Here is a 72089-nt window from a genome sequence, read left to right as displayed (position 1 = left end):
GCGGTGTTTGACATAGGTACTAAAGATAAGGAATCGTCCCTCTTTAGCATCCTATCTCTAGAATTACTCTCGTACGCCCTGGATAAGGTCGTCTACTATCCAAAGTTTCTGAGTAAGAGGTGAAGGTACGTATTGGGAAGCCCTTTAATCAGACACCCAATCTCGCCCGCGGTAGCGGCCTCTACTGATCGATCTTGGTTGGTTGAATGCAAAAGTTGATAAAACGGGTAAATGCATGAATGCGCATCCACTAGTTTAAACCTAACATGTGAGCTTTCTATGTCGGTTGATTTAATCCAAGTATCAAGTATAAGATGTCAAGTTAGATTTATGGTTGATTTGCATGCAAGACGGAAATTAAACATCCATTTACCGAGTTAGGTTTATGGTGCATAACGTGATCCATTTGTCTTAGTAAGGCGTTTTGCAAATATGGTGTTCGAATGAGCAAGTTCGTTGTCTGATCCATCCTATATTCGGGTTAACCGAAGTCGGGATCGTCCTAGACAAGTGCTGGAAGGGGTACAAACCCTGCATCAGGCAGCCAGAAGAGGCGCGAGCCTATTGGCGATGCAAAAGGGTCTCCCCTGGTTTGAAAATAGAAAAAAGAGTGGCCTGTTTAGGCGTGAGTCAGTCAACGATAGAAGACGTGTTCTGACTATTGAAAAAGTTTGTCAAATGTTTTGAAGAACGGGTGTTTGAACCCGTTTTGTGTTAGAAATCTATATCTCATTTCTTGACATATTCATATATGTGATGATTTTAATTTAGTCATAAAATTAAAAGATGATCTTATGCATGCAAACAATAATTAAAAGGAAGAAATCATCAACCCTTACATTGGAATTTTGGATTATTGGGCACAAGTAAGATCTCCTTCTTACTTGTTCTTGAGCACTCCAAAATGGAAGAACAAGGATTCAAGTGGAGAATCCCTCCCAAGGATTTATACCCAAGGTAACAACTTAATAAAACTAATATTATTACTACTAGAACAATATTAATTTTGTATAAAATTGACTCAAAAATCTTTATTTTGGTCTCTTAATTTTCGATTAAGAGAGGAAGAAGTTTGGAGTTTTATTTCTCTAGTTTTCTTAGAGAGCTTACTAATTTCTTACACTAGAAATATTGTATGAATATGAATGAATGATAATAGAGCAAAAAACTCTCTATTTGGTCCTTCACAAAACCGGTGGGAGGAGAGAGAAAGGGAGCCAATGCATGCACAAGGTTGTCTTCACAAGAACAAGTAGGTATGCATGGCTAGTATTAGGCTAATATGATCATGTTTTCCACTAACTCAATTAACATAATATATTGCTAATACTACCCCATTATTTCGGTCCAAATAGATAAAATGGACTCCATTTTAATTTTTGTTAATTTGTCAATTTGTCACATGTCATATGTCACATAAAATTGTTATGTATTTTTAACATATTAAAAATCAACGCATTAATAAAAATACGTCATATACAAAATCGACTTAGTAATTCATAATTACTTGTACCAAAATAATTTACCAATTATAAATCACAACATCTTGTATTTATAATAATTTATTCATTCAAATGCAATTGTTTCCTTAAACAATAATTTCATCTAAGTAATAAAACAATTCGATTACTTAGACCGTATCTTATTTAATCAAATTTCAATAAGACACGTAAATATTACTTCCAAAATCGTCCGTCAATTTTAAGTAATTTAATTGACCCGTATCGTCATGCGATCAATTAAATGATCAATTAAGAGTGTTACCCTATAGGTATGACCTAAGGGGATCAACTGGTCACCACCGTCGCACGACGACGTAATGTCAAACTCTAGTCACCAATCATTACCGATATGTGTGGACCGTTGTGATAAAAATACTTCCCAATTGTATTCTTTAAAATGAGACTTAAACATGTGATCATCATGATCAACAGTTGTGATCGCATTATTGTCGGAGGACACATATTCCAACAATCTCCCACTTGTCCTCGACAAGTGTGCGTCACCAATTCTCTTGTCCTATTACTATCTCCCACTCAATGCAAGGTGTCTTTCAGGTCGTACTTGCAAGTGATCATATCGAGAGTGGTTTCCTCGATCTGGAGAATAACTGATTGACCGGATTTATCTACCATGGATATCTTCCGAGCGTGGCCACGCATTTCCAGTTCATTACTCCTCGAGTGGCCCTGAGATATTGTTATAACCCTGACTAGGAGTGGACAATTCCTATCGCACTCATTCCCTTCGACTAGCCACAGCCATCATAAACCAAAATATGCCCATTTGACCCCATTTACGAAGGTCGTAGTAACACAAATCAAAGTTAATTTGAAACTGTGCCATCTTAGGCGAATAGTCTTTAGTCAAAGAATCGACTCATTAGAATACTATAGTAGCTCTCGCCACGACCAGGCTATATAAATTTGCCAGAACTCTATAAGCGGTCATAAGGCCCGACAAGGTGTTCTGATGATCTGCCTATGTGATCGACTAGTCATCTCACATGACTCTATGGCACTTGAACTTGCCATCAATCGCATCACACTCTAGTCACTTCGAGACATCACCTCATACAAGTGACTATGGGCAAATACTATGTTAATCCGTGTTCACTTTAACGGGGTTCAATTGTCACTACAACCCGTTTGGATGTAACAATGTATAAAGAAAAGATAAAAGACAAATGTGATTATGAACATGAACAAAAACAACACTTTTTATTTCATTTCAAAATCTAACAAAAGCTTGGTACACGTTTAAGTCCCATGGATGCAACATGCCCATCATGCTTGGCCTGCGATAAAGGCTTGGTGAGCGGATCGGCTATGTTGTCATCCGTCCCAACCTTACAAATCGCAATTTCCTTTCTTTCAATGAAATCTCTTATTACATGATATTTTCTAAGTACATGTCTAGATCTATTACTAGACTTTGGCTCCTTAGCTTGGAAGATCGTCCCACTATTATCACAATAGAGAGTGATGGGATCATTGGCGGTATGTACTACTCTTAGACCTTCCGTGAATTGCTTGATCCACACAGCTTCCTTGGCGCTTCGATCCGCAATGAACTCGACCTCCGTTGTTGAATCGCATGATTCTGACTTCCTTGAAGCTTCTCCAGCTAACGGCACCACCATTGAGCATGAAAACGAAGCCAGCTTGTGATTTCATGTCATCTATATCCGTTTGAAAACTCGAGTCCGTGTATCCATTAATACGTAGCTCGGTGTCTCCTCCAAACACTAAGATAGAATCCTTAGTCCTTCTCAAGTACTTAAGGATGTTCTTTACGGCTATCCCTTGACTCTCACCTGGATTTCCTTGATATCTACTCGTCATGCTCAAGGCATACGAGACATCATGACGTGTGCATATCATGGCGTACATGATTGATCCAACAGCGGAAGCATAAGGGATCATCTTCATGCGTTCAACATCTTGGGGTTTGGAGGGAGATTGAGACTTGCTCAATATTGTCCCAGTTACCATAGGTACCAATCCCCTTTTGGTTTTGTCCATGCTGAACCGTCGTAGAATCTTATCAACATAAGATTCTTGACTTAGTGCCAATATCCTCTTGGATCTATCTCTATGGATCCGGATACCTAATATGCGTTGTGCCTCTCCTAAATACTTCATTTGGAAGTGGTTACCTAACCACTTCTTAACAGAAGACAACATTGGAATATCATTTCCAATGAGTAGTATGTCATCTACATACAAGATTAGGAACACAACATTGCTCCCACTAAATTTCATGTATAAACATGGTTCCTCAACACTTCGAGTGAAACCATTCTCCTTTATAACATGATTGAATCGATGATTCCAACTTCTAGATGTTTGCTTAAGACCATAAATGGATCTCTTAAGCTTGCATACTTTGTTAGGATTCTTAGAATCAACAAAACCTTCGGGTTGTATCATGTACACCTCCTCTTTTAAATGCCCATTTAGAAAAGGGTTTTGACATCTATTTGCCATATTTCATAATCATGAAATGCGGCAATCGCTAACAAAATCCGTATGGACCTTAGCATGGCTAGAGGGGCGAAGGTTTCATCATAATGGAGACCTTGGACTTGGGTAAATCCTTTTGCCACTAGCCTAGCTTTGTAGACATCATCATGTCCTTCTATGCCATTCTTGACTTTGAAAATCCATTTGCATTGAAGAGGTCTTGCCCCTTTAGGCAAATCTACCAAGTCCCAAACTTGGTTTTCATGCATAGAATCCATTTCGGACTTCATGGCTTCAAGCCATAAGGAGGAATTAGGACTAGATATTGCGGCCTTGTAGGTGGCGGGCTCGTCACTTTCTAAAAAAAAACACATCGAGTGTTCCATATTCTTCGATAAGTCCCACATATCGATCGAGATGGCGAATAACTCGGCCCGTTCTTCTAAGTGGAGGAGGGACAACCGCGTTAGACGACGAAGGAACATCTTCTTGCGTCTCTACCTCGGTTTGTGGCTCTTGAACTTCATCAAGTTCAAAATTTCTCCCACTCTGTCTCTTAGAAATAAAGTCTCTTTCTAAGAAGACAGCCTCGCAAGATACAAACACTTTGTTATCTTGAGGTTTGTAGAGGTAGTATCCTCGAGAATTCAAGGGGTAACCTACAAAGGTGCATTTTTCGGATCTTGGGGCAAGCTTATTGTCATTCTTTGTCTTGACGTAAGCATCACATCCTCAAATTTTCATCTAGGATAGATTAGGAACTCTTCCTCTCCACATTTCAAATGGAGTCTTTCCGGTGGCCTTAGTGGGACTATTATTCAAAGATATAATTGCAGTTTGGATTGCAAATCCCCAAAACGAGTTTGGTAACTCGGTTTGACTCATCATGGATCGAACCATATCAAGTAGGGTTTGATTTCTCCTTTCGGCAACACCATTGAGTTGTGGTGTTCCAGGTGGAGAAATTTGTGATATAATACCACAACCTTTCAAGTGTGAATCAAATTCAAGGCTAAGATATTCTCCACCACGATCGGAACGTAGTGCTTTTATCTTTTTGTCCAATTGGTTCTCTACTTTGTTTTGAAATTCCTTGAATTTCTCAAACGCTTCACTCTTATGTTTCATTAAATAGACATACCCGTGTCTACTTAAGTCGTCGGTGAAGGTTATGAAGTAGTCATAATTTCCACGAGCGGTGATACTCATTGGTCCACACACATCGGTATGTATGAGTCCCAATAGTTCACTAGCTCGTGTCCCTTTACCACTAAAAGGATTACGAGTCATTTTGCCAAGAAGGCAATATTCGCATGTTCCATATGATTGAAAATCAAATGGTGTAATCACATTAGTTGAAATTAATCTTTTGATGCGATTCTCGTTTATGTGACTTAATCGACAATGCCAAATGAACGCTTCATTTGGGTCACTTGATTTGAGTTTCTTTGATTGAATGTTATAGATATCATTAGTCGGATTCGAGGTTTCTAAAATATAAATGCCATTGATAGAAGAAGCTTGGCCTATAACCAAATAATTCCTCGAAATAGTACAACGATTGTTCTTAATGACAAAACAAAAACCGTCCATGTCTAGCATGGCGATTGAAATAATGTTTTTAGAGAGTGTAGGCACATAAAAACAATTATGTAAATATAACTCAAATCCATTAGGCAAAGCTAATACATAAGTTCCTTTGGATTCGGCCGCTACTCGAGCTCCATTTCCAAGGCGTAGATCCACATCTCCTTTGCTAAGCCTCTTCACGTCTCTTAAACCCTGTAAATGGTTACAAAGGTGAGAACCACAACCGGTATCCAGTACCCATGTTGTAGTGGAAGTATAATTTATATCAATAACATAAATTTCCTTAGGAATTTTACCTTTTGGAACGATGATTCCTTCCCTTATATTTCGCAAATATGCGGGACAATTCCTAAGCCAATGTCCCATGCCATAGCAATAATGGCACTCATCATCAACTTGCTTGAAGTTTTTGACTTTCTTTCCCTTCTTCTTGAACTTTTTGCCCTTTGAAGCAAGAACTTGATTGCTTGAGCTCCCACTAGTTTTGGCATCTTTATCTTCCAGAGACAAAGATCCTATAGATTGTATGAGGCGGTCTTCCTGAGACCGGCTCACACGAGATCTAGTACTAGTAGGTGGTCTAGTAGAAGTGACGAAGTTAAGGTTTCCATCCGAACCTATCCCAAAATGAAGTTCTCTAGTAGTGTTGAAATCATTGTTGGAGCAAACGTCGTCAAAAACATTGTGGCATGACTCAATAGTTATCGGTGCGGTAGCGTTTGATGGATTCATTGTAATGAACTATAAGTATGGAGGAAAGGAAATATTAACATTTGTCTTTTTAAATCATACTCGTAAATAAATTAACAAGATATGAACATTTATATAGTGACCTCTACCCAACTATTATAAATGATTGCGAGATCCAAATTCATATAAACTTGGGCACGGGATAGCCGATGAAACCCTTATCAATATAACTCGATGGACTAACTCTTTAATCGATTCTACTTTTAGAATTATCGGTCGATAAAATTACTCTAATATTTATCTATAGCCCGGAACACATGCGACTACGGTCACGAATACTTCCGTTGAGGTCAATCCAAATTTCAAATAAATGTGTCCATGATCCAAATTCACATCAACTTGGGCACGGGATAGCCGATGAAACCCTCATCGACACGAATTCGGTGGATAGACATTTATCACCCACTTCCCCTACGTAACAAGGTTTGTACCCCGGGATGGCCGAGTGCACGCCCTCGCGAAAAAGGTTTTCATGGTTTCTACTTTTTGGTAAGGCTATGTCTCAATTGTTTATTTTTAGCGAGACGTCATGTCAATTTATTATCTATCACGTTTTAAGTGAACTAAAGCGGTGAACTACGATAATTCTAATTGACACGGTCGATATACTCGATTAAAAAGACAATGCATGTTTTAGTTATGGCAATTTAGCGATGCATGCGACATATAAATAAAATGCAAAACATAAAATAAATCCTAGTATGGCCTTCCTAAAATAGAAAATCTAATTAACTATTACATATTCGGAAACCAACTCCATTGGTCCCTTGAACTTCGGTTTTGGCACGCATCTCGAGGTAACACCGTCTTTATGTATCGCCTTCTTGAGTGACACCGTCTTGAGGAACTAGGAATAAATAAATTACATAACAAATTACATAATTTCCTATTATACATTTGTAATTAAAATAAAATAAATCTATTAAATTACAAAACGTTGATACGAGATCACAATAAATTACAACCGAATTGATATTCCCATACATTTCGGGTAATACCAATAAAAAACTAAGGCCATACTAAGTAAATTACATAATTCAAAATTACATAAAATAAAATTATGACAATCATAAATAAAATGCAGCATTATAATATGTATGAACATGCCTAATTTTATGCTAAATCGCCTTTAAGGAGCCAATATCGTATATTTAACGGTTTTTACGGATTTGCGTGATTCAACCTTTTAAAATCACAATAAATTACATAAATTCATATTTATGCACAAGTTAATTACCCTAACCTCTTAGGACTCAAAATTAGTCTCCACTAACTATTTGACTATAATTAACTCATATTTCTTAAAATTGTTCATTAAAGGACTTAAAATTACAATAAAATGCTATAAACTTCAAATAAATCACAAAAATTTCAAATAAATTCAAAATTTGAAATTTAAACTCATGAACATTCTGGAAAAATACCATGACACTCATAATGTTCAAAAACATTGGTTAAAAATTTTGAAATTTATCCGGAAAAACAATGTTGCGGTTTATCGGTTTTAACAAATATAATCATAAAACATGAGAAAAATTATATTTATCAACTTTTCAATTTTATATCTGAAATAGGTAATAAAATGCAACATGTGACGTTTTTCTTTAGTCATGGAGTATGTTTTAGCAATTTTCACTAATTAAGTCACTATTTATGCTATTTTTCATCAAAAATTCATAAATCATGGATAAAGACTTCAATATAGCCTATTATTTTACACACATCTTGTAAAATTGCATGTGACAACATACTAAATTTCTATGACTAGATTCGAAATTTATCTCATATTAACCTATTTATCATTTAAATCCGATTTTTATCATGAAAAATCCATATTTCGAGCATAAAAACTCCAAAAATTATGAAAATTTACAGGTCATCTAAAAATAAAACATGTGATAACATATTCAAAAATCACTGGAAAATTCAAAGTTTAGCTAATTTTAGTCCGAAAATGACATTTTAATCATAAAATCATATTTTTAATGCCATTATTATATACGATGAACAATAAAAATCCATAAATTAACCAAAATATCCTAAATACATTTTAGGATCAGAAACTTTAACATACATAATTTATTTCGTGATATTTCATAATAACACAAATTTAAAAGTTTTATATGTTAATCGTATAACTCGGAAAAACTATAACCGATTTGCATGCAAATAACCAAGGCTCTTGATACCGCTTGTTAGAAATCTATATCTCATTTCTTGACATATTCATATATGTGATGATTTTAATTTAGTTATAAAATTAAAAGATGATCTTATGCATGCAAACAATAATTAAAAGGAAGAAATCATCAACCCTTACATTGGAATTTCGGATTATTGGGCACAAGTAAGATCTCCTTCTTACTTGTTCTTGAGCACTCCAAAATGGAAGAACAAGGATTCAAGTGGAGAATCCCTCCCAAGGATTTATACCCAAGGTAACAACTTAATAAAATTAATATTATTATTACTAGAACAATATTAATTTTGTATAAAATTGACTCAAAAAGCTTTATTTTGGTCTCTTAATTTTCGGTTAAGAGAGGAAGAAGTTTGGAGTTTTATTTCTCTAGTTTTCTTAGAGAGCTTACTAATTTCTTACACTAGAAATATTGTATGAATATGAATGAATGATAATAAAGCAAAAAACTCTCTATTTGGTCCTTCACAAAACCGGTGGGAGGAGAGAGAAAGGGAGCCAATGCATGCACAAGGTTGTCTTCACAAGAACAAGTAGGTATGCATGGCTAGTATTAGGCTAATATGATCATGTTTTCCACTAACTCAATTAACATAATATATTGCTAATACTACCCCATTATTTCGGTCCAAATAGATAAAATGGACTCCATTTTAATTTTTGTTAATTTGTCAATTTGTCACATGTCATATGTCACATAAAATTGTTATGTATTTTTAACATATTAAAAATCAACGCATTAATAAAAATACGTCATATACAAAATCGACTTAGTAATTCATAATTACTTGTACCAAAATAATTTACCAATTATAAATCACAACATCTTGTATTTATAATAATTTATTCATTCAAATGCAATTGTTTCCTTAAACAATAATTTCATCTAAGTAATAAAACAATTCGATTACTTAGACCGTATCTTATTTAATCAAATTTCAATAAGACACGTGAATATTACTTCCAAAATCGTCCGTCAATTTTAAGTAATTTAATTGAGCCGTATCGTCATACGATCAATTAAATGATCAATTAAGAGTGTTACCCTGTAGGTATGACCTAAGGGGATCAACTGGTCACCACCGTCGCACGACAGTAATGTCAAACTCTAGTCAGCCAATCATTACCGATATGTGTGGACCAGTTGACAGTAAAAATACTTCCCAATTGTATTCTTTAAAATGAGACTTAAACATGTGATCATCATGATCAACAGTTGTGATCGCATTATTGTCGGAGGACACATACTCCAACATTTTGGTTTGAAAAGGCTATTTAGGCCGCCTTTGTGTTGATTTGAAGAACGAGACTTGAATAATCGTCATTGTTTTGACAATATTCGATGTCGGGTTCGATTTTTTAAGCTTGACATGAATAGTTTTGAAAATGATTATGAACTAATGGTTTGAAGTTCATTTGTATATAATTAGTCAATATTCATCATCGTACTCGGGTTAAAATCCGACATGGTATATGGAACCAAGGATGACTTTGTGTTGATGACTAATGCATTTGTTTTGAAAATGTAAAGAAATGAAGAAAGGCTTTAAAATACCTTTCAAAATGTAAGGAAATGAAATAAAAGGCTTTAAAATACCTTTTAAAATGTAATTAACCAAATATTATCACTGAAACACGGATTAAACCGCCATGGTATTAAGAACCAAGGGTGAAAAATGCTTTATGGTTAAAAATTTGTAAAAATGGTTTGAAAATACTTGAAATGGTAAAAACCGATTACAAATATGAAATGAAAATAAAGGAGATGAAGAGACCAAACACGGTTTGGATTTGAGGGTGAGGCAGGCTACTTTAGGCGCGAGCCTGTGTGCTACGTAAGTAGCCTCAACCAAAAATCCGGTTTTGGCTTATTCTTCCCATGTTTTGGACCATGTTATGCATGATTTAGCATGTTATAGTCATGAAACATATGAAAACACGATAAAAGAAGTTTTTACACCCTCATACTTACATGCTAGGCTTATGGCGAGAAATCGACGTAAGTGTATCAACTCGTTTGGTCGGAAAACTTGGTTTAAAACCGATTTGGTAAGTAAAAAGAGTGTTTTGTTAAGTTTAGTGATGGTGTAGTGGTCGAGATGGTCGGTCAAGTAATTTAATGCACGATGACGGTATCAAACAATGTGTAAGGCTTGTGTTTACGATCGGTAGGTCGTAAACACGTGTTGGATTGTGACTTGAGAAGTCGAGTCTAGGATTTTAAGGCAGAAAAGAGGGGGAGGACACTCGCGTAACTCTCAAATGGTGGCATTTGAGAGGTATTTATAGGAAAATGAGTGGTTGTGTGAGTTTTGAGCGACGTGGCCACCTGGGCTGCTCAAAGAGACGCGAGTCATGTAGCACGTCTTCGAGGTGTCTTGTCACTATCACACGAATACAATCATGATTTGTTCTATCCTAGAATTTGGATGAACATGTTTGGTACTTTACTATGTAAGATTCCGGGAATGTTAACATAAAAGCATTTAAATGGTTTGTTTTTTTGTGTTTGACTCGGTTTGACTCGTTGTTGGAGTCGGGATTTGAATTTTGAGTCGGTTTTTGGTCCGGTGTCGGTTTTGACTCTAGTTAGTGTCATTGCGACCCCGTCGTCATGCATTAAACACTCCAGGTACTTTTAAAAAGTTTTGAAATGTTTTATTTTCAAAATCGTTTTAAGTTTTCCGACGTTAAGTTGTACACAAACTTTCGATCAAACGCTGCGATTCCTAAGCATGTTGTAGTCCCAAAATCATCGGGTGTTTGTTGGAGTCTCAGCAGATACTGGGTATCTACAAGTTAGTGCATACACGATATAAGATAATACAACAGTAACAATACACACAATTCTCCAACACCGTCACATCACCAATCACCTGACTAGCCTGAAGGTCTAGTCCTTCCAAATTACGGCCGCAACCAGTAATCCACACCGCCAGTGGTGGACCGCAGCCGTTCCCACCTAAGCCCCGCTCATCTTTACCGAGCGCAAACCCATGTTCCTTAATGTGCACATCCCCTCTTGTGGTGAATTCCACAAGGGGCGAATCAAGGGCGTAAAGCCACTCACGCAAGTGACTCCACTCAGCCGAGGGCGGACCTCGCGAACCACAGACAAACAACAATAACCAACCAAAACAATCAACAATACCAATTCAATTACGATATAGACAAATGCCATTAACCAACAATCAACAACCAATCAACAACCAATCAACTATCTCATATTCATATAAACAATAACTGAGTAGGAAACCCTACCTAGAAATGCAATCACCACAACCGACACAACAGCAGATCAGAAACGCTCCTCTACGAAATAACCTCCTATCAACATACAATCATACAATCACAACCAATACCAACAACACTCCTAAAACCCCACAAATTACCCAATTAGGGTTTAAACCAAAATCAACGAAACAATATAAAAACTATACTAGGATCTTACCCACAATACGACGGTCTCAAAGGTGTAAAAAACTCTGGAATCCGAGGACTTAAGCCCTTCGATTTGATAGCAATGTAAGAGAGAAGAGCTACGTAACTTTGTTTTCTCTTTGTGAAACTTAGAATAAGGTAAAAAGTAAAAAGAAACTAACGAAAAGTGTTTTTATATCATTCTCGCTTTGCTATCAAAACCCGACTAAAAAACCGTAAAACCCGAGGCACTTGATCGAGTAAGTGAGGTACTCGATCGAGTGGCCCCTACTCGATCGAGTACCCAACAGACAGAACACTGTCCAGAATGCCAAAACACACTTACTCGACAGAGTAAGCCTTACTCGATAGAGTACCCAACAACACGTAAAACCGTAGTATTATAGTCTTCTCTCCTTAAAAGTGAACTTTGTCCCTGAAGTTTAAACCCATACACAAAAACAAACTGACTAGCTCAACTACGACACAACATCGCAACGAAAAATCAAAAACAAAACTCCAAAGACATCTCATACCGACTCAAGACAACCACTAACTGTACCAAAACAAACATAAAGCCATACCAAAATCTTATGCGATCATTTCCTACCCCCCTAAAAGAAACATGGTTACGTCCCTCTAACCACACATACCTGATCAAAAAGAGACGGATACCACTCCTTTATGACCTCTTCCGCTTCCCAAGTTGCTTCCTCAACATCGTGATTAGACCATAAAACCTTTAGCAACATTGTTTCCCCAGATCTAGTTTTGTGAACCTTGCGATCATGAATCTGTTTTGGCACCTCAAGATAAGAAAAGGATTCATCCAACTCGATGTTCTCCACCTCTAACACATGGGAAGGATCACTCACATACTTCCGTAACTGAGACACATGAAACACATTATGTACTCGATCTAAAGCTGGTGGAAAAGCTAACTGATAAGCAACCTCTCTCACACGATCCAAAATCTCATAAGGACCGATGAACTTTTGGCTTTACTTCCCTTTCTTACCGAACCGCATTACCCCACGCATAGGGGACACTTTCAAAAGAACCTTATCCCCAACCTGAAACTCGATGTCCCGATGTTGTAAGTCCGCACAGCTCTTTTGTCGATCATGGGCCGCTTTCATCTTTTGCCTAATCACCTTCACTTGTTCTATCATCTCCTGTACCATCTGTGGTCCCAAAACCACTACCTCAGCACTATCATCCCAGCAAATCGGACTCCTATACCTCCTCCCACACAATGCCTCAAACGGAGCCATCCCAATACTCGTATGGTAGCTGTTGTTGTAAGAAAAATCGATCAAATCCAACCTATCTTCCCAACTACTACCAAACTCCATCACACAAGCCCTCAACATATCTTACAAAATCTTGATAGTTCCATCTGTATGTCCATCTGTTGCAGGATGAAATGCAGTACTCATCTTTAAGGTAGTTCTCATCATCTCCTGCAACTCTTGCCAAAACCGAGAATTGAACCTTGTATCCCGGTCTGACACAATGTCTTTTGGCACCCCATTTAACCTTACCACATGCTTCCTGTAGCCATTAGCCAGCTGCACCTTACTCCATGTATCTTTCATTGGAATAAAGTGAGCTGACTTAGTCAAACGGCCAACTATCACCCATATCATGTTATTACCTTGCTGGCTCCTCGATAAACCCACTATGAAATTCATAGATATAGACTCCCATTTCCACTCAGGTACCTCAAGAGACTGAATCTTAACTTGCGGTCTTCGTTGTTCCCCTTTGACTCTCTGACATTTCAAACATCTAGCCACAAACTCAGCTGTCTCCCTTTTCATCCCAGGCCACCAGAAAGTTTTCTTCAGATCTCTATAAAGCTTGTCACCACCGGGATACACTGAATACGGTGTGCAATGAGCCTCTGTATGATTACCTTTTTAAACTCATCATCCTTAGGTACACACCATCTCCAATCAAACCAAACATTCCCATCAGAATGAACAGAGAACCAAGACACTGTCCCATTCTCTATTCCAGCTCTCCACTCCTGAATCTTAGAATCAAGAGCCTGCTTCCTGCGAATATCACCATAAAGATCCGGCTCTACTGTCAAGTCTCCCTTAGCATCCCCTTTTTGAATCACATGTATCCCCATCTTACCCACCTCATCTCTCAACCTCATCAAAGACATAATTGTGCATAGAGAATGCACACTCTTCCTGCTCAATGCATCAGCAACCTTCCCTTCATGGTATATGATATCCATGTCGTAATCCCCGATAAGCTCCATCCACCTCATCTGTCTCATGTTCAGCTCCTTTGGAGTAAAGATGTACTTTAAACTCTTGTGATCAGAAAATACCTTAGAGGTCGCCCCATAATGGCAGTACCTCCAAATCTTGAGAGCAAACACAACTGCACCCAACTCTAAATCATGCGTCGGATAGTTCTCCTCATAAGACTTCAATTGCCTAGAAGCATAGGTAATGACTTTCCCGTTCTGCATCAACACACAACCCAACCCATTCTTTGAAGCATCTGTATACACCTCAAAGTGCTCACACCCTTCAGGTATACCTAAGACTGGAGCTGTGGTCAAACGCTCCTTTAATGTTTGGAACGCCGTCTCACAACTTTCATCCTATCGAAACCTGTTCTCTTTCCTCATCAACGCGGTCATAGGCCTCGCAATCTTTGAAAAGACTCCTGCTCCACTCAGCTGGTCAAACAGATCATCTATCCTTGGTAAAGGATACTTGTTCTTCACTGTAACACTGTTCAGCTCCCTATAGTCGATACACAACCTCAAGCTCCCATCTTTCTTCTTCACAAACAAAACTGGTGCTCCCCATGGCGATACACTAGGTCTAATGTATCCCTTCTCTATCAAGTCATCCAACTGTTTCTTCAGCTCCCCCAACTCCTTGGAACCCATGTGTACGGGGCCTTAGAGATCGATCCCGTCCCTGGTTTCAACTCCACACTGAAATCTATATCTCTCTTTGGTGGCAAACGCGGGATCTCCTCCGGAAAAACATCTGGAAACTCTTCCACCACTGGTATCTCATCTGCTGTCGGCTCCACCATACTATGATCTCTTATATGTCATAGAATTAAAGGACACCCCTTCCTAAGGTAAGACTTTAAGGTCACCGCTGCAATCACTTTGACTTTGGGTTTGATAACAAACCCACGCTAAGACACACGAACTCCCTTAGGACCTCTCAAAGAGACTTTCTTTTGGTGAAAAATCTATTCTAGCCTTGTACTTACCCAACCAATATATACCAACTATCATCTCAAAACCATCTATAGGATATTCTAACAAATTCATTGGAAGATCAAGCTGCCCAACTATCATGGATAAACCCTTATACAATCTTCCACAAGACAGTGACTCACCCGACGGTATAAAGACTTCGTCTTTTACAGACTCAAACTCTCTCAAACCCAAAAGCTTAGCATGACTCGACGATACAAAAGAGTGTGACGCCCCCGAATCAAACAAAACAAAGGTAAAAACATCATTAACAAGAAAGGTACCCGTGATCACGTGTGCATCATCCTCAGTAGCTTTCTTGTCCAACATAAACATCTTGCCACTGGTCTTCTGTCCACCTCCTTGCACTGTACTAGCTGAAGTAGATGGCTTGGCAACTGACCCCTGATTGTTGTTAGCCGCCGGTTTCTGATAAGATTTACCGCCATTGTGGTTGGACCCACCGTTGTTGTTACCATGTCCTCCTTGATTATTCCACGACCTAGCCGGTCGGTTGCTAGCATAGCTCTGTGTCGGACCCTGCAAAAAGCTCCCCTGCGATGGCCTCTGGAAACCTCTCTCCCCGACACTAGTACACTCATGCCTCTTGTGGCCCATACCGCCACAGTTGAAACATGAGATACTCCAACTGCTGCTACTACCACGACCATGCCCATAAGAATCTCCACCACTGAAACCTAATCCTGATGAATAGGCCCTTACCTGGTTATGATTACCCCTCTTGTAGCTAGACTGACCACCACCTTCACTCTCAGCCTTTCTCTTTTCTGGACCCCTCTCTTTGTTTTCTTTGGCCATATCGACCAACCGCTTAGCTCGTCCTGCCCTCTCATACACTTGATTAACATCAGTAAGGACCTCAACCGGTAGCTTCTCCATGATCTGATAGGTCAACCCCTTCTCAAACCGGAGTGCCAAGTTTTCCTGACTCAGCCCCATGTCCTCAGCACACCTCGACTTCTCATTAAACTTATGATAATACTCAGCCATTGTCATATCCGATTTCATCTTGAAAGAATCAAACTCCTCCCTCAACTTACTGCGAACGTGCTCCGGAACAAACTCCCTCCTCATTGCTCTCTTGAACTCAACCCATGGTATAACTGAGTTACCCTGCTTCAGATACAGGTCTAGGGCACTCTCTCTCACCTTGTCCCACCATTCCCCCGCAGCATCTCTTAGGTAGAACACAACTTATTCCACCTTAAAATCCTCGGGATAATGAACCGCTCCCAAGATGTTCTCCATCTCCCTATGCCAATTGTCGAGCAAAATTGGCGCACCAGTACCCATATATTCTTTTGGGTTGAAGCGGGATATCGTAGTGCTCATCTTGGCAAAGTCTACCCCGACATCTTTGTCTTTCTCAAAGCTCTTAAGGGCCTCGGTAAGCGCATCTTGGCAATCTCATCCACACTCATTTCCTAAGCCCTAGCATACATGGCAGATCTCTTTGGCAGAATATCTTTGAGCTATAAGAGGAGAGATAAACGTAAGCACATAGCCTACGGCTTAAAGCATACATGACCATCACAGCACCTACTCGATCGAGTAACCACACCCACTCGATCGAGTAGAGGTCACTCGATCAAGTTTCCCACTTACTCGATCGAGTTCCCCAACTCCAGAACCTGACCAGAACTGACACAAAAACGCACTCGGTCGAGTCACATACGTACTCGATCGAGTAGCCCCCACTCGATCGAGTACTCCTCTTACTCGATCGAGTTGCACAAAACAGCAGCTACTGCCCAACGTTGTCATATACCCACTCGATCGAGCTTAGCCCACTCGATCGAGTCCACCTACTTGATCGAGTTACCCCCACTCGGTCGAGTCATGCTGAAGTTTCTAACTACCCGTATGCCTTTAACTTTATAACTTTTCATCACAATAAGATATACGTATACAACATAAACATCTCATATTCACATGTTACTATTATCGCCAAATTATAAATCAATTCATCATGCAACATGCTAAATCGAAATCATATTATCATTTACATCTACCTTCACCTTTTTCCACCACATCCTCCATTCAACCACACATCATCCATCCAAAATATTCATATAAACGTTAGTAAACACATAGCGATCCCATGACACCCCATAGTGACCGGTTCAAAGTTGTAGGGCGAGTTCGCGACTTTAGGACGTCTCCCATGTCTTTGCATTAGCTCCTAGAAACTCCAACCCGGGTTCATTTTAGTTTGACTCTCTAAGTTCATTAGGTTCATTGGTTACAGGTTCCAAAATCGTCGCTCTGATACCACTTTATAACACCCCCATACACCAAGGTGCCTTACCAAGACCATCCAATGCATGAGAGTGCTACCCTCTCGGTTACCCGGGGCAATGAATATCAAATAGACCATAAAAGAACGTACTTTAAGTAAATAGTTTAAGTGAATACATCAACCTCCAAAAATTGTAAAGTAAGATACAACTGTTCCAAATCCAAAACTAACTAAAGTAAATGAAATGTTTAATAACACAACGGAAGACTTCTAATAGACTCGTGATGACACATGCCCAGCTATCCCTCACGCATCCAAATCATACCTGCTCAATAACTGCTCACCATCCCCGAATGGATCACCACAGTTTTTAAAACAATTAAACGGGATCAGTTATTGCATACATGATATAAGATAATACAACAGCAACAATACACGCAATCCTCCAACACCGTCACATCATCAATCACCTGTCTAGCCTGAAGGTCTAGTCCTCCCAGATTACGGCCGCAACCAGTAATCCACACTGCCAGTGGGGGACCGCTGCGGTTCCCATCTAAGCCCCACTCATCTTTACCGAGCGCAAACTCATGTTCCTTAATGTGCACATCCTCTCTTGTGGCGGGTTCCAAAAGGGGCGAATCAAGGGCGTGAAGCCAGTCCCGCAAGTGACTCCACTCAGCCGAGGGCGCACCTCGCAAACCACAGAAAAAACAACAACAACCAACCAGAACAATCAACAATACCAATTCAATTACGATATAGACAAATGCCATTAACCAACAATAAACAACCAATTAACTATCTCATATTCATGTAAACAATAACTGAGTAGGAAACCTTACCTGGAAATGCAATCACCACAACCGACACAACAGCAGATCAGAAACGCTCCTCTACGAAATCACCTCCTATCAACATACAATCATACAATCACAACCAATACCAACAACACTCCTAAAACCCCCCAAATTACCCAATTAGGGTTTAAACCAAAATCAAAAAAACAATAGAAAAACTATACTAGGATCTTACCCACAATGCGACGGTCTCAAAGGTTTAAAAACTCTTGAATCCGACGACTCAAACCCTTCGATTTGATAGCAATGTGAGAGAGAAGAGCTACGTAACTTTGTTTTCTCTTTGTGAAACTTAGAATAGGGTAAAAAGTAAAAAGAGACTGATGAAAAGTGTTTTTATATCATTCTCGCATTGCTATCAAAACCCGGCCAAAAACCCGTAAAACCCGAGGCACTTGATCGAGTAAGTGAGGTAGTCGATCGAGTGGCCTCTACTCGATCGAGTTGCCCCTACTCGATCGAGTACCCAACAGACAGAACACTGTCTAGAACGCCAAAACACACTTACTCGACAGAGTAAGCCTTACTCGATAGAGTATCCAACAGCACGTAAAACACCGTAGTATAACACCTTCTTTTAAACTATCACCCTTAAATTAGACCAAGTACAAGAAGTATTTAGTTTTATTTTTAAAGTTTTATTTCGTAATGATAATTAAGTTAAGTAATTTTCGATTTAAATATTTGCTTTATTATTATAAGATACTTTTTTTGACTCAACAAATTTTTTACGCTTTATTAAATTATTCTTTAGTCTTCACAAAAGAGAGTAAAAAGTAAATAATTTGTTGTAATTTATATCAAAGGTATATGAAGAAATTGACAAAAAGTAAATAATTTGTTGTAATTTATATCAAAGGTATATGAAGAAATTGACAAAATTAAGAGATACCATGAAAAATTAAGACGGTTATAAATAAGAACTAGTTTTATGACCCGTGCAATACACGGGTTAGTTTAATAATCAATGTCTAGCTATTATATTGATTGAATACAGAGCACTTATTAATAACTTTAGATAACAAAACTCCAATTTTCAGTCTAAAATTAAGTCTCATCCACAATTTTCCGTGAAAATCACGGGACTTCTCTAACTCTTCATAAACTTTTTCATTAATTTTTAATTTTTTTTGCTAGGAATGTGCTATATTTTTTATCAATTCATTTTCTTTTGTAGGTGAAATTTTTTCATAACAGTAGAATATAAAACGTTTAGCACTAAATTATGATTATTAAATGGAATAATGCTCGATAAGTGAAATTTTAAATAAGATGAGTAATTACTCTATTAATTACTACTTTGCCTTTTCATTTTCTATTATTACTTCTCTTTTTTAGTAAAAAAATAAAAAAATGATCTAACATGTAAATGGAGTGCTAAACTTTTTGTAGTGCCGCAACGTATCATTCTTTAGTAATGGTTTTTTTTTGGTACTATACCCTATAATTTCGTTATTCTCATTCTCATTACTTTTGTAACCAAATGATATCACTTTTTGTCAACGTCAAAATGATATTTTTGTTAGTCTAACTTTATTAAAATCGTATTAATTATAAAAGTAATAAGTAGTATTAAACATAGTTTATATACTTATATTTTTTTTAGTTTGGAAATAATGATAATATTTAAGACTTCAAGTATTATTCACTCATTTTCTCTTAATTGTTGTAACGTTTAATCAAATAAAAAAAATTTAAATGAAGTGGGTAAATAGATAAAACAATATACATTCTCACATTGGAAATTCAAAGTAAAAAAAATACGCTACTTATTAGTATTATGGTTTTTTTGGATAAACAGTAAGTAATTATATTAAGAGAATTAATATAAACAGATTATCGAAAATCGATGGGTATACAATAATACAATGTATTTTGCCATCTTGTATCAAAGCAACAATAAGACAACAAAATCAAATGCATCATATCTCATTAGTATTCAAAGTATTCAAATCACAAGAAAAAAATAGATTTACCCTTTTAACCAACTTAATTAAATAAATACAGAATAATATATTTACAGTAAACTTGTCTTAGTCATATTTGTAACTTATTGTTAATATCAATCTTAATAAATTCATTACAATTAACAATGATGAATGTATAATACAAACATCCACAAAAAAATCTAGCACTATTAAAAATGTGAGATTAAAAAACTAAAGTTACAATTTATTCAAGTTAGGATTTTCTTCACCAAAGCTTGACCCCCGTTCGCTAGTGATTATATTCAATCATCGAGGGTCTTCATAAACATTCGACAATGCCTAAAACGAACTATATAATACAAATGCTTGTCGAATTGCCCACTTTTCTTCTACTTCTCTGTTATCTCTTAATCTCTTATCCATTTGATATGATTCCTACTCAACACAAAGTAAAGATATGAGAAGTGTTGAAAAATAAATGAAATGAAATAATTAGGTGAAAATAAATAAATTTATTCATTAATTTGTTTTTGCTAGGAATGTGCTACAATTTTTATCAATTCATTTTCTTTTATAGGTGATTTTTTTCATAATGGTAGAATATAAAAAGTTTAGCACTAAATAATGATTATTAAGTAGAATGATGCTTGGTAAATGAAAGTTTAAATAAGATAAGTAATTAGCCTATTGATTTGTACTTTGCCTTTTCATTTTCTTTTATACTTCTTCTTTTCTTTGTAAAAAATAAAAATAAAAAATAGATCTAACATGTAAATGTAGTGCGCCTCGTGTCATTCTAGTAACTACTCTCCCATTAAAAATTCAAAACGAATAATTAACCTTTTTACCAATTTCATAAAAAATATAAGATCGATAATATTATACTTATATTAAATTTGCCTTAGTCATTTTCAATTTGTTGTTCATATCAATCCCACCATTTTCAGTACACATTTTTAATTGATAAATACATTAAAATTTTCCATAAAACTATCTATTAATATTAAAAAAATACATTAAAAACTTCCCTAAGAATATCTATTAATATTAAAAAAAATACATTAAAAACTTCCCTAAAACTATCTATTAATATTAAAAAAAAATACATTAAAAACTTCCCTAAAACTATCTATTAATATGAAAAATGTGAGACTAAAAAGCTAATGTTACAATTTGGCAGGGAGCCTACACCAAGGTTTGACCTCCCCTCGTCACGATGTATGGTTATATTCGATCATCGGCGATTTCAAGTGTCTTCATCAACATTCGACAACGTCAAGAACGAACTATACAATACAAATATTTGCTTTTCTTTTCTTTTATATTCTCTCTTAACTCTTCATTTTTTGCCAATTTGATCCCAACTCACCACTAATCTTACATATGAAAAGTTATGAAAAATCCCAAATAAAAACCAATAGGTGAAAAATTCTAAACTTCTTTGTGATTTTGTTGTGAGAAATGAGATAAAATTCTTATTAATCGATATTTTTTTATAGGTAAAATTTGTTGAAGTGGTTTCATAATTGTAGAGAATATGAAAAGTTTCGTCTTAAAGAGGGAGATAATGAGGTGGAGTAAATGTTTTGGGAGATGAAGGTTTTACATAAAATGAGTGATTAGTGTCTCTCACAAACAAAAAGATGATTACTAATTTACTATATTGATTTACTTTGCCCTTTCATGTTCTATTTTTTTTTTTTTAATTTAACATGCAATGTAATTGTATTATGCCACGTGTCATCCAAGTAACTACTCAATCTATGTTTTTTTTATATTATTCCATAGATATGTATAGGGAGTGACGTGGCATATTCATAATGTTAGGTGGCATTATCTATGTGGCATTTTTTAACTACCCGTTTAATAATATTGTATACGTAACTCAACAAAGGCTATTATAATTGGCCGAAAACCAAAGGCTATTTACCAACAGACGACATTGACTTTAGCCATAGTTAACTCTAATTACTCGGTTTACGTCAAATCGAAGAGGTGCTGGGCCTCCATGTCTCCTATCTTGGTCTATGTTGTGTGGTTCTTGTCATAAATTACTAGCTAGTGCTCTCCTGCTTTCTCCTTTCTATCTTGTTTTTTAACTCATTTTTGGCTTAATACTTTTTCGCAAAGTTTGCAGCATTTGCAAGTGCACCATCTAGTTGTCTAATGTGCAATTGATGACTTTTTTTTTTTTTTTTGGTTTAAAAACACTTTTTTTTTCTTTTTTATGAGTATAACTTTATTTCACGAATTTATAAATGGATGCAGTTGGTTGTAGTTTATGAATTATACATTAGAGGGATTATATCTGATTGTTTACCTTCTAAGTTTTATAATAAACTTTTCGAGTTTTATTTTATAGCATATGAGTTTTACTATAAAGTTTAAAGCTCGTTCACTTACACATTAAGCTAAAAAAATACAACATTGCTCAAAAACTATACTTATAAATTAAATTAATTTGAGTATTGATATCAAAAAATTAAAATGTATTTATAAAGTTCAAATGCTCAGAAAAAATACACATAAACTCAGTTTTTAGAAGGTTTGAGGTAATACATAAGATGTACTCCCTCCTATTCTAAATAACTGTCTCATTTGCCATTTTCGTCTATTCACATAACTGTCCCATTTGCCATATTTGGACATGGTTTTTTACTTTCCTACCCTTAGCTCTTTTCTTTATTTACCACCCCAACCACCCATAACCCATCATATTTAATACTTTTCATTATTTAACTCATATATTCTTACCCCTATACAATAATTTTCATTATTTTAACTATATTCCTTAATTTTCGTGCCATTGTCCAAATGGGACACTTATTCGGAATATGAGGGAGTATAATCCTATTTTTCCAGTTGTGGAGGTGAAGTTGGGTTATATCAAACACAAAATCTCATTGAAGACGGCGATATCCGTCACAAGCTTGTGACGGATACCGTTTTCTCTCACAAAATACCTATGAGAGGTGAGTGGGGGAGCACATGGGGGGTGCCCCACCTTGTCCCATCTCCCTTTTTGTGAGAGGTCTTCAGCTTGTGACGGGATTAGCCCGTCACAAGCAAGACGCTTTGTATATCAAAATAGTACAGTAAAATGTTACTCCATTCATTCAACTTCAAATACAACATGATCACATTACACACTTGCCAATACAAGATTTGTAAGGTAAATATCTTCAATTTTACGTTATAAAAAATATAAAAATTTGATATTTTAATTGCATTTACAAAGACGAATTAGACAAGATCCTAGATGAATATATTTTCTCTTATATATTGCAAGGAATATCGAATATTCTCTTCGAACATGAATACTGTCAAAATATGAGATGTTGTATTTGGATTTAAATGAATGGAGTAGTATTATTTTCGTTCTATGGTAAATATTAAGAATATTACTGCAATATGTCTCAAATTTTTAAATTATATTGCAAAATATAATATGAGAAAAATTGTGGTGTTTAAAAATAATTTTGAAGAACGAAAGATCTATCATGCAGAATTTCGGGAAAAGAGTCCGGAGTGGGATGATAAATTTTCCCCATCGTGATTGATTTAGACAGTTCTGAAGAACATGAAGATGAAACATTGCAATTTGCTTAAGAAAACTGGGGATCACGAAACCCTAGCGCATGGGGTCGTTCTTAAAAATCCATTTAATACAATACAATCATATAATAAAGGGATAATTCACGTGGTGCCCCCGAGTTTTGGCTTAATTCACGTGGTACCCCTGCGTTTAAGTTTGTGCACATGGTACCCCTCAACTTTCATTTTAGTGCACGAACTACCCTTACTTTTCTTGCCGTTATAACGACGTCATCTCCCCTCAACCCCTAACTTATTTTCCCCCCTTTTCCCCATCAACCTAACTTCTTTTCCCCCCATTTCACTCATAAACAAATAAAAAAAAGGACAACCTCTCTCACTTCCCCATAACATCAGACGATTATCCTCCACAAACCTCAACAATCAATCACATCAACCCGAAAAACCTCCAAATCAGCTCTTATTTTTCATCAATCTTCTTCATTTTGATCACATCTTCATCATCTTCGTCTTGCTATTGTATTCCAGGTAACAATCTTCATATTTATTTCTTTTTTTTTTTGGTTAAAATTTGTTTCTTTGAATCTTTTTTTTATTTTGTGATTAACTCATACCTAAATGAGGATTTTTGTAAACGATTTTGTTTGCATGTAGATAATTGTTGTTTTGTGAATTTTAATTAGGGTTTTTGATGTGGTTTTATGAATATTGCAATTCAATAATTACGGTATTTGTTTGTTTTTCTGATTTTGTTATTCCTTTTGTTATCCCTTTCCATTTTGGAGTGATTTTGTCAATTATTAATTTTTTTGAAATAATTAGGGTTAGGGTTTTACTCGGCTGTATTTAAATAATGCTTGATTTAAAATGGTAGGATGGAAGCTGCGTTTTGGTTGCAATGTCACTGCAAAGGGCAAAAATTTGATTATGCTCTATATGATGTGGATTTTATATAATTACTAGATATAATTGCTGATCTTGGAGTTGTTGCTGAGAAACAACAAGTTTTATTGCCCTCTTTGTATGCTATGTATTATAGAGGAAGGAATGATGCTAAGGTAAACATTAAGGATGATGGGGATTTACTGAAAATGTTTTGGGATTATGAAAGCTTTGAGACAATTGAGGACACAAATAAGCCAATTAAGGAGTTTAGGTTAGTGGCTGAAATAAAAAAGGCAAGAATGATGGAAGAACATAGGAAGGAGATGCAGAAGAAAAAAGAAAAGGAAAGGATGGAGAAAAACAGAGTGGAGAGTGCAGGTTTGTTAGTTGAACCTTTGGCAATTGAAGTGCCTACTGTGGATGTGGAGACAAATGAGACTGTTTATACTAGAGTCTTTGAGTCTCAAGAGTTGGCTGATCTAGCAAAACAAAACACCAACCCTGAACCTCAAAAGAAGACCAACCCTGAACCTCAAAAAACGACTAACCCTGAACCTAAAAAAAAAGACCAACCCTGAACCTCAAAATAAGACTAACCCTGAACCCCCAAAAAAGACCAATCCTGAACCTCAAAACAAGACTAACTCTGAACCTCAAACAAACAGCAACCCAACTTCTCATGAAACTACTCCTAAAAGTCCAACCGCCACCACCATACCTGATGAAGAGAGTGAAGAAGATGAAGATAGTACTGAGGATGAGCAATCATCTGAGTGTAGCAAGGATCCATTTGATAAAACAGTGGAAGGGGATAAAATGCATCCATTTGATAAGACAGTTAATGAAGCAAAGGAAGGGGATGCGACAGTTACTTTGGATAAGGCAAACAAGAATGGTAAGATGTATGTACCTGAAATGTGGGGTGAGATTAAGTTGAGGCCCTGGTTACTGTTCCAAACCAAGAGTGACTTTGTGTCAGTGCTCTCTGATTACTGCATTCAAGAAGGATTCAATGTTATAGTCAGCAAATCTGATAAGGTGAGGTACACAGCTGAGTGTAGTGGAGAACATTGTACTTGGAAGATACATGTGTCCATAATCCCTGATAAACTAACTTGGGCAATCAAGACAATTAGTGGTGAACATATCCAATGCCATTTCCTGAAGTGCAATCCTATGGCAACAACTGAATGGATGGCTTCTAAATTAGAAGATGAATTGATTGCAAATCCTGGTATGCCAGTTTAGGGCATAGCAAACTTATTAATGGGTAAGTTTGGGATTACTGTGAAAAAGAGGACAATGTACAAGGTAAGAAGTGTAGTTGTTGAGAAGGTGTTTGGGGGACATGAGGAAAGTTATAATTTTCTCCCTGTTTATGCTGCGATGATCAAACAGACCAACCCTGGTTCATGGGCACTTATTACATGGCATTCCCCTTACACTGACAGGTTGACCTATTTTAAGGGAATGTTTGTTAGCTTTTCTGCCTGGACAAAAGGATTCCTGAGAGGTTGTAGGCCAATAATAGGAGTTAATGGCTGTCATTTGAAGAGGAGGTTTAAGGGAATGTTATTGTCTGCATTATCTCTGGATGGCAACAATAAGTTGTTTATCATTGCATATGCTATTGTTGGTAAGGAGACAACTGAGTCATGGAGTTATTTTTTCATAAATTTGAAGATGGCATTTCAGAAGGAAGGTTGTACTAAGTGGGACTGGACTTTCATTAGTGATAGAAAGAAAGGTGTTGAGAAGGCTATATCAAATGTGTTCCTAACTGCCACAAGAAGAATTTGTGCTCAGCATTTGTACACAAATTTCAAGGAGAAATGGGCAGGGCCTGGCTACCATGATCTGTTTTGGAAGGCTGCCAATACAACATCACCATTTGTCTTCAACAAAGCAATGGCAGGTATAGCTAGACTTTCTAGAGAAGCTTTTGATTACTTGTCCAATGTTCCCCAACAATGGTCCAAACATCAATTTGATCCACTAACAGCTTGTGATCATAATACCTCAAACATTGTTGAGTCTTTTAATGCTGTGATTAATGACATGAGGGCCAAACCAATTCTTGTCTTGATGGAAGAGATAAGATAATATCAGATGAACAATATAGTAGAAAGAATTGATATAGCTGAGGCTATGCAACCATATGATCCTACCCCATATGCAAAGGGTATTATTGAGTCTAATTGTTCAGACTCAAGGCATTGCAGAGTGATAAAAGCTGGAGGTGGAGAATTTGAGGTGGTTGAAGGTACCACAACTTCCTTTCTTGTAAATTTGAAGAATGAAACATGTTTGTGTGGGGCATGGCAGGTGACTGGGATACCATGTAAGCATGCATGTAGGGTCATCTATCACAACAAAGAAGAACCAATGCAATATCTGAATGGCTACTTCTCTGGGATGTGCTATAAGTTAACTTATAACAATATCATGCACCCTATGCCTGATAAAGATCAGTGGCCTGAATTTCAGTTTCCTATGATCCAGCCACCACTACAAGAAAGATTAGCAGGAAGGCCAGCTAGACAAAGAAAGAGGAAGCCTGAAGAGAAAAAGAGAAAGAGAGGCAGCAGGTCCACCATCATCAGATGTTCTATTTGCAAGACAATAGGCCACAATGCAAGATCATGCCAAGGTTGTCCAACAACAAAGAAGAGAAGGACTAATGGTGCTTCAACTTCAACAAATCAACCTCCAATCTAATTTAGAAGTTAATGTGGTAACATTTTATTTTAGTTGCTGAAAACATTGGATTTAACTTGACTTTTTGTAGGAGTTGTAATTGCCATTATAACCGTGTTTGTAATGTCAATTCCAACTTCTAACTATTCATTTTTTGGGTTAGATAAATGGTAACTATTGGATAAGAATTGGTAACTCTGTTTAGATAAGTAGGCTGTTAGTAAGTTGGCTGTTAGTTGTTGAACTAAATGAATCATGTAAGTTTTTGGGTTAAACTCTTGGATGCTTGGATGCCAATGATGTTATATAATGCATGGAATTTGTTTTAGGTTTCTGAAATCTTCTTTTTTTGATATCATAATGCTAGAACACTTATTTCATTATAATATAGACTAAAAACATATACAATGCTAGAACACTCATTCATGTCTTCATTTTTTTTGGTTTGCACCTGATGTGACCATTATTTGAGCATATTAGTCCCCGAATTAGCCTCGTTCCTATGCTTTTTAGTGCATAATTGGGTCATTTACTATCTTTAGTCCTTTGTTTTGCATATTCTTTGAGGTTTTGTTTCCTTGGTAGGAGAGGAGTGCAAATCTTGCTTTTTCATGGCAAAATAGAGCTAAATTGATCGAATCTAATGACCAAGCATCAAAGAGAAGACAAGACTAGAAGGCCTTTGTACATATTATAGTAGATGGGCAATGATGAAGAAATTATTGCATCCCCGACTAAATCCCGGAGGATTATTGGAAGAAGAAAAGAAGAAAAGGAAGCTGTAAGACAATCCGCCTGTCCACCCAAAGAAGACGATCGTCCAACACGGGCAGAATCCGAGCGTCTTTGTTGAAGGGACGCCCGTCCAGCAACTCAACAATCCGCCCGTCCAGCTTGAGAATCCGCTCGTCCAGCAGCCAGGCAATCCGCTGGTCCCGACACCTTGGACGCTCGGATTCCCTTACAGCCCCATACGTCCTTTCTTCATGCTCCATGAAAGATGCGCATATTTATGAAAGACCGGCAAAAAGGAGACCGGCATCTCTTTTGAGAGGAGCCATTCCTCATGGACTTAATCGTCATTTATGCCCTTAGTAAACCCTAATTTGTGTACCTAATCCCCACTATAAATACCCCATTAGTCTAATTAGATAATCATGTTCTTCTTATAAATCCTTAGTGTAGATTATATCATTCTAATCTCTTCCTAATCTTGTAATCAACTTCTAATCAAGTATTAATACAAATCTCATTTCCTTAATCTCTCTTTTGTTCATCCTTTATTTTGGGTAATTGAAGATTATTTGGGTTATTATTGGGAGATTGACAACCTTCCAATCAATCATCAAGTACTTCTATTATTCTTTGCTTTATTATTGGAATCATTAGTCGGTATAATTATCTTAATCCCTTTTTAATTATTGTTAATCATCTTCATTTATTCATCATGTCTTGCTTTGTTAATATGATTGACAACCTTGTTAACATGCTAAACTTGATAATGAGTGAGTAGTTTCCTTAACTAGGGTTAATGGGTAATTAGGGGAAACCAACATGGGGAAGGATTCATGCTTAATTTAATATGTTTTCATAGTTTATTTGCTTGCTTGTTGTGATCTCAACTTATGCACATGTTATGTTTGATGAAATCCGAGCCTATGAATCCTTGCATTTTTTACCCATCACTTACCTTTTTAATGAGACTTGTAAGACATAAACCAACTCGAGTCGCATTAGACCATGCATATAGTTGAGTAGGGAGGATTAAGTCGACTTGTAGGTGTTGTACAATCTAATCGATTCGGCTCCGGGACCCAAACCTTCCTAGGATTGTAAGATATAAACCAACTCGATCCATCACAACAATAATTGCTTGCTTATAATTTGAGAACATGTTTGTATGATCAATTCCCATGAATCCCCTATGACCCCATGACACCCTAGTGCTTTTAATCAATTGTTTACATCCCTTTTTAATCATCTTTCTTGTTTACTTTTATTGTTATTTAGTTTAGTGATCTTCTCATCTCAACCCCAAATCGTGACACCTCTAGACACTGCTACTTGCAATCGAAAATCCTACATCAATACCCGTCCCTTGGGATCCGACCTTTACTTGCCTCTTTACTAATAGTAGAGTTGTTTGTGAAGTTATATATATTGTTTTGGTCTAGGTGCTCCTAACGACAAGTAACCGAAAAGTAAAGATCCGAGTGAGAAATAACTCCGACCAGCACCATTGAAAGCATTCACATTCATCACATTTGCAGTACAATCTTGATGGATTTGCTGCCAAAGGTCCAGATGACCTTATGTTGAATCTCTTCTTACATTTAGGGCAATTTTTGTTATCAATTTGCACCCATTTTGAATTAGATCTTGAATTAGATGATGATTGCATTATTATAGTAGGAATGTGTTTGTAGTAGTGTTTAAGAGTCATTGCTCCAAATTTTAACATCAACTCTCTTTATATGCAATAACTACAACACCTACTTTTCTAGCCGTTAGAGGTCATTTCTGGTAACAGGAGCATTTGGTGCACAATTCTCAAACCTCAAGGGTATTTGGTGCACAAATCTCAAACTTCAGGGGTATTTGGTGAAAGTCATATTAGTTAGTTGTAGTTAGTTACAAATTATAGTTAGTTGGATATTCAAAAAGTTGTTGGGTTTCAACAAACTTTCCCCCCAAAATAGGTTAACAAGTCAATAAACCTGCTGCCGTTTAATATTTGACAGCGTTAATGAAAAAGGATAGATCGTGCACTAAAATGAAAGCTGAGGGGTACCATGTGCACAAACTTAAACGCAGGGGTACCACGTGAATTAAGCCAAACCTCAGGGGAACCACGTGAATTATCCCTATAATAAATGCTTTTGTAAGGTTCCTGATGATGCACATTCCCTCATTAAATATAATGATAGGGAATTATTCCATATATTTATGGATCAAAGGGGCGTTTGGTTCGAGAAAGGAAAATGGAATGGAATCGAAAAAGGGAAATAAGGGGAATGGAAAGGGATTACTTTAATCTACCTTATTGTTTGGCTGGTTATCAAAGGAATAGAATGAATTAACACCAATCACCCCCTTATTAAACTCAACTACCAACCACCACCACCAATGACCAGGACCACCTCCGCCTATCACTTTCAACAACCGCTGGGAGCCAGCGCACTGCTACCGTTACCCGAGATTCATTGCTCCACCTCTGTACTCAAGCGGCCCCCCATTTCAAACCTTCACCCGAAAATCATAAACACCACCGAAAGCCTAAAGAAATCTCTCCCACCACCGATGTTCACTCCCTCACCATTGATCTGATGTTTTTATGGGTGGGGGAGTATACTACGGGGGTAGGGGAGAATTTTTCGAGGTTTTGGGTGGAGTTTGTGACGGGGGTTTTGACTGATAGTAAGGGGTTGTGGGGTATTAGTGGCGTTGATGTAGGTGGGCTGAAGATGTCTCCGGTGAGTCGCCTTTCGCACGGTGGGGGTAACGATAGTTAAAACGTGGTAACGAGGGGGGAGGGGGGTTCTGGGGGTTGTAGGGTTTACAGTGCTGGTGGTGGTGTAACACCCCCATACACCATGGTGTCTTACCAAGACCACCCTAACACATGGAGATGCTACCATCTCGGTTACCCGAGATATAGTAATCAAAGGAGACCATAAAAAAACATACTTTAAGTTTAAAAGTTTAATGTGCGTACAACTTAAACCAAAACTGGAAATATAAAATACAACTGTCTCAAACCGAAATCCAAAACTGAAATAAAACTGTCATAACTAACAACGGAAGACTAAATGACTCGAACTAGTGATGACTCCATCCCCAACTAGATCTCGCGCATACTCCATAGATATACCTGCTAATCAACTGCTCACCATCCCCGAACAGATCACCAGAGTTTCCAAAACATTTAAACGGAGTCAGTTACTGAATAATCAAGATAAGCAAACAAAAACTTCCAGTTACACAAACACATTCCTCCAACTCCAGTTCATCACCAAACACCTGACTACACACTAAAGTGTGTAGCCCTGCTAGAATACCCATCACAACAGATATTCCACTCCACCAGCGAGGACCGCATCCATACCACCTAAGCCCCGCTCAAAACCGTAGAACGAATAACCCATGTCCATTAATGTGCACATTTCCCTTGTGACGGGAACACAGGGGGCGAATCAAGGGCGTGAAGCCATTCCCGAAAATGACCCCACTCAGCCGATGGTGCACGTCACGAACCACATACAATCACAACCAAAACCACAATATCAATATAAACGTGCCAAATCCAAAGTGACGATAATAGTAATCATGCTAGTAAAATAATCACACCATCTTATACTTAATTACACAGTCAACTGAGTAGGGAAATCCTACTTGAGACGGAATCACCAACATCCAAAACCAGCAGATCAAAAGGCTTCCTCTACGAAATCACCTCCTATAACAATAATCATATAATTATAATCTACTACAACAATTACTCCCCAAAACCCCAAATCACCCAATTCGGGTTTAACCAAAATTAACAAACTGACATAAAAACAACATAGAAATTTTACCCAAACGATGACTATCACAAGGGTATAACGATCTCAGAAATCCGACAACCCTAGCCTTGATTTGATAGCAAAGAGAGGAGAGAATTGAACGTCGTTTTGTTTTCTTGTGAAAGTTTAGAAAAGAAAAAGTAAAAGTGACAAAGACAATCGATAGAAACTTTAAATACCTCTCCACGTTTACTATCAAACCCGTCCGAAAAGTCTGTAAAACCCGACTTACTCGATCGAGTAACTAACGTACTCGATCGAGTACCGCCTACTCAATCGAGTTGCCCCTCCTCGATCGAGTACATTCAAAGAAGAATGTACTCCAGAAACCGTCAATGACTTACTCGACAGAGTAAGTCTTACTCGATAGAGTACCCAACAGCTCAAATATCTGAGGTATTACAGTCTTCCCTCCTTAAAACTGAACTTCCTCCCCGAAGTTCAAACCCATACTGAAAAACAAAACTCACTATACTCAACTATAATACAACGACAAAACTACAACTCAAGACAAAATTTAAAACACAACTTAGCGACCCAAAACATACACTACTCTTGACCAAAACTGACCAAAAATCGCACCAAAGGCTTATGCGATCATCTCCTACCCCCTTAAAGAAACATGGTTACGTCCCCATAACCACACATACCTGATAAAAAAGAGACAGATAGCGCTCCTTCATAGCTTCTTCCGCCTCCCAAGTTGTTTCCTCGACGTTGTAATTGGACCACAACACCATTAGCAAAACAGTCTCCCCATTCCTAGTCTTGCGAACCTTGCGATCTAGAATCTCTTTTGGTACTTCAAGATAAGACAAGGATTCATCCAACTTAATGTTCTCAACCAATAGCATATAAGAAGGGTCACTCACGTACCTCCGGAGTTGAGACACATGAAACACATTGTGTACTCGATCCAAAGCTGGTGGCAAAGCTAACCGATAAGCAACCTCGCCCAAACGATCCAAAATTTCATAAGGGCCAATGAATTTCTGACTTAGCTTCCCTTTCTTACCAAATTGCATCACCGCACGCATAGGTGACACCTTCAAAAGAACCTCATCCCTAACTTGGAACGCAATGTCCCGACGATGCAAATCCGCATAACTCTTTTGTCGATCCTGGACCGCCTTCATCTTTTGTCGAATCAACCTCACTTGCTCAACCATATCTTGCACCATTGTGGTCCTAAAACCACTGCCTCAGCGCTCTCATCCCAACAAATCGGACTCCTACACCTTCTCCCATACAACGTCTCGAATGGAGTCATTCCAATACTCGTATGGTAGCTGTTGTTGAAAGAAAACTCAATCAGATCCAATCTTTCTTCCCAACTACCACCAAATTCCATCACACAAGCCCTTAACATGTCCTCCAAAGTCTTAATTGTTCTCTCCGTTTGCCTATCTGTCACAGGATGAAATGCAGTACTCATCTTCAGTGTAATCCCCATTAATTTCTGTAACTCTTGCCAAAATCGAGAAATGAATTTTGCATCTCGATGTGACATAATGTCCTTCGGCACCCCATGTAGTCTCACCACATTCTTCTTGTAGCCATTCGCCAACCGAACCTTACTCCACGTATGTTTCGTGGAAATAAAATGAGCTGACTTGGTCAACGATCAATGATCACCCAAATCATATTATTACCTTGCTGAGTCCTCGGTAATCCCACAATAAAATCCATGGAGATAAATTCCCACTTCCACTCATTTACCTCTAGAGACTGAATTATGTTGCGGTCTTTGATGCTCCCCTTTGACTCTCTGGCAAGTCAAACATCGAGCCACAAACTCAGCTGTTTCCCTCTTCATCCCAGGCCACCAAAACATCTACTTAAGATCCTTATAAAGCTTGTCACCACATGGATGCACTGAATACGGAGTGCAATGAGCCTCCGCCATGATTATCTTTTTCATCTCCTCATCCTTAGGTACACACTATCTCCCATCAAACCGAACACTCCCATCAAAATGAATAGAGAACCGAGACACCTTCTCTACTCCAGCCCTCCACTCCTGAATCTTAGGATCAAGAGCCTGTTTCCTCCGAATATTATCATAAATATCTGGTTCCAATGTCAAATCTCTCACATCACCCCCCTTCTAGATCACATGTATCCCCATCTTGGTCACTTCATCTTTCAATCTCATGAGTGACATAGCTGTGCATAGAGAATGCACACTCTTCCTACTCAACGCATCTGCCAAAACATTCGCCTTCTCTTCATGGTAGATAATGTCCATGTCATAGTCACCAATGAGCTCCATCCACCTCCTCTGTCGAATATTCAACTCCTTCTGAGTATAGATGTACTTCAAACTCTTGTGATAAGAAAACACCTTAAAGGCCGCTCCATATAGATAATGTCTCCAAATCTTTTAGAGTAAAAAGAACTGCACCCAACTCTAGATCATGCGTCGGATAGTTCTCATCATAAGACTTCAACTGCCTAGAAGCATAGGCAATGACTTTCCCGTTTTGCATTAACACACAACCCAACCCATTTTTCGAAGCATCCGTATACACCTCAAAATTCTCACTTCCTTCAGGTAAAGCCAAGACTGGAGCTCTAGTCAAACGGTCCTTTAAGGTTTGGAACACCGTCTCACAACTTTATTCCCAATGAAACCTGTTCTCTTTCCTAATCAAAACTGTCATAGGTCTGACAATCTTTGAAAAATCTTTCACGAACCTTCGATAGTATCAAACCAAACCCAAGAAACTTCTGATCTCAGCCACATTCTTCGGTGCCTCCCAGTTAGACACCACCTCAATCTTGCTAGGATCAACAGTTACACCCTCTTTAGAAATCACATGGCCTAGAAAAGCCACTTTCTCCAGCCAGAATTCACATTTAGACAACTTGGAATACAACTGGTTGTCGCATAGAGTTTTCAAAACCAATCGCAAGTGCTCCTCGCGCTCCTCCTTAGTCTTGGAATAGAATAAGATGTCATCTATAAACACCACCATAAACTGATCCAAGTATTGGCTTAAAACCCGGTTCAACTAATCCATAAACACAGCTGGCGCATTAGTCAACCCAAATGGCATCACCACATGTTCATAGTGACCATACCGCGATCGAAAAGCTATCTTTGGTATGTCTTCATCCCGAATCCTCCACTGATGGTACCCCGACCTTAGATCAATCTTAGAAAAGACACCAGCTCCACTCAACTGGTAAAAAAGATCATCTATCCTCGGTAAAGGATACATATTCTTCACTGTAACATGGTTAAACTCTCTATAGTTGATACACAGCCTTAAAATCCTATCCTTCTTCTTCACAAACAGGACTGGCGTACCCCAAAGCGATACACTAGGTCTAATTTACCCCTTGTCCATCAACTCATTCAACTGTTTCTTTAACTCCTCTAACTACTTAGGACCTGTACAGTACGGGGCCTTAGAGATTGGTCCCGTCCCCAGCTTCAACTCCACACTGAAATCAATCTCTCTGCGACGGTAATCTCGGTATCTCATCCGGGAAAACATCTTCGAACTCCCCCACCACTGGTATCTCAGCTGGTGTCAGCTCTACTATGCGAGTATCTTTTACATGGCAAAGTATCATAGGACACCCCTTCCTCAAGTAAGACTTCAATGTCACTGTTGCAATCACTTTGACTTTGGGTTTGACAACAAACCCACGATAAGACACGCTAGCACCCTTAGGACCTCGTAAAGATACTTTCTTTTGGTGACAGTCTATTCTAGCTTTATACTTACCCAACCAGTCCATCCAGACGATCATCTCAAAACCATCCATACAAAACTCAAACAAGTCAACTGGAAGATCAGCTTGCCCAATAACCATGGATAACCTTTATACAATTTCCCACACGACACTGACTTCCCAGACGGCAAAAAAACTTCATCTTTTACAGACACAAACTCCCCCAAACCCATAGACTTAGCATGACTTGACGATACAAAAGACTGTGATGCCCCTGAATCAAATAAAATAAAAGCAGGAACGTTGTTAACAAGAAATGTACCGGTGATCACGTGCGCTTCATCCTCTGCAGCCTGCTTATCCATCATGAATAGTTTACCGTTGCCCTTCTGGCCTCCCCTTTGCACCGTACTAGCTGATGCAGTAGACTTGGTAGCTGATGCCTGATAGGCATTAACCGCCAGACGTTGATAGGAACTACCACCATTGCGGTTGAAACCATCATTATTATTGCTCTGCCCACCTTGGTTATTCCACGACCCAGCTGGCCGATTACTTGCATAATTCTGCGTCAATCCCTGAGAAAAGTTCCCCTGAGACTGTCTCTGAAAGCATCTCCCAACATCACTAGTACACTTATGCCTCTTGTGGCCAATATCGCCACAGTTAAAACATGCGATACTCTCGCTACTGCTACCACTGCAACCACTACGACCACCATGACCGAAAGAAGATCCTCCACTGAATCCCGACCCGGAACAATAAGCCTTCGTCTTATTGTGGTTACCACGCCTGTAACCAGATTGAATACCGCCATCACTCTCAGCCTTCCTCTTCTCTGAGCTCTTCTCCATAGTTTCCTTGGCCATTTTGACCAACCTTTCAGCCCGTCCAGCTCTCTTATAGACCTCCTTCACATCAGTAAGAGTCCCCGCCGGTAGCTTTTCCATAATCTGGTAAGTTAGCCCTTTCGCAAATCGAAGTGCTAAGTTCACCGGATTTAGTCCCATATCCTCAACATACCTTGACTTGTTGTTGAACTTATGGTAGTACTCTGTCACGGTCATGTCCCCAGTCATCTTAAAATAATTGAACTCATCCCGCATGTTGCTGCGAACATGCTCCAGAACAAACTCGTTTCTCATAGCTCTTTTGAACTCGGACCACGGAATTTTAGTCTTACCCTTCTTCAGATAGATGTCCAAGGCATTATCTTTCACCTTATCCCACCACTCTCCGGATGAGTCCCTTAGGTAAAACGCAGCCTTTTCTACCTTAAACTCCTTTAGACAATGCACCACGCAAAGGATATTCCCCATCTCACGATGCCAGTTGTCGAGCAGAATCAGCGGACATGTACCCACATAGGTAGTGGGGTTGAAGCGAGATATGGTAGTACTCATCTTGGAGAAAACTACCCCAGTCTCCTTATCTTTTCCCATCATCTTGAGGGTCTCAGTGAGCGCATCTTGGTGCTCAAGCGTTTCGGCAATATCCTCAATGCTCATATCTTGAGCCTTAACATACGCCACTGATCTCTTTGGTGGCATATCTTTGAGCTATAAAAGAGAGATAAACTTAAGCACATAGCCTACGGCTCAAAGCAATTATGACCCACACAAAGACATACTTGATCGAGTACTCACACTTACGCGATCGAGTAGGAGTCACTCGATCGAGTAACCCACACACTCGATCGAGTACCCCAACTCCAGAAACTGTCCAAAACTGACATAAAACATACTCGCTCGAGTAACTAACATACTCGGTAGAGTACACGACACTCGATCAAGTACTACCCTTACTAGATCGAGTAACTCGACTCTAGTAGCTACTGGCCAACACACAAAGTACCCACTCGATCGAGTCACGCCTACTCAATTGATTTTCCCCTACTCGGCCGAGTCATGCTCACGAATTACACTACCCGCATGCTTATATATATATATATATATATATATATATATATATATAACATTTAACGCATATCATTCAACATATATGTATATACAACATCACATTCTCCTTTGCACATGTTACTAATATAACCAAACATTATAAAATTCACCTTCCATCACTTAAACATGCTCTTAATCTTGAAATTTATATTCTTATGCAAACACTTACTTCAGCTTTTTCAACCAAGTCATCTATTTTAACTAAACACTTCATCCAACATATACATCGTGAAACCACAATAAACAAGTAGCGATCCCATGACACCCTATAGTGACCGGTTCAAAGTTGCATGGGCAAGTTCGCGACTTTAGGGCGTCTCCCAAGCCTTTGAATTAGCTCCTAACAAATCCTATCCGGGTTTATTTTAATTTGACCCTCTAAATTCGTTAGATTCATTGGTTACAAGTTCCAAAATCGTCTCTCTAATACCACTTTGTAACATCCCTATGGACCAAGGTGCCTTACCAAGGCCACCTTGGCACATGGAGATGCTACTATCTCGGTTACCCGAGGTATAGTAATAAAAGGAGACCATAAAGAAACATACTTTAAGTTTAAAAGTTTTAATATGCGTACAAGTTAAACCAAAATTGGAAATATAAAATACAACCGTCTCAACCCGAAATCAAAACCGAAATAAAACTGTCATAACTATCAGTAGAAGACTAAAAGACTCGGACTAGTGATGACTCCATCCCCAGCTAGATCCCACGCATACTCCATAGATATACCTGCTAATCAACTGCTCACCATCCCTGAATGGATCACCACAATTTTCAAAACATTTAAACTGGGCCAGTTACTGAATAATTAAGATAAGCAAACAACAACATCCAGTTACACAAACACATTCCTCTAACTCCAGTTCATCACCAAACACCTGACTACACACAAAAGTTTGTATCCTTGCCAGAATACCCATCACAACAGATATTCCACTCCACCAGTGGGGACCGCTGCCATACCACCTAATCCCCACTCAAAACCGTTGATCGAATAACCCATGTCCATTAATGTGAACATTCCTCTTGTGACGGGAACCACAAGGGGCAGATCGAGGGCGTGAAGCCATTCCCGAAAATGACTCAACTTAGCCGAGGGCGCACCTCGCGAACCACATACAATTACAATCAAAACCACAATACCAATATAAACATGCCAAATCCAAAGTAACGATAATCGTAATCATGACACTAAAATAATCACACCATCTTATACTTAATTAAACAATCAATTGAGTAGGGGAACCCTATCTGAGATGGACTCACGAACAACCAAAAGCAATAGATCAAAAGGCTTCCTCTACGAAATCACCTCCTATAACAATAATCATATAATTATAATCTACTACAACAATTACTCCTAAAAACCCCCAAATCACCCAATTAGGGTTTAACCAAATTTAACTAAGTGAGATAAAAACAACATAAAAATCTTACCCAAACGATGACGATCACAATGGTATATCGATCTCAGAAATCGGACAACCCTAGCCTTGATTTGATAGCAAAGAAAGGAGAGAATTGAACGTCGTTTTGTTTTCTTGTGAAAGTTTAGAAAAGTAAAAGTAAAAGTGGCAAAGACCATCGATAGAAACTTTAAATACCTCTCCACGTTTACTATCAAACCCGGCCGAAAAGTCCGTAAAACTCGACTTACTCGATCGAGTAACTAACGTACTCGATCGAGTATCGCCTAATCGATCGAGTTACGCCTACTCGATCGAGGACATTCAAAGCAAAATGTACTCCAGAAACCGTCAATGACTTACTCGACAGAGTAAGTCCTACTCGATAGAGTACCCAACAGCTAGAGTTATTTGGGGGCAAAAGAGGGGTAAAGTTAATGATTGAAAGAGGCAAACAAATACTACAAAGGGAATTATTTGCTTTAATTCCCTTTCCCTTTCCTAGACATCCATAACCAAATGCCCCTAAATGTGGAACTAAATTATTGAGAATATGACCCTCTGTGCATGAATTAGAGTCACTTTGTGTTCTTCTTAGTCCATCTTTTAAAAGACAATGGTCTCTACAGAAAGGATTGTCTCAAGAAAGCATGTAAGGGATGTGCTTGAGGAAGATGAAAACTTGTAGCCTTGTCAAGACAATGAAAAGGGTTCAAATCCTTTATTTATGTTGGGGTGCAATGAATCTTGTATGATTTTCCAGATTTTCTCCATTGAAATGGAAAAATTTCGTACTTTGCATCGGAGTTTGCAAAGCATAGCGACTTTGGATAACAAGTTGGGATTTTTGGCATAATAAGCCTAAACCAACAAAGCGCTTAACCTGGAAAAAGATTCAGCGTCCAAAGATTTTGAATTAAATAAACCTTTGAATGTTAGGAGAGGGGCCTATTTGTTAGCGCTCAATTTAGTTAAGGTACTAAATATATTGTTTTCAGGGTACATGAGCCTATTAATTGAAGAATAAGTAATTGGGCCTAGTTTTGCTGATCCATTTAGATGATGAACGAAGAATGTCCAAGAAGACGAACGCTGGGCTAGAAAAAGTTATCAAGCGCGTGAATGCAATTTCAAGAAGTCTTGGCAGTTATTCAACTGCATCCCCACTAAGGAGTAATTACAAGGAGCCAGAGATTTCCTATATAAAGGAGGCATTTATCCAAGCAATACACACAACTCAAACAACAACAATTTCAACTTAGTCTATCTTTAGATAGTAAATTCTTAGTTTTTGATTAGATTAGAATTAACATTATATTTAGCACGGAGAGATCATCCGATCATGGAGGTAATCTGCCATCTATCTCTTAGTTTGTTATTTATCATCTACAAGTACTCTTGTGAAAACTCTAGTTGATGTTGTGTTATCAGATTTTTCTTAATATATAAGTATCACTGAAGATTCATGTGTTTAAGTTTGAGAATTATATCATTCATTATTGAGCACTAAATTATATAAGTAATTTAGCATTTTTTTATTAAATTACGCATTTACAACCGTGGCTCAAGCCATTGCATTAAAGGGTAGATCACAAAATGTAGGAGACTAGTTACAACCTTAAGGTACTGTACTTGTTTCCACACAAACACATATACTCCCTCCTAGTCAGCCTATTGTTCCCCTTTCTTTTTTTGGCACAAAAATTAAGGAAATGAATTTGAACCACAAAAAACACTCTACCCACATGAAATTGAATTTGGACCACACAAAGGTTGCCAAATAAGGAAAGTAGAAATAAAACCCGACTGGCATGAAAAATGAAAGAGGGAATAATAGGTTGACTAGAAGGGAGTGATGAGTCCATTATTTACATGCTTTTATCCTCATTTTCTGTACCTTTTCTTGCATACATTGAGCTCTTACGGAGCTTTTCTAGCTAACATTGTCTTCCGAGTTTTGGTTGTGTTGTTTGAAGGAGTTTTGCGGTAATGCGGCTTAAAGTGGTACAATTCGGACAATTAGCGCTAGTTCATGGAAGGAATAAGTCTAGGACGCGACAAGTTATGTTAGAAGGATATCTAAAAGATGGATTTCAGCAAATCCGGGCAGCTATGAACCTTTGTTGGCCAGGCAAGGTATCGATCCAATCAGGCAAGATTTTTATCTGGTCAGGCAAGACATCAGTCCGGGCCGGCACATGATACACTGCACTTAGTTTATTTCTGTAATACCCCGTATTTTATAATTATATAAATAACATTATATTTTATTTTACGAGTTATGCATGAGACTGAATAACAAAATAATAATAATTATAAGATGGTAATGATAATAATAATAATAAGTTGTAATGATGATGATAATAATAATAATAATAATAATAATAATAATAATAATAATAATAATAATAATAATAATAATAATAATAATAATAATAATAATAATAATAATAATAATAATAATAATAATAATAATAATATACGATATATGTACATATATACGTATACTACCATCCTACCTTATATACACTCCACTCCACTTCATCTTATCCTCATCCTAACCTTATCCTATCCTAACACAATCACAACAAAATCCACCACACTTTTAAGAGAGAAAAAGAGAGGAAAAAGGAGAGATTGGAAGAAGAGAGATTATGTCCCTCCGCCTCGAGATCGTAAGGTAAAACTGTCTTAAACTAGTTTATATATTATTTAATTTATACCGTTCACCCGCCTTGACCTTGGCTCAACTCTGACCGTCATTGACCACCACTCGAACCACCGTTGACCGCCCAAACGATGGGTTTGACCGAGTAATTAGGGCTTGTTGGGCTGTTTTGTGAAACCGTCTTAAGACGAGTTTTTGACCAACCTTTCGTGACTTTCTTAGGCTGAACTTGGGTGGCTTGTGTCGTGGGTTGAGTGGGGTTTATAGTGGTGGTAATGGGTCGTGTTAGGTGGTCTAAATGGGCTGTTTTATAGAGGGTGTCGGGTTGGGTTGTGCGTTGTGTTTGGTGGTTATTTTGGTCGGTTATGGTTGTTCTTACTGGTGTTGGTAGGCTCGACTAGTGGTGGCTCAGGTTAGGGGTCATGTCGTGACAATCGTGGTGGTGGTGGCTGCATTGGTGGCGCAAATGGTGGTGTATAAGGGAGGGTGTCATTTGGGTGTTTGAGTTTGTGTCGGGTATTGTTATGGTTGTGGTTGCTGCCGGCTGTGGGAGCCACCGTGGCTGGTGGTGTGGTCGGACCATCGTTTTCGGTTACTTGTCGTTAGGAGCACCTAGACCAAAACAGTATTTATAACTTCATAAACTACTCTGCTATTAGTAAAGAGGTAAGTAAAGGTCGGATCCCAAGGGACGGGTATTGATGTAGGATTTTCGATTGCAAGTAGTGGTGTCTAAGGGTGTCACAATTTGGGTTGAGATAATAAGATCACTAAACTAAATAACAATATAAATAAACAAGAAAGATGATTAAAATGAGATGTGAATAATTGATTAAAAGCACTAGGGTGTCATGGGCTCATAGGGGATTCATGGGATTTGATCATACAAACATGTTTTCAACTAGATGCAAGCAATTATTGTTGTGATGGGATCGAGTTAGTGTATATCTTACAATACCTAGGAAGGTTTGGGTCCCGGAGCCGAATCGATTAGATTGTACAACACCTACAAGACGACTTAATCCTCCCTATCCAACTATATGCATGGTCTAATGAGACTCAAGTTGGTTTATGTCTTACAAGTCTCATTGAAAAGATAAGTGATGGGTAAAAAATGCAAGGATCATAGGCACGCATTTCATCAAATATAACATGTGCATAAGTTGAAATCACAACAAGCAAGCAAATTAATTATGAAATCATATTAGATTAAGCATGAATCAATCCCCATGTTGGTTTCCCCTAATTCCCTATTAACCCTAGTTAAGAAGACTACTCACTCATTATCAAGTTTAACATGCTAACAAGGTTGACAATCATACTAGCATGACAAAACATGATGAATAAATAAAGATGATTAACAATAATTAAAAAGGAATTAAGACAATTATACCTAATGATGATTCCAAAATAATAAGCAAAGAATAATAGAAGTACTTGATGAATGATTGGAAGGTTGTCAATCCTCCAAATAAACCCCAAATAATCTTCAATTACCCAAAATAAATGATGAACAATAGAGAAATTAAGGAAATGAGATTTATATTAATACTTAATTAAAAGTTGATTACAAGATTAGAATGAGATTAAGATTATATATGAAGAACATGATAATGTAATTAGTACAATGGGGTATTTATACTAAAGATTATGTACATAAATTAGGGTTACTAAGGGCTTAAATGACGATTAAGACCCTTAAGAAAAGTTGAAGAAGTGCTCCTCTCGAAGGAGATGTTCATCTCCGCTTCGCTAGTCTTCAAGGAATATGCGCATCCCGAGTGGATTGAGGAGGAGACGGCTTGCACTGGGAAAGAATCCGAGCGGCCTGAGGCATGAGACGCTCGGATTGTAGAGGGCTAGGATGAGAGGACTGGCTACAGGACGCTCGGATTGTAGCCAGCAAGGACGCTCGTCCCGTGGCCAAGACGCCCGGATAGTAGCTCAGCAAGCTTCTTCTTCTTTTCTTCTTTTCTTCTTCCAACAATCCACAAGGATCTTGTTGGGGATGCAAGGATCTTCTCATCATTGCCCATCTACTTCATTATTTACATAGGCCTTCTAGTCTTGTCTTCACTTTGATGCTTGGTCATTAGATTCGATCAATTTAGCTCTATTTTACCATGAAAATGCAAGGTTTGCACTCCTCTCCTACCAAGGAAACAAAACCTCAAATAATTTGTAAAAGGAAAGGCTAAAGATAGTAAATGACCCAATTATGCACTAAAAAGCATAAGAACAAGGCTAATTCGGGGACTAAATATGCTCAAATATTGGTCACATCAAATATCCCCAAACCGAACCTTTGCTCGTCCTGAGTAAAGAACTGACAAAACTAGAACCCTTATTTAAACTAACCTACTAATATAGCCGATATGAGATAATTAGCGGGTCTCACTCCGCTCCTTCAATTCACAATAAGACAACCATGAGGTAGGATGCCTTCTTGCAAGGCAAGGTGGGTCTTGCCAAAATGGCGACACATCCAATCATTAAAGCACGTAAAATCAAGTAATGGATGCATTTACAAAAGAATAGCCACTTTTCTCATCTAAGTGGCGGAAATTATCTAAAGGGGAAGCAATTCAAGGGTACACATTCCATCATAGATATAGTTTCTTCAAACTACTAAGCCTAGAAGGATACCAATAAATCACCTCCAAGTTGTGTCAAGCTAGGGTACCTTTGTCCTCAATAGTTAAATGCTTTCATCAAGAGTAGACTCCCTATGGTGTTAGAAACCCTGTAGGATCGCGGAATTCCCCTTCTTGCCTAGACAAGAAGAAGGGTCATCCCCTATCTACCATGCACAAAAGTGGATACGATGGAAAATGGATCAATAGTATTTAAGTTTCATTTTGGGATTTTGCTTTTGTTGTTGTTTTTCCCCCCAATTTCTTGTGGCATATAATAATTTAAGAACACTTTCTTTTTGCCATTTCTTTGATGTTTGGCATTTCAATACTTGACGATTTTTCAACTTTTCTTTGCATTTCTTTTGAACATTTTCAAAGTCACCCCATTTGTAGGGAGGGTGCTTATTTTTGAAGCATAGGAGTTTTTATTTTTGTTACTCCTCTTTTCTTTTGATGCAATTTGCAAACTTTTTCACTTTTCATTTCATTTCTTGAACTCAAATTTGAACAATTTTTGTGCCCATTCCTTTTGATGACAAAAATATGGTAGAATGTGGAAGATGGTTGCATGGTTTCAAGGGTCACCTTGGAATAAACGGTAGCCAAGGAGTTATCATAGCACAAGGTACTCTTGACTAGGCCTTAATCCATGGGTCAAAGGATACTAGCATGACACATCTTAGGGTGTTTTACAAGTATTCTAACAAGCAAAGTCTTAAGAAGAAAAAGTATCTACAAGGGCCTTATATAAACTTGTCAAGCTTCCCAAATAGATGTTTTTACAAAAATTTTCCTAAATGCAACTATATGCCATGATGCAACTAACATATATACAACTTAATGCATATGATTCTACCAACTAATATGCCAAATAATCTAAATGCAATCCTATAATCCACATTGTTTATACCGCATCAATCAAAATAAAGCCACATAGTCATTAACATAAAGAGGAAAAAAGGAGATTGGAAAGATCATACCATGCGGTCTTCAATATCCTCATGTCTCGGATGTGGCATAGTCGATCAATGTGAAAAAGGATGAAAAAACACAATATATATAAAACTATATATACAAGACTACACTACAAAGGAAATGAACATGTTTTTGGATTTTTCAAAATTTTCATTTTTTTTTTTGTATTTTGTTTTAATGAAATTAAAAGACATATTTTTGGATTTTTCAAATTTTTGGATTTTTATCATTTTTGTTTTAAAAAGGTCAAGTTAGAATTTTCCATCCCCACACTAGTATGGGCATTGTCCTCAATGGCCAATACGATAGAAAATTATGCAATTTATATGAAAATGCATGATTGCTAAGCTAAATGCAAATTATATGATATATAAATAAGAGTGAATGTGAACTAAGCTATGCTATATGATGCATGGTTTTTGTTATGGTGGAGAGCATAATTTAGATTAGCTCCCAATGCATATGCATAAACTTCCCCAAACCAAAATAGACACTATTTTTAATGTCAAAAATTGGGGGAGTTCATTCATAAAAAATGCAATGAATGAAACTAAAATTTGTCATTTTGGATTTTGAAAGTGGGAACAATAAAAATGAATAGCTTAATGGAACCAAGCTGTTAGTCCTCCAATGTTGCTAGGACTCCACAAAATGATCAAGATAAAATAAAAACAAGAGAAGTAGACAAACCATAAATGAGGTGTACGCATGTAGGATCCTCCAAGTGTTTAATAATCCTCACCTATCGTGTCATCATCATCAACATCATCATCATCATCATCATCAACTTCCTCACTTGAGGCATCATCAACCTCCATAGATGTGGAGTCATTTCCACTCTCACTTTCACTTTCTTGTTCATCCTTACTTTCCTCTTCTTCTTGAACTTCTTCATCTTCACCTTCTTGCTCATCACTCTCATCAACAAGCATCTCCTCTTCACCCGGTCTACCACCTCTAGAAGTGCTAGGAAAGAATACCTCCTTATCCGCCCAACTAGGCAAAGGACAAGATGGATTGAGAAGTCCTTGCCTAGGAACATGTAGGAGGGGCGGATATTGTGCTTTTTAAGCATCAAATCTATCATTATAAGCTTGTTTATGCATTTCCCTCATCAATAGAGTCAAGTAATCGTTTCCCGCCTTGGCATTTTCGGGGTTGAACTCGTGGTAGACAAATGGATAAGGTGGAGTGATAATAGAGGAGGAGGGATCGGCAACTTCTTCCCCTTGGTGTTGAATGATGTATTCGGCTCCTTCGGAGAGTGGGAGAAGGTAATTCGGTCTATGAACATTCAAGCGGCAAATCTTGCTAGGTAATGTGAAGGATTTAACTTCATTTGTCAACCAGCCAAATTTGTTATCAAGAGTATCATTCATGACCCATTTGAACTTTAGAATGATGGTGGCTAGATCAATGATATGGCCCCCCTTTACCAGTGTATAAGTGTCATTCTTGTTGAAATCCCGGTTAAAGTGCTGCCAAATAAGTCACTAATCCTCCATTGACAATAAAGGCCGTGCCTTCTTTGCCACAATCAACATTGAGCCATCTATCAATTAAAAGTCGTAAAGCATTGTATGGCTTTGTGAACTCTCTCCCAATGTTCAAAGCCGACTCAAGAAGAACAAAATCAAGTTCGGTATGATGATTTGTGCCTTTCCTAGCTATCAAAGTATTCTCAACAACCTTATGCCATACTCTTATGCCCGGATGATGGACTAAGAGAGCACGAAAATCATGATAAGATGTGAATTTCCTTTCGGAAATGGCCTTCCATAGAGGAGCGGGGTCATACTTGGTAGGCTTCTTTGTAAAAGTAGGGTTATCACTAAGGCCAAATATCTTACCAATTTAGTCATAAGATAAGCATCTATCCACATTCTCAATACGAAACTCAATAATGGTTCGGGTCTCCACCTTTGTGACTTTCAAAGAGCTCAAAAACTCTAAGGTGAGGGAGGAGTAGGTCAATTCTTGCATTTCAAACAATTTACTCATTCCCATAGACTCGAAAAAGGTCTTTGTTTGCTCAAGAACACCCAATTTTGACAATGTATCTTGACAAAGGAACTTGGTAGGCATGATGGTTTTCTTAGCAAAGAGAATAAATTTCTTCCTATGGGAGTCGGAAGTGAACCACCTTTTGTTCTTGCCATACTCCTTTGCTTAGTAACACCAAAGAAAGCTTGAAATCTTCAATTTCTAGTAATACCCAAATCGATTTAGGATAGATGAATGTTGCCTTGTATCCCAAAAATCGACTCAAAACTTGAAGATTTTGGTGTTTTAATCAATTGTTGTTGCTAAAGGAGTGATTTAATTTTCTTTTGAGGATGTTTGGATTTGATTTGGTTGATTTTGGTTGAGAAATTTGATTTTTGTTGATGGAGAGGATGAGGGTTTTGGGGTTTTGGGTAGTGTTTGTGTTTGAAATAATGAAAATGAATTGGGAAGGAGGGGTTTAAAGACCCATTAGATTTTGAAAAGTAGAGGGAGACGGTGGGTTCAGCCTCGGGACGCTCGGATTCTTCAGTTTCTGGGTTCAGGAAAAACGCCTGGGGGAGAGCGTCTCGAAGGTAAGACGAGCGGATTCTTGAGCTGGGACGAGCGTCTTTTGCTTGAGACGCTCGGATTCTTTTCCAGGGAGAAATCCCAAAAATTGGCAGTGTAAAGACGAGCGTCTTTTCCTCTGGGACGACCGTCCTGGCTGAGACGAGTGGATTCCTTGTTGGGACGCTCGGATTCTCAGTCAGACACAAAAATTAATTCCGCAGCTTCACAAGACTAGCGTCTTATGCACTGGACGCTCGGGTTCATTTCAAGACGAGTGGATTCGCCTCGGGCCGCTTGGATTCTGCCTCTTCCACACGGATTCAGGTCCATCCGTGGGTGCTTCGTAACCCGTATCATTTCATTCTTCAATTCCTGTGGTCTTCATTGTGGGGGCAGTACAAAGGCATGGATAGCCTAGGCAATTGCTATCCCCACACTAAGGCAAAACACTACTTATCAATAAACTCATAAGTCCCTCCCTCACTTCTCTCAAAATGATTAAAATCTTGATCAAGGCATAGAAATGCAAATCCAAAAATGACAAAAATGCAAACGATAATTAAAATGCAAGTTAGGGAGTTAAAATATTTACAAATGGTGGTTTAGGGAGGACTCCACCAAACTCTCTTTTTGATGATCTTTTCAAGGAGGAGGAGGCCAGAGGTAGGTGACCTTGACCTCTCCAATGTATGCTCCCTCATAATATGGTTTCAATATTTGGCCATTGACCTTAAATTTACTTCCATATTCCGACTTGATCTCAAAGTCTCCATACTTTCCTACCTCGGTGATCACATAAGGACCCATCCATCTAGAGTTCAATTTCCCGGGAAAGAGTCGATATCGGGAGTTGAATAGAAGGACTTTACATGAAGCAACTTTGTCATCTCTTTGTAGATCTTGGCATTCTCATAAGATTGTAGTCGGAATTCTTCCAACTCTTGAATTTGTATCATCATCTTTTGACCACTTAATTTGAGATCAAGGTTGAGAGCTTTGATTGCCCAAAAAGCTTTGTACTCTAACTCAATTGGCAAGTGGCATGCCTTCCCATAGATAAGTTTGTAAGGGGAAGCTCCTATGGGAGTCTTATAGGCCGTCCTATAAGCCCAAAGAGTGTCATCAAGCTTCATGCTCCAATCCTTACGAGTCTTGTTGACAACTTTCTCAAGAATTTGCTTGATCTCTTTATTTGAAACTTTAACTTGACCGCTTGTTTGAGGATGGTATCCCAAGCCGGCTCTATGTTGAGCACCATATTTGGTAAAAAGAAATGTGAGCTTCTTTTCATGAAAATGCGTTCCTCCATCACGTATGATTGCTCTAGGGACTCCGAATCTTGGGAAGATTATTTTCTTGAAGAGTTTAGTGACCGTCCTTGCATCATCAGTTGGGGTGGCAATTGCCTCCACCCATTTTGAGACGTAGTCTACGGCCACAAGGATGTATTTTTTTCCCTTTGGATGTCACAAACGGCCCTTGGTAGTAGATCCCCCAAACGTCGAAGATCTCTACCTCTAGTATACCCTTTTGCGACATTTCATTCCTCCAAGAGATATTCCCCGTTCTCTGACAAGCATCACAATGAAGGATGAACTCCCTAGCATCTTGGAACATCGTAGGGCAAAAGAAGACCGATTGAAGAATATTCGCAATGGTTCTTCTTGCTCCGTGGTGTCCACCATAAGGGGATGAGTGACATCCTTCCAAAATTCCTTGAATTTCCCATTGAGGGATGCACCTTTGGTAGAGCCCATAACTACACTCTTTGTAAAGATTTGGGTCATCCCAAAAGTATCTCTTTACTTCGAACAAAAATCTCTTTCTTTGGTTGTAGTTTAAGTTTGGAGGGAGTACTCTTCCAACAATATAGTTGGCATAATCCGCAAACCATGGAGTAATATGCCTCTCAAGTTGTGTTTGAATGGACATTAAGATATCATCGAGGAAAGAGTCATTGATCGGTGTTCCTCCTTCTTCATCATGAAACCGAATTCTTGACAAGTGATCTGCCACTACATTCTCGACCCCTTTCTTGTCTCTTATTTCCAAGTCAAATTCTTGAAGTAGCAAAATCCATCTCAACAACCTTGGTTTTGCTTCTTTCTTTATCAACAGATGTCGAAGAGCACGGTGATCCGAGAAAACGATCACTTTTGATCCAAGCAAATAGGAACGGAATTTGTCTAATGCATAGACGATGGCAAGGAGCTCTTTCTCGGTGGTATCATAGTTCACTTGGGAGGAATCAAGAGTCTTGCCTATATAGTAGATAGTATGTAGAGCCCTTCCTACCCGTTGGCCAAGAACCGCTGCAACGGCGTAGTTACTAGCATCACATATAATCTCGAATGGTAGTTCCTAATTGGGTGGTTGAATGATCGGTGCCGAGATTAGTGCTTCCTTAATTATATTAAAGGCTTTAACACACTCGTTAGTGAAATGGAATTGGGCATCCTTGAGTAAGAGTTGAGTGAGGGGTTTCGCGATTTTTGAGAAATCTTTATAAAACGGCGATAGAAACCCGTGTGACCGAGAAAAGTTCTCACCCCTCTAACATTCACGGGAGGTGGGAGTTTCTCTATCACCTCAACCTTAGCTTTATCGACCTCGATGCGCTTTTCTGAGATTAAATGACCCAAAACAATTCCTTCATTTACCATAAAGTGACATTTTTCCCAATTTAAAACGAGACTAACATCTTCAGATTTTTGCAATACAAGAGAAAGGTTGTGCAAGCAAGAGTCAAAGTATTTTCCATAGACGCTAAAATCATCCATAAAAACATCCATTATGGTCTGGTAGTCGGAGAAGACACTCATCATGCATCTTTGGAAAGTAGCGGGGACATTACACAAGCCAAAAGGCATTCTCCTATAAGCAAAAGTACTATAAGGGCATGTGAAGGTGGTCTTGTGTTGGTCATCCGGGTGTATGGGGATTTGAAAGAATCCCGAATACCCGTCAAGGTAGCAAAAGAACTTGTTGGAGGCTATCCTCTAAAGCATTTGGTCAATGAATGGTAGGGGGAAATGATCCTTTCTTATTGCGGAATTCAATTTTCGATAGTCAATACACATAAGCCAACGGGTGATTTTCTCTGTGGGTATTAGCTCATTCTTATCATTTGTTACCACCGTGGTACCTCCTTTTTTAGGTACCACTTGAACGGGGCTAACCCATAAAGAGTCCGATATGGGATATATGATTCCCGCATCAAGTAATTTCATAACCTCTCCTTTAACAACTTCTTGCATGTGGGGGTTTAATCTCCTTTGAGATTGGATGGTAGGTCTATGGTCTTCTTCTAGATGAATTCTATGCATGCAAAAATTGGGACTTATCCCCTTAAGGTCATCTAGACTATAACCTATAGCCTTTTCATGTTGTTTCAACACATCAAACAATTTTCCCAATTGGTTCTCATCAAGTTTGTCATTAACAATCACGGGTTTGGTCTTAGATTTATCAAGATAAGCGTATTTCAAATTTGGGGGAAGGGGTTTTAAAGTTGGAACTTGTACCTCACTTTCCTCCATTGGAGGTTCATTAAGAACTTGCTACATTTCCATTATACACTCCATTCTCATAGCATATTCAACTTGTTCTTCAAGCTCACTAATCTCATCATACTTAAATTCCATGACAAATTCTTCTTGCTTTTCGGTTAGTACGAGTCATCTTCAATTGCTTGCTCTTGTTCCATGGGTTGATATGCTTCCATAAGGATGTTGTGTACTAATTCGGATTGCTCATGAGCGAGTTCTTTGTTGGCTAGAGCGGCCTCAAGAAGATCCACCTCCAATTCCCAATGTATATTTTTGGCCTCACTTGCTTCTAAGGCTTACAATGCTTGCAAGGGGTTTTTGAAGAAAGATATACTCAAGTTGTCCTCAACAAAACAATCTATAGTATCCATCTTGCAAAATATCGAACAACTCGAAAATAATTAGAACAAACCTTGAGGATTTTTACTTCCCCAAGGCAAAGAAAGACACAACTAAGAACAATCAAAGAAAATCAAATCAAGTTAACACCCTCCCCGACAACGGCGCCATTTTTGGTCGGACCATCGTTTTTGGTTACTTGTCGTTGGGAACACCTAGACCAAAATAATATTTATAACTTCACAAACTACTCTACTATTAGTAAAGAGATAAGTAAAGGTCGGATCCCAAGGGACGGGTATTGATGTAGGATTTTCGATTGCAAGTACTGGTGTCTAAGGGTGTCACAATTTGGGTTGAGATAAGAAGATCACTAAACTAAATAACAATGTAAATAAACAAGCAAGATGATTAAAATGAGATGTAAATAATTGATTAAAAGCACTAGGGTGTCATGGGTTTATAGGGGACTCATGGGATTTGATCATACAAACATGTTTTCAACTAGATGCAAGCAATTATTGTTGTGATGGGATCGAGTTAGTGTATATCTTATAATCCCTAGGAAGGTTTGAGTCCCAGAGCCGAATCGATTAGATTGTACAACACCTACAAGTCGACTTAATGAGACTCGAGTTGGTTTATGTCTTACAAGTGTCATTGAAACGATAAGTGTAACACCCCTAATTTCCGTAATATAATTCTTTAATTTTTATTTTCCCATATTTCATATTTTATTTTCCGGGAAAATATCCGACTCTTGTATTTTCGGCTCGTTGGGCTCGAATTTCTATGAAGACCCGCTCCGTCTAGGGTTTTCACGTGTTGTTTAGTGTTTATGGGTGAGTTTTGGGCCTAAGCTTAGAATAAACCCATGAGCTTCTCTATATATATGAAGGGAAACTAAACCCTTGCTTTTCTTTTCTCATAATTCTCAAAACCCTAAACCTAATTTCTCTCCTCTCTTCCTCCCTTATGCCGCGCGTCCCTCGCCTAGGGTTTTGTGCCGTTCTTCCTTTCTTCTTCGTTCTTCATCGTTCTTCGTGCTTAGATCAATCCTACTCCTTAGATCTATCTATCTTCTTTGTAAGTTTTATGTTTTTCGCGTAGTTTTTATAGTTTTATAGTTTTTATATATATTAGTATATTTATTAGTTTCGTTATCTTTGGCACGTGGATGATTTTAATAAAGGCATGGAAGTTACACCTGGAGAAGACGTTTATATCGTTGAAGATGATCTCTAGGGTTATTTGCTTAATAAGGTAACTAGGTGTTTTTCTTTAATTGTGTTTATGCCAATTGATGTAACTAATGTGATTTAATGATTGATTTGTATGATTAGTACATGTTTTGATTGTTTATTATCATGTTAATTATGTTTTCGCATGTTTGTATATGATTTAATTTTTTAATTATGTCTCGTATATTGTTTACATGTTTATTATGGGTGTCATGAGCGCAATTAGGGTTTACGAATCAAATCCTAGTGGCGGCATGGTAGGCGGCCAAGAGTGCTCTCCAAAGTTATAGCTAAAGCTAGTATAACCTTGATGATGATTCAAGTGTTATAGCTGGAGTTAGTACAACTTTGGGATGTTACTCTAGTATGGCTGAAACAGGTATAACCTTGGAAGTATGAATCCAGGTTATAGCTAAATCTACTATAACATTGAAGTACGAGTTAAAGTTATAACTGGAACTAACATACCCTGAGATTATGGCTCAAGGTTATGGTTGGAACTAGTATAACTTTGAGTTTCGTGTCAAGGTTATAGTTGAGGTAAGTATAACTTCAAGTTATATGTGTTGAAGTTATAGTAGAGGTTACTATAACCTCGCATCCAGAGTTTATGTTATGGTTAGGGTTACTATAACATTGCATGGTTAATGTTAAAGTTATAGTTGAAGTTACTATAACATTTGTTGCTTATACTTGTTTCATATGTTGTATTGTGTTCAACATGTTATGTCCTTGTATTGCATATATCTTTGGTTACTCTTGTTCATATGATAAGTAGGATGGTCAGTTATACTATCCTATGGGTTGAGTCGTGATGTTGTTCACGCATGTTAGTACAGTCAGTTATACTGTGCATTTGTTTGTTGGCTGGTTTGAATAGATGACGGTAGTATCAGGTTATATACTATCGGAATAAACTAACGCCACCCGTTGATGTGGATTTTTTTTGGTCTATGTTCGGGGGTGGCCAGATTCGTCAGTTATACGTTCAGGGTCCCGAGTGTCGTTCGGTGTACAGTTAATGCATCAAGAGGTCTGGCCAGGTCTTAGGCATATAGGCAGTGGTGATACGCTATACATAGTACCGTGGAGGTAGTGGTGATACGCTCCACACCAATGGAGGCAGTGGTGATATGCTCCGTCAGTCAGAGGCAGTGGTGATACGCTCTAACAAGTTAGAGGCAGTGGTGATACGCTCTAACGGGCGTTCGCTCTATTCGATATGCTTGTTGCTAGCTTTGTGCGTTCTGTTGCTGTGGATTGTGTGTTACCGTATTCGCTATGCTTTGATGCTAGCATTGTGCCTTAAGTTGTTAGGGGTCGTGTGCTACAATGGTTATTATTGTACATGGTCTAGTTCTTGCATATGGTTTAGATTTGCATGGTTCCGCTTAAGATTGTTAAGTCATGGTAAGCTTTGTTGAGTTTTTCATGAGTATATACGATCTCACATGTTTACTGGTTTTACATTTCATTTATTAATGATTTTGGATTATATTCAATTGTTGTAAACATGACTGGGAGAGCATCTAGTTACTCCCGACTGATTGTCGACCCCCTTCTCAGGTTGTTCAGGTTGAACGCTTATTGCTGTTTGGTTGATGCTTGCTTGGGGAATGTGCGAAGCGAGCTTAACAATAAAATAGGAGTTTGCTTTTAAGTTTTAAGAACCTTTTGAATAATGTATTAGTTGTTTTGTATTTAGTAGCGAACCGGATTGGTCAGGTGTTTCCGCCACCTTGACCTTTTTATCAGTATCGTACTCTGATATTCTCTTTATATAAGTTTTTCCTTTGTTTTATAATCCGGGTTGTTACAATAAGTGATGGGTAAAAAATGCAAGGATTCATAGGCTCGCATTTCATCAAACATAACATGTGCATAAGTTGAAATCACAACAAGCAAGCAAATTAATTATGAAAGCATATTAGATTAAGCATGAATCAATCCCCATGTTGGTATCCCCTAATTCCCCATTAACCCTAGTTAGGAAGACTACTCACTCATTATCAAGTTTAACATGCTAACAAGGTTGTCAATCATACTAGCAAGACAAAACATGATGAGTAAATGAAGATGATTAAAAATAATTAAAAAGGGATTCAGAGAATTATACCTAATGATGATTCCAAAATAATAAGTAAAGAATAATAGAAGTACTTGATGAATGATTGGAAGGTTGTCAATCCTCCAAATAAACCCCAAATAATCTTCAATTACCTAAAATAAATGATGAACAATAGAGACATTAAGGAAATGAGATTTGTATTAATGCTTAATTAAAAGTTGATTACAAGATTAGAATGAGATTAAGATTGTATATGAATAACCTGATAATTTAATTAGTACAATGGGGTATTTATACTAAGGATTAGGTACATAAATTAGGGTTACTAAGGGCTTAAATGACGATTAAGACCCTTAAGAAAAGTTGTGGAAGTGCTCCTCTCGAAGGAGATGTTCATCTCCGCTTCGCTAGTCTTCAAGTAATATGCGCATCCCAAGTGGACTGAGGAGGAGATGGCTTACACTGGGAAAGAATCCGAGCGGCCTGAGGCATGTAACGCTCGGATTGTAGTGGGCTAGGACGAGCGGACTGGCTACGGGACGCTCGGATTGTAGCCAGCCAGGACGCTCGTCCCGTGGCCAGAACGCCCGGATAGTAGCTCAGCAAGCTTCTTCTTCTTTTCTTCTTTTCTTCTTCCAACAATCCACAAGGATCTTGTTGGGGATGCAAGGATCTTCTCATGTTTGCCCATATACTTCATTATTTACATAGGCCTTCTAGTCTTGTCTTCACTTTGATGCTTGGTCATTAGATTCGATCAATTTAGCTCCATTTTGCCATGAAAATGCAAGGTTTGCACTCCTCTCCTACCAAGGAAACAAAACCTCAAAGAATATGCAAAATTAAAGACTAAAGATAGTAAATGACCCAATTATGCACTAAAAAGCATAAGAACATGGCTAATTCGGGGACTAAATATGCTCAAATATTGGTCACATCATGGTGGTGGTCCACTGTGGCAGCACTGGGTGGTTATGGTGGCTGCGGTCGGTGGTGTACACGGTGATGCAAGGAGTGGTTTTGACCGAGTGTTTAAGACGAGTTTTGTTTATTTAATTACGCATTTAATTTAATTCGATTAATTAGTAATTAGATTAGTTATTAATTAAATATACTTAATTATCTATTTAGGTGACGATTTTGTGGAAGATTATTATTATTTGGATCGCTTGTGAAGAATGCTAAAAGGCAGGTTTATCCTACTCAGTTTCGATATGTGCTTATTTGGTAAATGAGTCATTTGTCATCAATTGCATTGAATGAGTCGGTAATTGGCATGTTATATGGTATCTTGCGTATTTGTGTTGTTTTGTATGTCGGAGGACATGTTTGGTTATTTGTTGTTGAGGAGACGTGAGGCGATTGGGAAACCGTCTCACGCTCGGGTCGCCTCTTGGAGCTTCCCACTCCAAAAGGGATGTGCACATTAATGACTTCAGTTTGGAAGGACTCGTGTAGTTGAGACACGACGTCTGCAAGGGGATCCAATTGGCTTCCGGGCCCGGTACGTCTGGGTGTGTCCCGGTACCTGTTTGTGAGTTGTGGTGTCGGGGGCGTGTCCCTGGCACCGGTGGTTGTGGGTACGTATGGGTGTGTCCCGGTACCAGCGTGGTGGTTGATTGATAGTGTTTCATTCATGTCATAGTCATGTTGCATATTCACACTATTGTGTCGTGTCTCACTTTATTTATTAATTGAAACTGACGTGTTGGTTGTCTGTGTAATTGTCACCTATTTTCGGGGTGGCCTGTGTCGATCCATATGATATTTCCGATCATACGGGGAGCAGTTTGAGTACAAGTTCGCATGTTGACGTGATTGGGATTTGGGCCGCGCCTTGGACTCAGAGTCGAGTAGTATAGCATAGATGACATAAATGGTAGTCGACTTGTAATTTGTATAGTTCACATTTATCATTTGTTTACGTTGATGTAATCACTAAACTTGTTATTTCTTTACAAAGTTTCTTAATTGTAATTCCAATTTCAGTGCCTCGGGAAACCGAGACGGGTAACATTTCCTAATTACCTTAGCCGTGTAAGAAGGGGGTGTTACAAAGTGGTATCAAAGCGACAATTTTGGAACCTAAACCAATGAGCCAAAATGAATGTAGGTGTGTCTAATAAAATGAACCCGACTTGAGTACAATAGGAGGTCGGTTTTGGGTGAGTAGAATCCTTCATCTCAAGACTAGATCCTATTGTTTCGGTTGGTCACTACGTGGGTGGTTATGAGTCGGGAAACGTGAAGTGCAATGTTGTGTGATTTCATGTGTGCTATGTTAAGTTGGCAAGTTATCGCATGACACAGTTTTGTATGTGTTGATATGAGTTTATATATTTCTTTTCTTGCGTGTCATAACCCTTCGTTTGGCGCATGACAATATATGATAGTTGAAAGGATGAAATGGAAATGTTTGAGTGAGGTATATGTGATATGAGTGGAAGATTGTTTCATGTGAACTGCAATTATTTGTATGAGTGTTGTGTGTTTGAATATGATGAGTTTTGAAGCCATAATTTGCATAGTTGATTGGATTCCTGCATGAAATAATTGTTCATATGGTATGTGATAACATGTAGAAGTTGGATGAAAGTAATGATATGTATGACATGTTTTGAGAATGATTGTTACGTGTTGGTGTGTGAGGGGAACTAGCCCCGTCCTTTAGCATTTCAATACCGCATATATGTTTGGATTCACTAGTGCCATAGTAGGGTGTGATTAGTAATAGTATTTAGTGAAGTAGCCGCTAGTATTAGAATAGTAATTCTTAGTCGGAAATTGCAAACCATAGAGAGGCACCCAACCGAGTGCGAGCTAGTACTCGACCTACTACCAGTCACTCGACGGAGTGGACCAATTTTCAGAAACTTGAAAATTTCTGGAAGTGAGTCACTCGACCGAGTGGAGAGGCCACTCGACCGAGAGGACGGGTACTCGACCGAGTGGACTCAGCACTCGACCGAGTGCCGTTTTCTGGGTTGTGAACTTCATGAGATTTGCCTATTACCTTATTTCTTGCATTTCTTCATCATTTCTCTAAACAAAAATACCAAAATATCTTTAAAAGTTTTCCAAAACTTCATTGTTGATATTTGTTGCTTAGACTTAAACTTTCTACTCCATTTTATTCTCTTTATTCTTGCTAATTAAACAATGTGAGTGGCTTTCTCATTGCTCTTAATTTGTTCCAATTTGATTTCATTTAAATCCACGCTATTCCTTCAAATTTTATCAATTAATTGCATGCTTTGTTTGATTCACGATATTAATCACCTTTTTATACCATTTAGGATGTCGAGTCTAAAATTTTATATTGAATCTTGCCGAAAATTTTATGAACCCGAAAATATGTATTCTCGAGTCAATAATCGATATGGTGTTTGTTGCATGGTTGATTGTTTAACAAAGACTAAAGTTTGGTTGTTATTGCTAACTCTTGTCATATGTTTGAAATCTTGTCTTGAAAATTTTGTTCCGAAAATTTTGAAACATTAATGTTCATGCGTAAGTTTTGATTTTTCGTGTTTAAAGACTTAGTTTAGTTGACTAATGAGGCTCAAGAATCTTCTCGCGCTTAAGTTTTGATTTTTCTTTGTTGGTAACGGCATGTATTATCGTGAATCAAAATTCCAACTTAAAATGTTGTCCAAAATCTTTTAAAATTTCATTTTAAAATGAATGATTTTGATCCTTGCGCTCAAAACATGATCCAATTGTTTCTTGTTACTTAGTTGTTGTTGATGTTGCATTGTGTCACATTAAACTAGCAGTTTTGCTTTACAAATCGCCTCAAGGTTTGACATCTATGTTAGTTATACCGACAAATCCGATTTTTGTATACTCCATTTATTTTTGTCTAGTTATGTCATAAAGACTCAAATGTTGTTTAATGATGTCAGGCACGGTCTCAAAATTTGAAAATCTTGTCTTAAGGCTTTTCTTGATTTAATTGAGTAATAAGGTTTCAATTTTGTTAATAATGCTATGTATTGTCTTAAGTTGAGAATATCGCCTTCAAATCTTGCCCAAATTTTTGGATTTCTCATGTGTGAAAACTTGGCTTAATTGTCTCATGGTGCCCCAACCTTTGTTAATGGTGTTATGTGTGGAAAATTATAGTGTTGATGCTCAAATTTTGATTTTGTGTGCTTAATGCTTGGTTTTATTTTGCCGCAAGCTTACAATTTTGTTAATAATGCAATGTATTGTCCTAAATTGGAAAATTTTATCTTAAATTTTATTCAAAGATTTTTTATATATACCCAACATTCATGCCAAAGTTTTGATTTCATGTTTCATCATTGGTTTAATCATGTCAATTGCCTTGTTGCTCACTAATTTGTTGTGTATTGCCTCGAATTAGGATCATCATGTTGTGTGATTTCGCTTTAGTTCGTCTTTTCATGTGTGTCTTGAAGGTCATGAACACGAGACATGTGTTTTAGTAGGGTTAATATGAGCTTAATCTTTTGTTGTGGATTTGAATCGTGTAAGTAGGTATGTATACAATTCAGTTTGGAAATTTGGAGTAGAAGAAATAGATTGCGTAACGTGTCTTGAATTAAGTAAAATGATTGTATGAGGTAATTTGTGCATAATGAGTGATGTGTGATCTAGGTTGAACATTTGAACTTATGGATAGTGAAAGAGGTTTGGGGTTGCATGTTGAAGGATATTGTTATTGAGCATGACTTGGAAACTTTGGTTGATAGATAATTGAGATATATGATGGTAGATTTAGTATTACCAAGTTTGGTTTTTGCGGTCATGAGAGTAAGAGTGTGGCATGTAATGCTTGAGGATTCAATCATATTGTTGAGGTATTTGATCATTCGTGTTATAGAGTATAACCGTTTAATGTAAGTGTATATGCATGAAGTGTGAAAGTGGTTGTGTGTGACTCCGATCCTAGGAGTGGCAGTATAGATGTTGTTATAAAGCTGCCTCCCAATCATCAGGTAAAGCGTCTATAGTATACATTGTGATCTTGTTGTATTGTCCATTTGAGGGGTGATGTTGTTATTATTCCTTGAGAATAATGAGTGGTTACGCCGTGTCCATGAAATAATATGTTGTGTCGGTAGTATGTCTTGGATATTTCATCTTAATTGTGTAATAATGATGGCTATAAGGCCAAGAGTTTGTGTTTAAATTTGGTTATTTGATGGAGTATTAGTCACCATCGGAGTCTATTAGCATTTATGTGATGAAATAGGAAAGTTGGAACCGAGTTGAGATGAAAACCTTTTGCCCAGGTGACACTCGAACGAGTGCACCATACACTCGACCGAGTGGTCGCCTACTCGACCGAGTGGCCTCCTACACTCGACCGAGTGGTCTGCCTTGACCCTTGTTTTGTTGATATTCATCCAAATATTGAACGTGTACCCTTATTTCGCGTTTTATATTAGTTGACTTGTGATTGGAGGAGTACATTACCTTACATGGATGATGTTTTGTGAATTGTTCACGTTTGATTATATGGTGTGGCATTTTTCAAGTAAATGGGAATCGTTGATTCGACATGACTGGATTGATGACAAAAATGATATGATATTCTTGTTTGATGTGTGTAAATCGTCGTGAGTTTATTTTATTGTGTAAAAGTAAGATGCAAATTATGTGTCGCATAGTGGTCATTTGCACGATTGTGCATTGTGGTCTTCCATATGAGCGGAAGTGTTGGTGATGAATGGGAATGGATATGGAAATACATGTGTGATCATGTGGTGGATTTGGCGCGGTATATGCGTGGCGTGATGATCGGAAATGGGAATGTTGATCATGGTAGAGTCACATAACGAGAAATTTTGCATTATTTGATTGTTTCATGGAGTCATCATATTCGTGATTGATGTATATACATGTGAATGTATGAGATTTGACGTGAAATAGATACGTAATAATAATCGAGTTATAACCCGTGATAGATATGTATACATAACCAACATGAATGGGGAGTTATTGATGGGATTATAGATTAGAACCGTGGGTTCGACCTAACGCTTCACCTTTTGAGAGGCTTATAGATGGGGGATTATATCAACGGAATTATAACCACATGAGGTTTGATTACAGATTTGCAATGAGTAAGGGAGAGTGTTGAACCTGGAACGTAGTCATTTGTGTAATTTAGTAATGAACGTATGAGAGCACACTTTGAGGTTTGATAGTTGAACTTCGGGACGAAGTTCTCTTTTAGGGGGAGTGGATGTAATAATTCGGAAAATTAAGGAAGAAAATTACGGAATGTGAGAAAATATTGAGAGTGGAACAAAGAATTTTGAGATGAAAGTGATAATTAGAAAGAGCGTATACGGTTGATAAGCATGTGAGTCAAGGAGAATGCTTGAGAATCTATGGCGAAACTTCCGGGAATTATTTGGAAAGGGAGAGAGTGAGGTGAACTTCGGGGACGAAGTTCGTTTTAAGAGGGGAAGACTGTAATACCCCGTATTTTATGATTATATAAATAACATTATTTTGTATTTTACGAGTTATGTATGAGATGGAATAATAAAATAATAATATTTATAAGATGGTAATGATAATAATAATAATAAGTTGTAATGATAATAATAATAATAATAATAATAATAATAATAATAATAATAATAATAATAATAATAATAATAATAATAATAATAATAATAATAATAATAATAATAATAATAATAATAATAATAATAATAATAATAATAATAATAATAATATACGATACATGTACATATTTACGTATACTACCATCCTACCTTATATAGTCTCCACCTCATCTTATCCTCATCCTAACCTTATCCTATCCTAACACAATCACAACAAAATCCACCACACTTTTAAGAGAGGAGAAAGGAGAGATTGGAAGAAGAGAAATTTTGTCCCTCCACCTCGACATCATAAGGTAAAACCGTCTTAAACTAGTTTTTATATTATTTAATTTATACCGTTGACCTGCCTTGAGCTTGGGTCACCTCTGACCGTCATTGATCACCACTCGGACCACCGTTGACCACCCAAAAGATGTGTTTGACCGAGTAATTAGGGCTTGTTGGCTGTTTTGTGAAAACATCTTAAGACGAGTTTTTGACCCACCTTTCGTGATTGTCTTAGGTTGACTTTAGGTGGATTGTGTCGTGGGTTGAGTGGGGGTTGTAGTGATGGTAATGGGTGGTGGAATGGGTGGTGTTAGGTGGTCGAAATAGGCTGTTTTATACAGGGTGTCAGGTTGGTTTGTGCGTTTTGTTTGGTGGTTGTCGTGGTCGGTTATGGTTGTTGTTGCTGGTGTTGGTGGGTGACGGGTGAGATTGTCGTCATGTCTCCCAATCAAACACATTTATATTCTTAACAAACAACTAGCTAGTGGTTTAGTCGAGGTTGATCCATGGGACAGTATACTTTGGGTTCTAAGTCTATATATCTCAGTTTATGCTAGTGTCACAATTGATTTGGGTTTGTAGTTGGTGAGTCTAGACTAATGCAAGAAATAAAGTAAAACAAGCAATAAAAGTGTAGACAAATAATAAAGGATACTAGGATGTCATGTGATCATAAGGGATTCATGAGAGTTGATCATACGAACATGTTCTCAATTATATGCAAGCACTTATTGTTGTGATGGGATCGAGTTAGTGTATATCTTACAATCCCTAACAAGGTTTGGGTCCCGGAGCCGAATCGATTAGATTGTACAACACCTACAAGTCGACTTAGTCCTTCCTATTCAACGCTATGCATGGTCTAATGACGCTCGAGTTGGTTTATGTCTTATAAGCCTCATTGAAAAGATAGGTGATGGGTAAAAAAATGCAAGGATTCATAGGCTCGCATTTCATCAAACATCACATGTGCATAAGTAGAAATCACAACAAGCAAGAAAATAAATTATGTGAACATATTAGATTAAGCATGAATCATTCCCCATGTTGGTTTCCCTTAATTTCCCATTAATCCTAGCTAAAGAACTACTCACTCATTGATACCCGTCGTTGTGAGTACCAAAGATAAAATTTATAATCTCCTATTAAGACTAACCTAGGCTAGTGGTAACAGGGTCGAACCACAAGGAGGCAGTTGTAAACTTTAGTTGATCTATATTCAGTCTGAGGTAACTATTATGGGGGTTGATTTGAATTGGTCTAAGACTAAGAGCAAACAAAGGTAATAAACTAAAAATACGAATTTAACAAATAAAAGAAAGGGTACTAGGATGGTCGGGTTATTATAGCTTTGGCGGCAGCAAACTAAGTTGGTCTGAATCAAACACAGGTAAGGCGGGAAATAAGAGGTCCTCTCGGTCCACTCCTAACATATAGCATCTCTCGATCTCGCTATAGGTCCCTAATGCCACTAATACTAACTTTCGTCCTGAAAAGTGACTAACGGTCTAAACTATACCTATCTTTCGATCTTAGCACAATTTAGTCGATTTAATTGACGGTCAAATAACCTTCCCTATCTTTCGATCTAATGGGTCGGTCATAAAATAGGTATTTAACTGGTCGCATGCATTCGATTTGCTAAATACAAGATTAAGAACAATTAAAACGAAGGATAACCTTACAAGGTCAGTCGATCGACCACCAAGGTCAGTCGATCGACTGACACGCGGGTTCAGTCCGTGTTCAATCTAATGCCGCCTATGCTACACTTCCCCTACATCCTAGCACTATAGATTTAGCTACTCATGATGAAGGTAAAAACAATAATACAACTAAGACAATAGGGTACTGAATTCATGATTTGAAATAGATAGCAAATAACAATAACAATAATTGGCTTTGGGCACTAATCTAGCAATTCTAATACTAATGACGAAAAGCGAAACAATAAATGGAATTAGGGCAGAATGAATACCGAGAATTTCAGAGGAAGGATTAAAAACAAAGGCAGAATTCCAATGCTAAAATCGATATCCCAAACCCTAAATACTCGAAATAAAACTGAAACTCAAAGCACTGTATTGTGATGTAAAACTTAGATAAAAACTTGATGTTCTCTGTTACGTTATATAGCAATCAACGCAACAACCTATTTCCTAAACCTAGACTTCACGGGCTTCAAGATTCACGGTCATCTAATTCTCGTCTGAAATAGAAATCCGGTCGATCGACTTAAAAGGTTGGTCGATCGACTGCTCCTAAGCAATCAGTAGCTTCTGGAACCCGAGCATTGGTCGATCGACTGACAAGGCTGGTCGATCGACTGGCTGAGCTGCTACTTGACTTCTTTTAACTCGTGGACTTGTCTTTTGGGCCTTGGATTGCGCACCAAGCTCGTTCCTTAAGCAATTCCTTTACGTCATTTGCAATGCAGGTCACTCGGGGACGGATTTGGCTTGATTTCCCGTTGAATTCTTCACATTTCTGCAATAAAGTACAAAAATACGAAAGTAGAGGAAAATAGGGAAATATAGGCATATATTGCACATTTGAGCTCTGAAATGCGTGTAGAATAGAGTGCGAAACGTCATATTTTAGACACGCATCAAATCTCCCCAAACCAAACCTTGCTTGTCCCCAAGCAAGAACTAGACTCGATCTAATGACCTAATGGAACGAGTTCGACCTCAGAGCGAAATGCAAATTGTTAAGCCCAAACCAATTTGATGCACAACCAACAATCAATTAGTAATGTGAATCATGCAAACGAATTATAAAGTCGTTAAAAACTGCTGAACCGTCAACTGTAGAGACTTATCAAATTGGACTCTCGCGGGTCGCTCAAATCTCTCATAAGAACAGGTGAATATGTGAAAGATAGAAAGAATTAAATTTGTAAAGACTCTCACCTAACTACGACCTATGAAAACATGCCAGCAATAAAATATGAAAGTGATCTCTACGACCGTACATACGCATTCCAACCAAACAGATGACCAATGACACATGCCGAGGTAAATATGGGATATGTGAGGTATGGGTAAGAAGGGGCAAAACATTTTATGGTAAAGTGGGGGTACAGGTGATCAAGCTAGTACCAGAACGGAACCAAAGGACAACATCCAACTTCTTGCTCATAGGCAAACAACACGGTGCTATAGCAAGCACAAATCTCACTATCTCCAGATGTAAAAGTAATCAACTGACTCCCCATAAAATAAGAATAAAACATGGGAGCAAAAATCGCCAAAAGATAAGGATTAAAGTATGCGAATTGACTTTTTCTTTTTCTCTTGAACTTGATCGATCGATCGCACTATATTGGCGATCGATCGATCGCCTTTAACAAGATACATAACTCTCTTTTTTTTTTTTTTCGAATCATTTTTTCATCTTTTTCATTTTTCTTTTCTTTTTATTTCTTTCTTTCCTTCTTTTCATTCTCCCAACTTCATCTCAAAAGAGCAATGGCTACCAAAAACGAGTAACAATCCCAAAAACCAGACTACTAGCTTGACAGAGGTAGGCTATATGTAGGATGTAGCAAATGGGACAAAAAAGGATATTTTTGGCAGTGTGGAGCTTATGGGCAAAATGAGAAAAGGAAACCTCTACCACATGTGTCAACAAACCATAGACCGAATGCATACAGGTATTAAGCAGATCAAGTTCATATTCATGCAAATTAAGGAAACATGTCTCATAAGGAGTACTACTCACATTCCTAGATGAACTGGTCATGAATTTCACCAGTTATAGGCTCTAAATCTCAGAATATAATGTAGTTTGCCAATTTTCAAAGTCAAGTCTCAAGATTCAGCGAGTAAATTAACGAAAACTCGTAGATATGCACTTATATGATTCTACTAATAACATGATGATAAGCAAGGCTCAGGCAAAACAGGTGCAAATGCAAAATCATCATAGAAATACTACCGTTCCGACTCGACCTATATGCTAAAATAAACGTGCATTTTATGGAAATTTTTTGAAATTTTTCAATTTTTTTGGAATTTTGTATATATAAGAGAAATGAAATAAAACAATGCAAAACAAAATTAAACGTGAATGCAAGCAAATGATGTGCGACGCAAAACCCTTCCCCAAACCAAATCGCACAATGTCCCCATTGTGCAAAATCATGTAATGAAGAAAAGAGAAATGGGAATTTGCGAGAGATTAAATAAGCAAGACATAAAGGAAAGATATGGAACTCACAAGACTTTAAGCGCAGCAAAGGAAACCTCCCCAAACCAGCGTGAGCTAGGAGGTTTTGATGAGCAGCAGATGCTACCAATAAGAGTGCCCGAAAGACAATCAAAACCACGCATAAGACCGAAGGAAACAATTTGGAAGGGTAAAAGCGTGCATAATTGAGAAAATGGAAGAAATAAATAATTGTGACGGAAAATAAAGTGGAGTAGAAAACTCCCTTAAGTCCGCAAATCGACCAAACACAAGCAGGGGAGAGGCGTGAACAGTCAGCAAGAAGAAGAAGTGGTCGATCGACCTATAGGGGTAGTCGATCGACCATGTAAAACAGGATCGAAGCTCCTGGAAAGCGAAACTCGTCGATCGACCACGATGGCGGTCGATCGATTTGGAAGAACTATTTGTACTTCTTATTTCTTCGTAATTTCTCAATGAGTAGAGCTAACAAGCCCTAAATACCTGCAAATGCACAATAGTACGCGCCCAAAATTACGCAAAACCCAGAAAGAAGACTAAAGTACTTGAAAATTCTAAGCAAAAAGAATAAAAGCGAAGTTTTCGCACACACAAAAGCAATAAAAATGTCTTAACAAAGCAAAAAGAATGAAGTTTATAACGAGCATGATCAACTAATAGTTGATCAAGAAGGACCACGGTATGGCCCATTTCGTCGGCTTTTGGCTACTAGAGGTAGCCTCAATGGTGCTCATCTCTTCAGCTGCACCCTTCTTAGCTTCAACAGTTGGAGAACTCAGCTGATCAGCTTCGGCATCTCCCCAATTAAGGACTTCCTTGGGATCGTTAGACTCCAAATCAGACCATCTCACCTTGGCTGGCTCATTTTCCACTTCCTCATCGGTCCCATAGCTTAGGCATCCAAGACCTCCTCTTTGAATGATCGGCTCTCTCGCGGCTGGAATAACTTGCAGCTTGCTCTTCCCCAAACCAGCTCCTGCATTATTTAAAATAACAGATTCTTCCTCCTTCTTGCTCCCAATCCGGGGCGGAGGGGTTACAACAGGAATAGAAATAGGCATATCGGGAAGTACAAAGTACGATCTCTTTTCAGAGACCGTATTACATGTAACAGGCCACATGGGATCCTTTTTCTTAGCCGGCTGGGCAAAGACAATAGAGTGCTTTCCCACTTTAAAAGTCAAAGTTCCTAGACCGACATCTATAACTGCACCAGCAGTGTGCAGAAATGGCCTACCCAAAATAATGGGAATATGGTCATCCTCAGGCATGTCAAGGACAACAAAGTCAACAGGGAAGAAAAACTTCCCTATCTGGACGGGTATGTCCTCTAGGACTCCTATAGGCTCGACCGCAGATCGGTCAGCCATCTGAACTGTCATCTCAGTTATTGCAAACCTGGTCAACTTAAGCTTTCTAGCTAGACTCAAGGGCATGACACTTATGCTAGCTCCTAAGTCACATAAAGCCTTTTCGATAGAAAAGGTACCTATGCTGCAAGGAACTGAAAAACGCCGGGTCTTCTAACTTATAGGGCGCGAGTGTGAGACAAGTAGGAGCAAGACTCTTTTGTTAACGCAACAGTGTGAACATGTTCAAGAGATTTTTTCTTTGACAACAACTGTTTCATGAATTTAGTGTATGCTGGCACTTGGTTAACTAACTCGAGGAAGGGTACCTGAACATTTAAGCTACGAATAACTCTCTCAAATTTACTAAAAGATACCTGTTCCTTCGTCGGCACGAGTCTCTCCGGATATGGGGCTGTAAGGAGTACCTTAGCCCTCTCCTCTAAGTCGCGTGTGCCGGTATCCTTGGACTTAGGCTGAAAGTCCGTCACCTTTTCTTTGTTGAAGCTGGACCCCTCCTCAGACCGTCTCAAATGAGAACCATTGACCGTCATTGGATCGAACGGAGCCGGACCGACCCATCAAGCACTCGGTCCGCCCCAAACTTTTCGGGACGGTGGTTCCCCGAAACAAGTGGTCTCGTAGATTATTTGGCATTAAAGGACGAAACTCTTCAACATCAGCAGTGATATTGGTCGATCGACCAACCTCCTCAGTCGATCGACTGGGTTGCACAGTTCCAGAAGCTCCTAAAACCCGTGTTTCAGTCGATCGACTAGGTACTTCAGTCGATCGACTGAAATGCCTGGCAGACGTCTTTTTCTTTGATTTGTTCGTTGAAGCTTTATCTTGACTTATTTCTGGCTCATCTTTTCGACAAAGCATCCTCAACCATGGCGGGACCGTCAAGGGTGGACCCGCTCCTCGAGTGATGGCATTTAGGGTCTCCTTTTGTTCGGGTTGAGTGGGTAAGTGTCCGGGAGCTCGAGTGTTACTTTTACTAGCCAGTTGAGCAATTTGGCTCTCAAGTAACTTCATCCCGGCCTCTCTTGCTTGGGACTCCTTTAGCAACAGATTCTTAAGCTCGGAGAACTCAGAATTCTGTGATTGTTGCGGCTGCGGCACATAAGGAGGCTTTACGGTATTCTTTGTTGCTTTTGATGAGGCGGCACATATGGTTGTTCTTCTTTGCGGGTGTTGGGTTGGATTTTGGACATTTTGGCTTCTCCAACTCAAGTTCGGATGCGGTGGCTCGTAGTAGGTGTTTGGCTGCCTATAGTGTTGAAAGGCAGCACAAGATTCAAAGGGGCTAGGGCAATTTTTCGAGACATGGCCCTCAACTCCACACCTTTCACAGACGAAGGGACCGTCTGACACGACATTAACTTGGTATATCCCACCTTTAGAAGCTCCCCCTAGCTCATACTTGTCAAATCTCGCGGTGAGAGCCTCATGCGCAGCAACAGAGGAGGATTCAGCAGCTCTCCTCTGGTTCCCTCTCGAATTCCCATATTCGGCCTTGTGGGTAGCTAGATCGTCAATGATCTTCCACCCCTTGGTTGCTCCCAGATTTTCAGCCGAATCTTCCATTGGCAAATGTGCATCTAAAATGGCCCTCTGATCGTCGTACAACCCATTGTAGAAATGGTTGCACAAACTCCACTTTTCAAACCCATGGTGCGGTATGGTCCGCACCAACTTCTTGAATCGGACCCATGCCTCGTGGAAATTCTCATCTGGCCCTTGTTTAAAGCCCGTGATTTGAGCTCTAATAGCGATCGTCCTTGAAGCAGAGAAGTACTTCTTGTAGAACGCCAATGCCAATGTATTCCAATCGTGATCTCCGAGCGGTCCGGTCCAAATCTCTATACCATTCCCTTGCAACATCACGAAGGGAGAAGATGAACATGGTCTCTTTGATTTGATCTTGGGTCACGCCAACCGGTGGGGAATGGAGCAGCAGATGAGTCGATAAAAGTCTCCATATGTCTTCCGCATCTTCATTTGCAGCTCCACCAAACCGATTTCTCTCGACCATGGGATTGTAAGCGAGGCTTTGGTTCGAATTTCCGGCATCTCCGGTAATTCGAACCCCTTATATAAGTTGTCATTTTGTCGGCTCGGAAAAACTAGCTATACTTGCTTCCTCGGCCATGACTGGGATTTCCGGAGAAGTAACTGTCTCGTTTGAAGAAGTGGAAACGGGTGAAGATCTGGGTCTTCTTGAAAGATCGTTCTCGTGATAGCTTGACAGAGTACTCGGCTCTTCCTCTGTCGGTAATACTCTTTGTGTTCGCCTCAACTCGCGCAAGGATCTCTCAAGCTCAGGGTTCAACGGTACTAATTCTCCACCCCGTGACCGCACATAAGATGAAACTACAAAAAGAATATAAGAAAAGTTTAAGGAACGGATGTCCCTTAAACTAAGAAAGACCAAAAAATAAAACAACTAAAATTAGGACTACGCCTCCCGCAACGGCGCCAAAATTTGATACCCGTCGTTGTGAGTACCAAAGATAAAATTTATAATCTCCTATTAAGACTAACCTAGGCTAGTGGTAACAGTGTCGAACCACAAGGAGGAGGCGTTGTAAACTTTAGTTGATCTATATTGATCGAGGTAACTATTATGGGGGTTGATTTGAATTGGTCTAAGACTAAGAGCAAACAAAGGTAATAAACTAAAAATACGAATTTAACAAATAAAAGAAAGGGTACTAGGATGGTCGGGTTATTATAGCTTTGGCGGCAGCAAACTAAGTTGGTCTGAATCAAACACGGGTAAGGCGGGAAATAAGAGGTCCTCTCGGTCCACTCCTAACATATAGCATCTCTCGATCTCGCTATAGGTCCCTAATGCCACTAATACTAACTTTCGTCCTGAAAAGTGACTAACGGTCTAAACTATACCTATCTTTCGATCTTAGCACAATTTAGTCGATTTAATTGACGGTCAAATAACCTTCCCTATCTTTCGATCTAATGGGTCGGTCACAAAATAGGTATTTAACTGGTCGCATGCATTCGATTTGCTAAATACAAGATTAAGAACAATTAAAACGAAGGATAACCTTACAAGGTCAGTCGATCGACCACCAAGGTCAGTCGATCGACTGACACGCGGGTTCAGTCCGTGTTCAATCTAATGCCGCCTATGCTACACTTCCCCTACATCCTAGCACTATAGATTTAGCTACTCATGATGAAGGTAAAAACAATAATACAACTAAGACAATAGGGTACTGAATTCATGATTTGAAATAGATAGCAAATAACAATAACAATAATTGGCTTTGGGCACTAATCTAGCAATTCTAATACTAATGACTTAAAAGCGAAACAATAAATGGAATTAGGGCAGAATGAATACCGAGAATTTCAGAGGAAGGATTAAAAACAAAGGCAGAATTCCAATGCTAAAATCGATATCCCAAACCCTAAATACTCGAAATAAAACTGAAACTCAAAGCAATCTTTGTATTGTGATGTAAAACTTAGATAAAAACTTGATGTTGTTCTCATTACGTTATATAGCAATCAACGCAACAACCTATTTCCTAAACCTAGACTTCACGGGCTTCAAGATTCACGGTCATCTAATTCTCGTCTGAAATAGAAATCCGGTCGATCGACTTAAAAGGCTGGTCGATCGACTGCTCCTAAGCAATCAGTAGCTTCTGGAACCCGAGCATTGGTCGATCGACTGACAAGGCTGGTCGATCGACTGGCTGAGCTGCTACTTGACTTCTTTTAACTCGTGGACTTGTCTTTTGGGCCTTGGATTGCGCACTAAGCTCGTTCCTTAAGCAATTCCTTTACGTCATTTGCAATGCAGGTCACTCGGGGACGGATTTGGCTTGATTTCCCGTTGAATTCTTCACATTTCTGCAATAAAGTACAAAAATACGAAAGTAGAGGAAAATAGGGAAATATAGGCATATATTGCACATTTGAGCTCTGAAATGCGTGTAGAATAGAGTGCGAAACGTCATATTTTAGACACGCATCACTCATTATCATGGGAAACATGTCTTCAATGGTGTCAATCATTACAACAAGTATAAACATGATAAGAGAATGGGGAAATAAACAATAAAGAGTAAAGAGTAAAGGAATTGTACCAACTTAGGAATGATCCAAATATAAAGCAAAGAATAAAAGAAGAGAACTTGATTGATTGATGGAAGGTTGTCAATCTCCCAATAATAACCCAATAATCTTCAATTACCCAATAATAAACTTGAACAATGATTAAGAAAAGATTAATGTGTAATTTTATGGAATGATTGAAATTAATCAATTCTAATCTACTCCTAATATAACAGTATTTCTTTCTAGCTAAGAGAGCTTGGTCCTTTTGATTATTACAATTAGAGTATATATAGTAGTACATCATTAGGTTAAGCAAGGGTAGATTAGTAAATAGCATTGCTAAGTGTTGAGTAGGTAAATGCTCCTCTCGAAAGAGATGCGCATATCACGTTGCTAGTCCCGCCGTAATATGCTCGTCCCGAGCGTCTGGAGAATAGGCACGGGCTCCCTGGACTGTGATCCGAGCGGATCATGAAGGAGACGCTCCGATTATGAGGGGAGAAGATGCTCGTCTTGGAGGGGAGACGCTCGGATAATAGGAAAGGAAGACGAGTGTCTTGAAGGGGAGACGCTCGTCT

The 72089-nt window shown here is 38.3% G+C and overlaps 2 protein-coding genes across 2 annotated transcripts; both read left to right on the top strand.

Annotated features, from left to right (window-relative positions):
• The first annotated feature begins 25923 nt into the window (after nt 1-25923).
• On the top strand, nt 25924-26760 carry LOC141608104 (uncharacterized). The gene has a single exon (XM_074427455.1). It carries the CDS (start codon nt 25924-25926, stop codon nt 26758-26760), a length of 837 nt encoding a protein of 278 aa, XP_074283556.1.
• Nucleotides 26761-26766: 6 nt separating this feature from the next.
• On the top strand, nt 26767-27375 carry LOC141608103 (uncharacterized). Its single transcript, XM_074427454.1, has one exon. The coding sequence runs from the start codon at nt 26767-26769 to the stop codon at nt 27373-27375; it is 609 nt and encodes a 202-aa protein (XP_074283555.1).
• Nucleotides 27376-72089: the final 44714 nt, after the last annotated feature.

The sequence above is a fragment of the Silene latifolia genome, chromosome 10, assembly GCF_048544455.1.
Source record: "Silene latifolia isolate original U9 population chromosome 10, ASM4854445v1, whole genome shotgun sequence".
Classification (NCBI taxonomy): Eukaryota; Viridiplantae; Streptophyta; class Magnoliopsida; order Caryophyllales; family Caryophyllaceae; genus Silene; species Silene latifolia.
The sequence above is the reverse complement of the archived record's forward strand: the minus strand, read 5'-3'. Positions and strand labels throughout refer to the sequence as shown.

Bases quoted from the DNA above. Each gene is read 5' to 3' on its own strand.
- LOC141608104 (XM_074427455.1), top strand. From the start codon at position 25,924: ATGGGTAAGTTTGGGATTACTGTGAAAAAGAGGACAATGTACAAGGTA.
- LOC141608103 (XM_074427454.1), top strand. From the start codon at position 26,767: ATGAACAATATAGTAGAAAGAATTGATATAGCTGAGGCTATGCAACCA.